The sequence below is a fragment of the Pteropus medius genome, unplaced genomic scaffold (genome assembly GCF_902729225.1).
Source record: "Pteropus medius unplaced genomic scaffold, Ma_sr-lr_union100, whole genome shotgun sequence".
Taxonomy (NCBI): Eukaryota; Metazoa; Chordata; class Mammalia; order Chiroptera; family Pteropodidae; genus Pteropus; species Pteropus medius.
This window is the reverse complement of record NW_024349519.1, coordinates 21,174,470-21,246,558: the sequence shown is the minus strand read 5'-3', so window position 1 is coordinate 21,246,558 and position 72,089 is coordinate 21,174,470. Positions and strand designations below refer to the sequence as shown.

At 35.9% G+C, this 72,089-nt stretch overlaps 1 protein-coding gene across 2 annotated transcripts; it reads right to left on the bottom strand.

Annotated features, from left to right (window-relative positions):
- Positions 1-23,644: 23,644 nt before the first annotated feature.
- NEIL3 (nei like DNA glycosylase 3) lies at positions 23,645-65,059 on the bottom strand. Of its 2 annotated transcripts, XM_039882594.1 has the most exons (10): positions 64,773-65,057; positions 53,087-53,211; positions 44,384-44,518; positions 43,776-43,989; positions 42,244-42,318; positions 40,561-40,727; positions 33,188-33,354; positions 31,304-31,724; positions 25,438-25,612; positions 23,645-24,090 (listed from the first exon to the last, which is right to left on the bottom strand). In XM_039882594.1, the coding sequence occupies exons 1-10, from the start codon at positions 64,926-64,928 to the stop codon at positions 23,914-23,916; spliced, it is 1,812 nt and encodes a 603-aa protein (XP_039738528.1). In that variant the 5' UTR covers positions 64,929-65,057; the 3' UTR covers positions 23,645-23,913. The 2 variants fall into 2 exon arrangements, with proteins under 2 accessions (XP_039738528.1, XP_039738529.1); XM_039882595.1 differs by lacking the exons at positions 23,645-24,090; positions 25,438-25,612 and adding an exon at positions 28,416-29,371 and having other exon boundaries at positions 64,773-65,059.
- Between the last annotated feature and the right edge of the window lie 7,030 nt (positions 65,060-72,089).

The following is a 72,089-nucleotide window of genomic DNA, read 5'->3' as shown; positions in this document are numbered from 1 at the left end:
CTGATATTGTCTTGAGGAAAAACACCTGTGTGATTGTTCGAGTTGTGAGCTAAAATTAGTCAATGTTTTTGTAAACACTGTTTTATTTGAAAGAATGACTATCAGGCAAAGTATGGTTATATAGATTTGGGTGCTTTGCAGACATTTTTATTAAAAAATAAATAAAGTAAGCCTGGTACGTCAAAAGAAAACAACTATCAGTATGTATTATCAATTATAAAATTTGAGTTTTCGTGTGAAAATTAAGCTTGGAATATTTACAACCGCACTGTGAGACTTAACAACTTCTCACTTCTATGATCTGTAGTTATAATATTATTTTTGATATTGTATAATAACAATATCAACATTTGTAAGAGAGCTGCATAAGTCAAGTTACTTAATATTTTCCAAGTGACCAAAGCATGATGTTACAATATTATGCATGGATACAAGATAAACCAATGGATTTCAATACAACAGAGTAAAAGAAGTTCACTGATATGGTTTCACTTTCTATGTTGCAGAAATCCTTTAAGAAATGAACACTTGTCTAGGTTTGGCGTCATATCTAAGAAGAAAATCCAAAATTATCTGCAAAGGCGATTGAAATACTCTTTTCCAATGACAGAGCTGTGTGAGATCAATTTCTCTTTTGGAACTTCAGTTAAAAGAACATATTGCAACAAGGAAGGAATGCAGAAGCAGAAATGAGAATCCAGTACTCTCCCTTCAAGCCAGCCATTAACGAGAATTTTAAAAATGTAAAATGATATCACTCTTCTCACTAAATTTGCTTTTGTTTTGAAAAATAGTTAATTTTCACAAGATAGTTTTTGTTAACACGTAAGGGATTTGTTATTTTTTAACTAATAGATAGCCGTTTACAATGTCTCTATTTTAGTTTTTAGTACGATAAATATCGATAGGTATAAACACATCAACACATGAACATCGTGGTTCTCCGTAACTTTTAAGAGTGTATAGGGGTTCTGAGACCAAACATGTGATAACCGCTGCACTGAACGAAAGAGGCAGGTAACAAAACCTGGTCAGATGAATGCTGTAATACAGCTATGACTAAACAGAAAGAAGCTGAGGGAGCGGAAATGAAATTTGATGAAAAATTCCAAAGGGAGTCAAGAGGGTTTTGAGGAACTCTGCGGCATGATCAAGGAGAACTGATAGACCAGGGAGATGGTTTTTATGGTGGAGAAAAGGGCAATGCTCCAGGTACGAGAAGACTGAGACCTGAACCAGAGATTTAATTCTGGTCTGTGGAAAAGAAGATGCAACTATTTTGTCAGCTCTAGAGGAAATTATTCTGATTTTTAAGGCACGAAGGCAGAACTTACTCTAAGAGGTTGACCACTACTGCTACATGTGCCTTGTGATATTAAAGGGGTTGAGAGGAGGCTCGACCTTGAGGTGGAGCATTAGAAATTAAATCCAGCTTTGCTCTGGCAAGGTGTTCCTTGCCCCAAAATTCTTTGTGATAACTTAGGTAATTGTCCTATTTTAATATCTTACATACTGTATGAGAATCTCTGAATACACCCATTTAGTTGTGTTTCTTGTCTCAGTCTTGAACGTATTATATAACATACATTTCCAGGTTTGACCTCTGGATGAGTGGGAGAGCTAGAGGAACCTGCATGAATCTCTTACAGCCGTAAAGGAAGGCCTCTCTCCTCAACTTGGTGTGTAAGAGCATCAGACCATGCAAAAAATTAAGGTTCTGAGCTAAAGGGTGTAGAGAACAAGATGGTTTTGATCTCTGGGATACGATCTGTTTTTCAAAAAGTTGAGATTGTTGCTCTGTTCTGTGATACTTCGGTAGGTTTACTATATTACATTTACAAGAGCGGACTGGCACGCTGCTCTTGCTTATCCATGCTTCCTATGAAGTGCTACTTGAAAATCAAATTGCCACGTTACATTTGCATCATATGTTATGTCTGAAGCATTGTCCTTTGAAATAGATTGGCCAGGGTGAGCTATTCACAGAAGAGCAATAAGTAACTAGCTTGGCATTGCCAGTGAATTTTTGCTCTTGTTGAGAGAATGACAAGGTAAGTTATCATGCACTATTCTTGAAAAAGAAAAGAGCCTGTTCAGACTGAGTGTGAAAAAAAATCCCACAAAAAACAAAAACCTATCTCCTTAACTAAATACTTCTTTATTCAATGGTAGTGTCTACGTTCTGCAGGTCCAGCCGACAAGTTTTCCTTCCTATAGTCTCAGAGCTGGGGCCACATTTCCCTGGCTACTCATTTAAAACTCTTCTGACCTTTTGTGCTCATCAGGTTCCTACATAGGATCCACGTGTACAATCACATGCCATCAGATGTGTACAGGCTGATGGTTGTGGCTGATAGGAAATAAACATGCATGCCATTTCCTGAGAGACGAATATAAAAAGTCAAGTTTTCAAGAAATTTACTAAATGTCATGGCTTTCTTAATATCAGATTTATTCTGCTATCCCATTTGGGAAAAAATAATTTCAAATTGACCTCAGATAGATGCATCCTGAAAATCATGTTGGAAATATATTAAGATCAATGAGGTCAATATAGTCCATTAAATACTTTTCTTAGAAAAGCAATATCATGAACCCAGAAAGCTATTAACACTTTAACTTTGTAATATAGCATGATGTTTAATCCTTTAATTTACCAGTGGTCTTGAATATCTGAATTAATAGCACTTATAGTGGAATAATAAAATTTTATGAAATGATCCAAGTTTATTTTTCAACTTAGTTTTTCTGATACAAAATTAAGACTTCTCTGCACAATTTAAAATAACTGTTAATTAACTGGCACTGAAGAATTTCTCTGAAAAGAGGCATACTAAGATTTAACCTGCTCAGTGGAGGTAGGTAGCTTTATGTGGCAAAGGAAGCATGTGGAAGTTCTTTTCTAAGTCTTCCTGTTTCTTTCATGATGCAGTAAATAAGAAATGAAAGTGAGGGTGTAGAGAAGTTGTGTAGAGAGTCGAAGTTGAAGAAGAGAGATATGATATAACATCAGAGAGTCAGAAGAGAATGAATCCTGACGCCTGGCAAGCATTAAGGGCCCACTTTGTATTAGTAATTATAAATTTAAAGTGAGACATGTAGTGCGATCGAAATCCAGTCACATTTAAATATGGAGATGCTGGCACATGATAGAGAGATGGATTTAACCAGGATTATGAATTAGCCAAGCTGGCATGATGATTATTAAATTGACCATGAACTTAAGAAGAAGAGCAATATGGGAGCAGGTAGTGAGCAAGAGTGAAAAGGTAGTAGGTTCAGTTAATTTTAGTTCTTAGTTGACTAAAAACATTGTTGGAACGGAGGAACTAAAGGGAGGAATCTGGACAGATAGGCAGTATTGAAATTTTTCTCAACATGCCATTGGCTCTAGCCTTCCTTAAGATATAGTTTGATAAAGAATAGATATGTTAAGTAAATTAATCCTTTTTTTTTGTTGCGACTATTTTTAAGCATTTCATTGTATTTATTATTAGTTTCAAGTATACAGTATATTTATTAGACATTTACATATTTTATGAAACAATTCCCCCGATTACTCTATCACCTGTCTGGCTCCACACATAGCCATTACATTACTGCTTACTATATTCTCTATGTTGTGCTCCCCATCTCTCTGTGACCATCTCTCAACTACTAATTTGTACTTCTTTAATCCTTCACCCCTTTCTCTCAGCCCAGCAATGCCCCTCCCACTGGCAGTCATCGAATTGTTCTCTATATTTGTGAGTCTGTTTTCAATTAGTTAGTTCTTTTTGTTCCTTAGATTCTGCATGTAAGTGAAATCATGTGGTATTTATCTTTGTCTGACTTATTTCACTCAGCATAATAACCTCTAGGTCTATCCATGCTGTTGCAAATGGTAAGATTTCATTTTTTAATGGCTTGGTAATATTCCATTATATAAATTAACCATAACTTCTTTATCAATCATCTGTTGATGGACATTTAGGTTGCTTCTATATCTTGGCTATATGTGAATAATGCTGCCATAAACATAGAAATGCATAGATCTTTACAAATTATTGTTTTGGTTTTCTTTGGATAAATACCCAGAAGTGCAATCGCTGGGTCAAAAGTAGATCTATTTTTAATATTTTTGAAGAACCTCTGGACTGTTTTCCATAGTGGTTGTACAAATTTGCAATCCCGACAACAATGTACAAGAGTTCCCTTTTCTCCACATCCTCAACATCACTTGTTCTTTGATTTATTGATGATAGCCATTCCAACAGGTGTGAGGTATTATCTCATTGTGGTTCTAATTTGCATTTCTCTGATTAGTGACCTTGAGAATCTTTTCATATGTCTATTGGCCATCTGTATTTCCTCTTTGGAGAAATATCTGTTCAGGTCTTCTGCCCATTTTTTAATTGAATTGTTTGTTTTTTGTTATTGAGTTGTATGAGTTCTTTATATATTTTGGATATTAACCTCTTATCAGATGTATCATAAGCGAATCTCTTCTCCCATTCAGTCGGTTGTCTTTTTGTTTTGTTGATGGTTTCCTTTGCTGTATAAAAACTTTTTAGTTTGATGTAGTTCCATTTATTTATTTTCTCTTTTGTTCTCTTGCCCGAGGAAATATATCCAAAAAGAAATTACTAGTAGCAATATCAGAATTTTCTGCCTATGTTTTCTTCTAGATGTTTTATGCCAAGTTTATAAAAATTATTGAGCATATTTTTAAAATCTAGTTTGATACATTTATTTCTCAATATTTAAAATCTTTGATCCATTTTAAATTTAATTTGGCATGAGGAATAAAGAAGGAGTTCAGCATTTTTTTATCTAAATAGAAAATTTCTCCCTGTTCTTTTTTTTCATTCGAAGATATCCTAACTGTTCTTAAAAGAGAACAAAATGGCACATATTGAGAAAAAGAAGAAAAGTGTCTTGGCCTTTTATTATGTGGTCAAAAGCATCCACAGTTAACTTAGCAACTTTTATTACTGCGTATTTGTGAATAAAACTATAAAATGTAACCAATGAAAAAATGTAAATTTGATTAAATAGAGAACTATAACAAATATCAAATTTTTAGGAAATCTCCAAATTATAAATGTGCTAATTATTTCTAATTCATCTAGAATGTTAATATGATATGATCGACTCTTAAAGGTTTTTTGGAGGAAAAAAATCTGAATAAAATAATTCCATAATTTATCTGGAAGAACCAAATGCAATAACTTTAAAAGATTTAGATTTTTTAGTAATAGATATTTAATACATACCCTATAAAAACAACAAGATATTTTTTAGAACTAGGAAATTGAATCCAAAATTTTATTGGAAAAATATATCAATGTTAAAATAATTAACATTTTTATATCAAGCATGAATAAATATTGAGATCACAGGAATAGAAAAAAATTCCACAAATATTTCAAAATATACTGAAACTTATTATGTGGTAACAATGGCATATCATTGAGGGAAAAGAAGAATAACCAATAAATGATGACCATCGAAGATCATCGCACCTTCACATGAGTAAATTCCTAATTGATAAAATATTAATATATAAGTAATGAAACCATATTATTAAAAATAATTTCAAAGGTCAAGGCTTTTCTAAATATGACACAAAAAAAGGTTATACATTATAAAGGGTTATATTTGAATACATTAAAGTAGAAAAGTGCTACATTACAAAAGCCTTATATGCAATAATGAAAGACACAGACAAAATTGGAGAATTTTTTTCCAACCCATAATAACACCATGGGCTAATTAATCTGATACAGAGAGTGCTTTTACATCAAAAGAAAATGCAAGTAAATAAATAAACAAGTATAGAAAATGGATATAAAAACTCACCTAAAAGAATATATAAATTTTTATCATGGACAATAGACTAGTGGTTACCAGTGGATAGTGGGGAGCGGTGGGGGAAGTAGACAGGGTCATAGGGGTCAAATATGTGATGACAGAAAGAAATCTAACTATGGGAGGTGAACACACAATATAAATATATATATGCCTTACCGTTAAAATGTACAGCTGAGACTTATCAGATTTCGTTAACCAATATCACCATAAAAAATAAATTAATTAATTTAAAAAATGAATATATAAATTTTAAACATGAAAATACACTGAGCATTACGGATCATAAGAGAAATGCAAATTAAAATTAAACATCTATTAGATTGGCAATGATCAAAATGTTTGAAAACATGCTATTTTTATGAGGATGCAGGAAAAGTTGTCATTTTATTTTTGCTGGTAGAAGTGTAAATTGGTGTAACTTTTAAGGAAGGCTATATCGCAATCTCTATCTAAATTAAGAATATACACACATTAGATCGAATCATTCTACTTAAATTTATCCTACATTTATTTTCACTTGTACTTATGTAAAGGGTAATTCATTGCAAGCTTCATGTATATTAATAAGATATAGACTATACAAATCCCTACTATGGCATATTACATAGTTGCATAAAAATGATGGAGCAGAATAATGTATGCATATTTGCCTATGTATTTATAACATATTTTTGTAAGGATATACACACAAAAACATACACACACATCCCAAATACACACTGATTGTCTCTGAAAGAGGAAACTATCTGCTGGAAACCAATAGAGTGGAGACTTCTAACTGGATTTTTTAAAAATAAATACTGGAAATGTATTTTCTTTGCGATTTTTATAATATTTTCATTTTTCTAGGTTACTTTAAGAATACAGTATATAATACATATACAAAATATGTGTCAATTGACTGTTTATGTTACTGGTAAGCTTTTAGTCAACAGTTTATTTATTAGCAGTTAAATTTTGTGGGTGTTAAAAGCTATATGAGAATTATTGACGTGAGGAGAGGGGGTCAGCACCCCTAACCCCCTGTGTTATTTAAGGGTCATCTTTATTGGTCTTAAAACTCTTCTACCTATTTCTTTTATTCTTTAGTTTGACTCTGTTATCTTCTTGAACTTTAATGTCATTTCAGTCTTCATTCTTTAAAGAATGCAGTCTACTTTCTAGTCATGCAAGACAGTAATTTGGTTTTGCTCTGTTTCCTCCAAATTTTCTCATTTTATATTGTTCCCAAGGCCGCAAATAGTTCAGTTATCCTTGACTTGAACTTAGCATTTCCACTTCTGCCTTTTCATCTGCAATCCACTCCTGAACATTTCTAATGCATGCCCTTACCAGAGTCTTATCTACTCTGAGATTCTTATTTATATCTTTATCATTTTCTACATCAAATACCACTTCTACCTCATTTATAGCCTTCTTAAATCTTTAATCTGTGAGTTTCAGAAGATCTAGAATTCGGCAGCTACACCATGTTACCTCTGCATTTTTCAAAACTCTATATTCTTGACCTTTTTCTATAATCTTTGATGGCTTCTTTATCCATTTTTTTAAACTCTCAGTTACCAGCTCACTTGCTTTCTTCTTGATATCTTTTTAACTTTCTCATATCGTTCTCTTGAAATAGCTCTATTAAAAAAATCACAATACAATGTATCTAATTTCCAGTGTATTCTATGAAATTCATTTTCACAGTATCATTCGACATGTAACAGTTGAATTCTTGTAATCTGTGCCAGAAACTGTGTCGGGCACTGAATAGAGAATGTTATTCTGTCTACAGGGAATCTATCATTAAGTATTTACTGAATTGGTGACTCAGTGTCATCATTATGAACATAAATTACTCTTCTGTGCCATAATAGAGGATTTAATGAGATAGGACGGCCCCTTACATTTCGAATTATTGATCTCTACTTGATGCAGTTTCCTGCATGTCTGTGTTTTCTTACTTTCATCAGCGTGTATACCAATAAGCAACCTCTCTCCCTACTTGCTCTTTCTGCTTTTGTCTCCTGAGGTCTGGAATAACATGATTATTGTGGAAATAAGGCACAAGGAGTAAATAGGCTCACAACCTGATCCTCACCTTTAAAGTGGTAGTAGTTCATCCTGAGAATAAGTTGTGGAAACTTAGCGCCTGGACTCAGGGACCCGTATTTCATCTCCTCTAAAACATACTTTGCTTACCCCACAGTGTTCTACCTGTATGTGACTGTTGGATACATGGGTTCAAAGAAATGTGTTGTTAAATCTGTCGGTGAGGTATCTAAAGGTATGCTGAATTTTATTCCACCTCTAAAGAGCATGTAATGTGACCATGCATTTAGATGAAGAGAATAACTTGAAACTTTTGGAGAATGAAGATGTTCAATATCAGAAAAGTGATTTTTGAAATTAAAAAAAATATAGAGAGAGCTATTTGTAGTTCTATTTGTTTTTCCCTTTCAAGTAAAATTCTTTAGGTTATGTGTTGAGAGATTACATTTCCTGTAGGGTGGATGTATAAGGAAATAAAACAAAAGTGTGTCTGTATATATTTAATTTTGTAAACTTGCATCTCTCTCGTCTCTTGAAAGTAATTCCAGGTAGGCCTGGAGACAGACATGGGGGTGGATCTGACTGTATAATGAGAGTGATACCAGAAATGCTGGAAAACTGGGACTCCCAAGCTTTATACTAATTTAACAGTGTGAAGGACTATAAGGCCTTCACAGACTAAAGGAATTTCAGCCAGTAATATTTACTACAAGGTCCTTCATACTCTATTGAATCTTTTGGGGTGGGGAGAGAGGGGAGGGAATTTTTTTTGACAATGCCTAACTAGAATATAATATTTCTGGAGGAGCCATAGGAAAGTCTCTGATATTTGATTTCTTGGAATACCAAGAGAAATCTTTCCACTGTTCATCCAAAGGAGAAGTTTCCATAAAATCATATATATAAATGAACACACCTACTCCACTGCTCTGTTGACTTCCTGAAACGGCCTCAAACTGGAGGGCTGCTGAGCTCTGTCTCTGAACTGTTGTCTCCATGGTTCGGAGAGTTGGATGGAGATGTATTAAGAACGATCACCTGACCCCACCACACTTTGGAAAAAGTGAGGCTGAATGGGTTGGATAGAAACTTTTTTTTTTTTAATGTGTAACACTGAGCAGTCAGAAACTTTTTATTATTATTATTTTTAACAAACTGTACTTCTGCCTGCTCTGCTCCTCTTATATATAAAAGACATTGACCTAAATTTAGATTCCAGTCTGCTAATGAAAAATTCATGACAAGCTTTCTTACTCTTCGTTTGGAGTTATACATGAGTCATTCTCCACCACCACTCCTCTGTGATGAAGGAACAGACATTAGGAAAGGAAAAGAAAGAGACTGGCTTATTGCCTCGACAAGCCGAAGGAGTTATAGACCAGTCTTAGTTAGTACTTGATGAGGGCAGGAGAGTCACCCCAAGATTTTGAAATAAAGTTGCTCCGAAAGAATAAAATCAGGAAGATTCAAAACCTAGTGGCTGAGATTAGTTATCCGTAGAAATGACATACCCCAAGGAAGAGCCAAAAAGATTATGTGAAGAAATTTAGAAATACCCTGAGGAATTTGACAATAGCTGAAGCTTGATTGTATCCATATATTTCCAGCAACAATCTAATCAAAGTAAATGGATGAAGCGGTAACACGATCAAGCGATAACTTAATCGGTTATAGTGAATAGATTAAGTACTCTAATCACAATCAATTGCATTGTAACCCACCTGAAGAAAGAATGTACTAACTGAAGGTGGGGTGTCTGTAAGGAAATGGGGAGTCAGAATTTGTCTTTGACTCCAGCTCCCCCCAGTGTGAGAAGCACAGCCTCAGAGCTCCACTTAGCAAACAGGTAGAACCTGGGTTGTTACCATAGTAATTTGGATCCAAAGGCTTATTCACATGTAGATTTGCCTAGGAGGAGAGCTGCACCTCTCTGCAAAGCAGCAACCCTTATCAGTTTTGAGGCCAAAGGACTGCATTTTTTGAATTATAATAACAGCCAAAGAGCAGTCTGTGAAATTAATAAGGTAGTAGGATAATATTAATGAGGATTTATGGAATTCCTGCTATATTCAAGCCACTGGCCCAGGAGCTGAGGATTCAGTGTCGAATAACAGAAAATCCATATCCATATGCAGCATTCATTTTAAAAGGGAGACAGATAAGCATTAAACAACAAATTGTACAATAAATTATTTTGTTACAATTGTAATTATTTCTAGGAAGAAAATACAAAGGATTTACATAAACAGAAAAAAAAAATCACAGAGGCCCCTGAACTGATTTGAGATTTAGAGAGCTTTTTGAGGGTTTCTTTGGTTGATTTTTATGCATATCTTATAAAGGGAAAAGAGATGGAGAAAGACAAAAATAAATACAAGTTGAGGGAGTAAAATTAGACTAACACTGTGAATAGTGGGCTGCAATAAGTAGCTCAAATATGGTCTGTGATGAAACCATTATCCACATAGACTAAAAAGACTATTACTAATGCTCCTTTAAAAGTGGCACCAAGAGACTTACATAGAAATTCATATTCCACAGATGATGCACTATTTAGAAATAAACTCCTTCCAATATTTTAGAACAGGAAACAGCTTTGAAGATTTTACCCCACTGAAGTTGATCATGGATCAAAGTTATCTACGTTCGCTCCCAAAACAAAATAAGAGTGCTGGATACGTGTTATGGCTGCAGCCCCATAGTAAAGCACTGGACTATGAGTTATAGCAGATCGGACCAATTTGGGGATGCAAGACCATTAGGCATGAAGGTGGAATGATTGTAAAGTGATGCTGAAATAGAGCATTCTCCTGTAATTTCCTATCCCAGGCAGAGAAGGGTTATTGAAAAGTTTTAGATCAACCATGCACATGCTCTAAGTGGGTCTCAAGGGCACTCAGGCAGAAGCTGCATTACCCAGGGCCGTGTTAGGAGTGGAGTGCCAGGACATAAAATATGGAGTGCTAAAACACCGCACCGTGTAAGATAGAAGGAAAGTGCTGGCATATGTTAGCTCCCCTGTCACAGATCATAACAGAAAGGGAGCAGGAACAGTTGAAGCAGCAAATAGGTGAATTGGAAAACTGTACCTCCTTGCAAAACTACAGGTAAAATATTTTGGGAAGAAGCTCCTGTGATTGTAAAGAAAACCAATTTATTGACTGTGACGCAGGTTATAAGGTATTAAGCATTGATTCATTAAGCATGTATTCCTTAAGCTTTTACTGAGAAATTAATTGTTTGGGGTGTTATGCTAAATGCTACAGTCGGGGAGATGGAGGTTGGCCAAATCCTTCCTTTTGGAATTTTACAGTTTAACATATGCAAGATTTAATGACAAAGCAATCCAACAGAAAGAAAACGAGCACACAAAATCTCGATTAGAGGGAAAGGAGGAAGGAAGGCGAGGGAGAAAAATTCTATGGTACTGCGTACAGGAAGGGAAGGGTTAATACTTTTCTTGGGTCTCTTGCTTCTGAAATCTTAACTTCAGTGAAACGTAGTTTTCTTCTTAGTTCCCATCCCCTGTGAATTGTTCATTTGACATTCAAGACAGGATGTTTCACACTCTGAGATGAGTGCTATTTGTTTTGTTTTCATCTAAAAGTCTATTGGGGAGTTTTAATCAAGGAGTCTTCGCAGGAGTTAACATGTATAAAAAGTAAGAGTATCTCATTTTAAACAATTGTGTGTAGTGAACCAATCACTGACCCAAAAGAGGAAAGGAAGAAAGAAAAGCAGATTTAAAACTGATGAACAGCCAAGAGTGAAGGTAGGACCGCTTTCAAAAACAGAAGCAAAAACAATTGAAGGTAATTTGCTAAAGTAAGATGGGTAAATTCAAATAATTAATGTTATTTAATTAATGTTAAAATCTATTTTAGACTTGGAAAGGGGTTTTAGAAATCTCTCAATACATCTTCCTTATTTTATGACTGAAGACTCTGAAGTCCAAGAGAAGTTCAGTATCTCAGCAGAGTGACAGTTTATTTAGTGGCAATTATTATTATTATTTAGAGGCAGGAATAGAATTAGATACCAGGTTGCCTAATTCCTAGTCCATTCATTGCTCTTTTCTCAACTTTACATTCCCATTTCATTTTGAATTGATTTACTTACTGTTGCAACACATTTCAAAAATATATATATATTTATTCTAATATAGTAGATTAAAATGATTTCTAAAACACATGCAAATACTCTTCTCCAGAACAGCGGCTCACAAACTCCATTTTGCAGACGGGTTACCTGGAAGGGTTATTAAATCAACATTCCTGGTCTTTAATCCTGGAAAATCTACCGAGCTCCGATATGATGTCAATTTGCTAGTCCATATTTTTATTAGCACTTTTACTAGCAGCACTACTCTAGAAAAGATAGTAGTTATAGTAAGCCCACTCTTGGAAATTTGAGTGAGAGCAATTAATAATTCGCAATGCATGAGAATGATTACCACTAAGCTGAGGTGGCTGATTTTAGCTCGTTATCTTTCATAGATATAATGCAATAGCCTCCTTCCATGCCAAATAGCCTTTTACAAACCCCTCTCTACATATAGGCTCCTGCCAAACTCTACCTGGCAAACTCTTCATTTTCAGCCTTACCTCCTATGTGAACCCTTCCTGGTGTCTTTCAGGTGGCCTTTTCTTATTTTTCCTTTGCACCCTATATCTATTTCTCCACTACAGCTCTTGTCACATTGAACTGTAACTGTAATTGTTGCTTTAAATGCTTACTTCCCCACAAATACTTTACATTCTTTGAGGCACTGTTCTTTATCTATACTTTTAGGCTAGCACAGCCACAGCAGGCACATAGATATCTGTTGAATGAATGCTTATAAAAATGAGGATAACTAGAGAGGAAACAATATAAAATACCTATAATAGAACTAATTCTCTGAGTGAAATTCATGGTTCTTAATTATATGTATATTTTCATCTAGCTATTTATCTATTGATCTATCATCTATCATCCATCCATCCATTTATCCATCCATCCATCCATCCATCTATCCATCCATCCTATCTACCTAGCTTTCCATTTCCTCCTTGGTAGGTCCATAAATAAAATGAAAACTCACTTCTGTCCCTCTTTCATCCCCCCGCAAAATGTGTCAAATGTAATTTCACATGAAACAAAAATCTTCAGTGCAAGTATTGAGAAAGTACCACCCAAAAGTTTAGCACTATCAGTGATGCTATATTCATTGTATGGCAGCATTTAAAAAGTTGTTTTCCGAACCATCTCCTTTAGAGGTTTAGTTTCTAGAATTTTACCACAGGGAGACTTTTGATAGAACTTGAGGTCTGTTCTAACCATATCCACCCTTGGAGGAGGTTGGTCACTGAATTTATTTGACGACATCCCTGGCAGGACCTAAGCACCTCACATTGTACCCATTTCGGTTTTCAGAACTCTAATTTTTGAATTTTTTAAAAAATTAAACCTATGTCTCTTAGTTCTGTTTTTCTGGACCTGTATAAAATAAATATAATTATTTCTTTTTCATATCAGCCCCCTCATATTTCTAAAGATCATCATGTTCTGTCCAGCATGTTTTCTTTAGTAAAAAAAAGGGATAGAAAAAAAGGAGGCTGTATTTTTTAATTTAAGAATTACTTATCAAGTACATTTATTAATTCAAATGCAACTATAAATTTACTATATATGTCATCATTCAGATATATGTCTGAATACAGACTCATTTAGAAGGGATATATGGGAATGTACAAATCAAATTTGAACTAAAAATACAAACAAATATGAATGGTAAATATTCATTAAGGGAACTTTATTAACTGATTTCTGTATTATCTATTTCAATTTTCAAATTTACAAGAGATTTTTGGTCATTGGTAATATCCTTTGCTTTCGTATTTTCACTTATATTACTATATTTATGTGAACATTAGGAGTATTATCAGAAGAAAATTTATCGAACATTAGAATCTGTCCCTAAATTTGTTTCATGGTGACACTCACACCCGGTTCAAGACATAGCTGATAAACTTCCCTTCCACTTGGAGTCTCCATGTTTGACAAAAAAAAAAAAAAATGGAATACTTGAGTTTATGCAGCTGTTCAAGAGCTAATTATCTGCAATCATTTCTGATTACTTAATAGGGCCATGGTAGGATGTGTATTCGCTGCTATGTTGAGTTTACACATTAGGCTTTAATGCGCTGATATGGTTAATTGTTGTCTCACTGCCGCCTGCTAATAGACCATTCCTGAAAATGAGACCATATCTCAACGGAATTTGCTTGTTTATTTTAAATAAGTAATAACTACCAACTCAGATCCTAGATCCAATGTTTACCATTTTAAGAATGCACTTTTTAATGCCGTATCATTTCTAATGCATTTAAATTATTCAAGTTTAGAGAAAACGAGTTATTAAACTAATGAGTCAATAACCAACTCAAATACTTAGATTTAACATTTTTCTTGCTCTGTACAGTTTTCTAAATTGTTTTCTGCCATTGATAGCAAAATAAATTCTTTTTAAATGCTGCCAAACAAGCTGAATGTAATAACATAATAATGAGAAAAATATACATGCATATTAAAAGCAGACAAGTATTTATTAATATGTAAACAAAGATGCCAAAACTAGTGCCTGGGAGTGACACAGGGATGTTAATATGGAAGGTAGATGTGGAATTGTTGTAATGAGACTGCTAATTTGCTTGGCAGTTTTGGATTTTATGATAGCATTTACTCCAAAAAGCTAGTGTGTAGCTTTAAAAATTTAGAAGGCTGTTCTTTTGTTGACTCCATATATTTGTGTTTCTGGTGACCAAAAATGGATATAAAGTGTCCGTCTAGATACTTCAGGTGGTTCTCTTCATCTTTCCTTTTTTGTTCACACGATCTATTTTATTTTCTATCATCACTTTTCCATTTCTTCATCTCTTTTAAACTTCTTGCCTTTTTCCTTCCTCGCCACCCTTTTATTATAGAAGCCAATAGGTTTTAAATAATAAATAGAAAATATTCGATCCCCCAAAACCCTTGGCTTTCATTCTTCAACTTTTAAGAACAGTAGAGTTCTTGCATTCTCTGTGTGCTCCAAGCCTTGATCTGCCTTTTTAAGCATTAGCTTCACCCCTTTTAAGGTAGATTTTAAAGTAGATTTTAAGGTAAATTTCAATGAATGGGATCCTGTGGACTGCTTAGGCCCGTCACTCCAGGGGAAATTGTGCTTACCCAGAAACACTTTATATGCAGCGTTTCCATGCTCTTAAAGTCATAATCTCTTCTGCAGTCAAAGAAATAGGGAGGTTGTTGGGATTAGAGTAATTGTAATTAATAATAATTATACTCATTATTGGGAGAAATGATTTCTGTCTAGAATGTATGCCTGGATTACTCTGAATATTGGATCACTTAATTCTTCATGAATTAAGGCTTTTAGTAGTTCTTTCATGTTTCCTATTTCAAAGTTTTAAGGTGTCACTGGAAACATAAAACTCACCCCAGCATCTTCTTCCTAGTATCTTCTTTCTTAAAGTTCAGGGCTCTCTGTTCCCCAAACACAACATGTATTTCCTTATGCACCCATCTTTTCCTCATACTTTCCTCCTCAACCCTTCATCCCTTCTTTGTCTGTGGTGAAATTCAAGTCCTTCTTTAAGGTTGCTGCCATTGCTATCTCCTCTCCGAAACCTCACATGGTAACAGTTGTGACTGTAATAGGAGGAGGAGTACTATGAATAATAAAGATAACAAAAAACAACTCAAGTGTTTTAACTAACAGGGATTGTGTTCAGTCCTTTAAATGGATTCACTTTATGCTCACATCAGTGTTGTGAGATGGTACCACTGAACCAATGAAGTAACTAAGAGCACACAGCAGCCAAAGCTTAATAAAATATTGTGTCCAAGGTCACATCATCAAGGTCAAAGTAAGGGGTGGGGCAGGTCTTTGAACTAGCTGTCCAACTCCAGAACTCAATCTTATTCTAGAATCTGACCATTCTGACAACACTGGCAGAATAGATTCCTTTTTCCCTTTGTTCAAAAGACCTTTTGTTTGCATCATTAATCTAGTATAGATGCCCGTGTGCTTTGGCTTGCTTCTCTGCCTATGGGCTTTTTAAGGAGAAAGTGTGACTTATTTACTTTTATATGCTCAGAACAAAGAACTGGCCTTTCTCAGGAACTCCATTTGTAGGAGCAAAATGAAATTGATTCTTCCTTTAGAGATTTTTCTTCCTATATTTTCTTTGATCTGGCTAAGCAGGACTATTTGCTATTCCCCACACATTGCCTACACTGTTGCTCTTAGATATCTTCACTTACACTGTGCCCACTGCCTGAAATGCCCTTTTACATATGTAAATCCACGCCAAGGTGAAATTCCAACTGCTCTCTTTCCTGAATCTCTATTCACGAATCAAACGTGAGCTCTCCTTCCTGTCACCTTCCACACTTCACTTATAGGGCTATTGTCCCTTATCATTTTCTACTTCATTTATATATTGTCAAGATCTTCTTTAAAAATACCTAGCATTGAATTTTTCATATGGTAGGTGCTCAATAGAGACTAAGTGAATGAAAAACCAAGAAGTTATTTAAATTTGTTGACTTGGTTTCTTATAAAATGAAGAAGTTCCAACTTGTGGAGGTTGTGAGGAATAGTTACATTTTCCCTTCTCTTTGTTATTAAATACAGAGTAGCAGTAAGGCAGAGTTATTTTTATAACTTCTTCCCTTTTCAGTGAAGGCATACTCTTTGATCTGATTAGTTTTGGCCTGTCCGTTTGTAAGCAAATTTCTGTAAAACTCCAAAAAGGAGACTTGAATTTAAATTACTAGAAAGATTTAACAGCTTTTAGACACGAAGCAATGTCTTTCTCTTTTATAACAAACCAGCAACATTCTTGCAATGACATTTAAGTACATTCATGTTTGAATAGTAGTAACAAGGTTAAAAATGTTCAATAGACTGATATTATATTAAATCTTCATCTATTAAATTCAACAAATGTTTACCAAGTTTCTACTATGTGCAAAGACACAATACTTGGTAAGATTCTATGAAGAACAAAGAAGAGTTCTCCACAATACCTTAAGGAGCTGAACATCAGGAAATGCAGATAGGACGAATAACATAAGGCAGACTATAGTATATGCTCTAGAAGAGCTATAAAGTATAACAACATAAGGCAGACTATAGTATATGCTCTAGAAGAGCTGTAAAGATATAAAGAAAAAGAGGTTACATCTTTGGGGAAACTCATTAGAATATTTATTCTTTCATTTCACAAACTAACTTACTGGTAATAATGACCTAGAATATGCAATGACAGATATTGTTAGAAAGTACATGAAAATAATGGATTTAAAAATATTTATTGAAAGTTAAAAAGATAAAAGCAATGGAAAGTAATGGAAAGTTAAATTTATAGGAAATTTAACACTGCATAACTATGTATGGTATCAGATGGGTATTAGACTTGTTAGGGTGATCACTTCATAAGTTATATAAATGTCTAATCACTATGATGTACACCTGAAACTAATATAATATTGTATGTCAATTATAATTGAAAAAATTTTTTTTAATTTAACATGACAAATTTTAGAGAAAAAATTACCATAATCATATCAACATACCACAATTATTTTCAAGTTTATGTTAGATATTTGTACATATCAAAGGCATACAATTTTGGGTACAGTCACTTTTCTTTCATACATAGAAAAGAGAACAGCTTATTCAAGGGTGTCCTTTAAAGCTATGCAAACTGAGTTCAAGCCATAGCCTATGTGACACAGGCATATTTCTTACCTAACCTACATAAAGGCAGGTTTCATAAACTGGAAAATTAGAAATAACAACAATAAAAATCCAATTTCATGGGCATTCAAGAGGATTAAATGCAATAACTATGAAAAGTGTCAGCAGGTGTCACTAAATAATAGCTCAAGAAACAATGGCTCAGAGACCAGTCAAAATGGCGTAGAAGGTAGAGCTGTGCATGCTTCCTCTTGTGACCACACCAAAATTATAATGAAACTACAGAGCAACCAGCACGCAGAGTCACTGAGGTCTGGCTGAAGAGAAGCCCTATAACTAGGGATAAAAATAACAGGTCACCTGAAACTGGTAGGAGGGGCGGAGATGTGAAACAGCCAGTCCCACAATCACTATCGAGAATCAAGAGGGTTATTTGGCTGCAGAGCCCCCTCCTCTACCTGAGGAGCAAGTGGTTCCGGCCCCACACTGGGCTCCCCAGCCCAGGGTTCCATTGCTGGGAAGAGAAGTCTCCACAACCTCTGGCTGTGAAAACCAGTGGAGGTTGCAACTGAGTAGGATGGAGGGCTGCAGAAGTTGCAGACATTCCTCTTAAAGGGCCCACACACAAACTTACTTGCTAATAGACTCGCTCATTCTGAGCTCCAGCCTTGGGGCAGCTGCTCGAGGAGCTCCAGAGACTTATGGAGAGACATTGAGTTGTCAGGCTTCAGGGCGAGGGCTGGAGGGGCGGCTTTCTGCACCTTGAGGTGCAGGCAGAAGCTATTTTTTCTTTGTTGAGCCCTCTCCCCTCCCAGTGTGCAGACACAGGAGCTGCAATAGCTGAGTTGCCATCAAACTGGATAACACAGGTCACTCTGCCTCTCCCAACTCGTGGGCTCACCCTAGCTGCTTCTAATTGTTTATTCCATACAAATAGCCTATCTTGGTTGCTGCTGTGAAGTTTCCTAAAATCTCTGAAAGGCTCACAAAACCTAAAGAAGCAGTCTCTGGCCTCATCGTGTCCCGTACCTCTTGCTGAACAGCCCCAAGCCCTTCACTAGTGGCAGCCAGCCTTCGTTTCTTGCTTGGCCTCTGGAGGCATCTATAAGTCTAGCACGGATGGCAGCCATCTGCGGATTGCGTGGTGGCTTCTACCAGGTGGCCCCAGATATGCATAGGCTGCGGTTGAACTTGGCCTGCAGCTGAACTTGGCCTGCAGCTGGATCCCTTCCGGGACAGTACCACTGGGCCCCACAAGACACCTACTACATAAAGGCACTCACTAAGACCAAGAGACTTAGGAGCCCTACCTAATACATAGAAACAGACACAAGGAGGCAGCCCAAATGGGGAGACAAAGAAGCATGTCTCACATAAAAGAACAGAACAAAGCTCTAGAAAAAGAACTCAACAAAATGGAGACAAGCAATCTACCAGATGCAGAGTTCAAATCACTGGTTATAAGGATGTTCAATGAACTTAGGGGAAGAGTAAATAAACTCATGAGAACTTTAACAAAGAGATAAAAAACATAAAAATGGAAATGGAAAACATAAAAAGGGACTAGTCAGAAATGAAGAACACAATAACTGAATTGAAGATAACCTCACAAGGAATCAACAGTAGATTGGATAACAGAGGATCGAATCAGTGCTTTAGAAGATAAGGTAGTAGAAAACACCCAATCAGAACAGCAACGAGAAAAAAAAAATGAAAATACATAAATAAATTAATAAATGAGGATAGTTTAAGGGGCCTTTGGGACAACATCAAGCATACTAACATTCGCACATAGGGGTACCAGAGAGAGAGCAAGGAATTGAAAATCTATTTCAAGAAATAATGACTGAAGCTTTCCCTAACCTGGTGAAGGAACTAGACATATAAGCTCAGGAAGTACAGAGTCCCAAACAAGATGATCCCAAAGAGGCCCACACCAAGACACATCATAATTAAAATGCCAAGGTTTAAAGACAAAGAGAGAATCTTAAATGCAGCAAGGGAAAAACAATGTTACATACAAAGGAGCTCCCATAAAATTGTCAGCTGATTTCTCAACAGAAATTTTGCAGGTCAGAAGGGCTTAGCACAAAATATTCAAAGTGATGAAAAGCTAGGACTTACAACCAAGATTACTTTACCTAGCAAAGGTATCATTTAGAATTGAAGGACAGATAAAGAGCTTTCCAGACAAGAAAAACCTAAAGGAGTTCATCACCACCAAGCCAGGATTATAGGAAATGTTGGAGGGACTTTTTTAAGAAGAAAAACAATATGTACCAAAAATATGAATAAAGAATGGAAATAACTACATATCTATCAAACAAATACTTCAAATGTAAAAGAATTAAATGCTCCAATCAAAAGATAGGGTGTCTGAATGGATAAGAAAATAAGACCGTTGCATAGGCTGCCTATAAGAAACTCCTTCAGGTTAAGACACACAGAGACTGAAAGTAAAGGGATGGAAAAAGATATTTCATGATGGACCTAGAGAGTATTGTGTTGATAAGTCAGATAAAGTCACATATGATTTCACATACATGTGGAATCTAAAGAACAAAACAAACAAACAAACAAAAAACAGAAATAAACTCATAGATACAGAGAACATTTTGAGGGTTATCAGATGAAAGAGGGGCTGGCGGTCCAGTGAAAAAGGAGGAAGGGATAGTTACAAAATAGTCATGGAGATATAAAGTATAACATAAGGAATATAGTCAATAATATTGTAATAACTACGTATGGTGTCAGAGGGGTACTAGACTTATCGGGGCGATCATTTTGAGAGTTATATTGATGTCTAATCACTATGTCATACACCTGAAACTAATGTAATATTGTATGGCAATTATAATTGAAAAATAATAAAATATTATTTAAAAAAATAGTGGCTTTTAAAATCATCATCTTCCTAATTTCACTATCTCATTCTCGATTTTCCTCCCCATGATTAAAAGCCTTTATAGTCATATGATATTGGTTTGAAATATCAAGAAATAGGCAGATAAACTTCAAAGAGATGAATACTAGCAGACTACACAGCATCGTTAAAAAATTCAGTACAAAGATGAACAGATGACAGCCCTGTCCTGGTCCTGCTGCTGTGGGACGATGACAATACCTGCTTCCTTCTACTTAGCGTCAGAAGGAGACACAGGCACAGTAACTTCTGTCTACACTCCCTTGCACAAGGTGGTCTAGAGGCACCAGGAAGCCCAGGGAATCACCTTTGCTACCTGCAGACAGCTTAAGAGGGACTGACGAGGAGCCACAGCAAGACCAGAATGAAACAGACAGCAGCTGATTGCCAGGGCTCTGAAAACTAAACCCACTGGTACTAAAGCCTATAATGTAAGACAGAATCTATACCCTCAACCGAAACAGAGTGATTATTGCTAAACGGAAGATTTCGATAGGATCTAGAGTCTCATATCATAATAACCAAATATTCAGCGTATAATCAAAGATCACCCATCATGCTCTAAACCAGGAAAATCATAACTGAAGGAAAAAAAAAAAGACAGTCAATTGATGACAGTACCGATATTAATCAAATATTAGAATTATCTGACCAGGATTTTGAAGCAGTCATCTTAAAAGTGCTTCCAGAATCAATTATAAATTCTCTCAAACCAATTAAAAAAATAGAAAATCTAAACAAAGAAATAGAAGTTATAATAAAAAAACAGGTGTTGATTATAGGACTGAAAAATACAAACATTAAAATTAAAAAAAAAGGCTAGATGGTCTCAATAGTAGAGTGAAGATGACAGAGAATCAAGTCAGCAGTGAATGTAAAGGCAGATCAATAAAACTTACTCAATCTGAACTAGAGAGAGGTGGGGGAGGGGAAAAATGAATAGAGTTTCGGGATCTGTAGGACAATAACGATCTAATGATCTAATATTGTATCACTGGACTTTCATAAGGAGTGGAGGAAGAGTGTGAGACTGAGAAAATGTTTGAAGAAATAGTGGTTGAAAACTTCCAAATCTGGTAATAGGTGTTACACCTACATACTTAGCTCTGTTATAACTAGCATTCTTGATTTGATTTGATTTTTCAGTCTGCTACCATTTCCCTTTACCATTTACTTCAATGAACATAGCTATAGTAGCTGCTTTAAAATCCTTGTTTGCTAATTCCAACATCTTGGTCATCTTGGGGTGGGGTTTGGTTGTTTGTCTTTTCTCTGAAATTGGGCCACATTATTTTGGTTTTTCTTACATTGCATAATTTGCTATGACTCCTGAATGTTGTGGATATAATGTGGTAGAGACTGGATTTGGTATATTCCTCTAGAGAGTGTCAATGTTTTTGTCTTGGCAATTAATTTGGTTGGATTCAAACTGTGAATTTTGGGGACAGTGGGTCAAATCTGGGTTCAGTTCCTTTCTTTGGCTGCTCTGTGTTCAGTCTATCCCACCCATGTGTGTGTGGTTCAGGGGTCAGTCAAGACACAAGCAGTTTAAACACAGAACTTGGGACTCTTTCTTTTGGAAAGTCTTTTGAGAATTCCCTCTTTCCTGTGGCTGGGTTTCCCAAGCTGCCTGCTGGCTCTTCAGGCCAGAAAGCCTGCGGGTTTTCTGCCAGAGTTCTGGCCATGCTGCTTCATACTGACTCTGTTCACAGGATAAAAACCGAAAAATAAGAAATCACTTCTAGTTGCTCCTTTCTCCCAGATCTTAGTCCCTCCAGAACCTGCCTGCTTTTCTTCACTCTCCAGTATTGTTTTTGATTTTATCCAGAATTTAAAGTTAGGTTCAGTGGGAGCTAACTCTATAATGGAATCAGAAACCTCCTTGAGATATTGAAGTGAAATTTTGTTAAAAATTTAGTTAGGCAGAATGCCATTTTTTTAAACACTCATCTTTTCTAAATAAGACTCTGTTTTGTCTATCCATCTAGTTCTTTGATACTTCTCAGCAAAATTTTCTCCATATGAATCCTGCACATTTCTTATTAGATAAGTATCTACATTTATCATATTGAAATCGAGTTTCATTTCCCCGTTTCCTTGTAATTAATTTGCTAATTTTTGGAGACCGGAATTTATGGAAGCCTGATTTGCAATAGGCCTTTCCCCTCCTTGTGACACAATTAATTTGCAATTTCCTTCTGAATACACACATAAACTTCATGTCTGGTCATTACGATTGTTCGTGGTCCAGTCCAGTTCCTGATCTGCCCGAGAGTCACTGCTCTGTTGAAATTTTTGGGTTAAAATCACTGATATTAGCTTGATTGTAATTCTGTCTCTTCAGTGTAGAGCTCAAACACATTTAAGACTACGAAATATGCTCAGTCCTTGCTGGTAACCTAATATGCTGTTAATTTCTAGAGCTCTGCATAGAAAATTCAGTGATAGAATTGGAAAGGGGTTCAAGCTATCCTCCGTGCTTTTTATTCAATAGATTGGACCAGCTCTGAATGGAATTTTCTATAAATACACAGAAATACCTTAAGACTGAGGTTTTTTTCTTTTGGGAAATAATCATACAGTTGCCTGAACTAAATTCAAAAAAAAGAAGAGTTAAGATAAAACTAAAAATTTAAAAAGTAGTACATAATTAAGCTTTTGAAATTATTTTTAAACATTAATTAATAGATACTAAAATCAAGATCAGAAAAAAATTAAATCTACATCTCTTTAAAAGATATATAGACAACTTCTGTTCTTAAATGTTACTTTTATATTCTGAATCCCTATAGCTTTCCATGAAAATGCATCTGAAGTTATAGAAGGGTTGGCATGTCTCTAGCATCTAAGAGGAACTTGATGTTTGTTGAACAGAATTAAAAAAGCATTCTTTTCCATAAAGGAGATCTCATTTCTTAAATTTTATTTAAGAAAACAAAAAGTACCTTTAATCACATAATATGAATAGTGGCGATACCTGAAAAAATATTCATTTGAGAGAATACCTTCTTATTTTATTGTACTGCATAATCCCTTCCTAAAAAAAAATCATTGCTTTCCCAAAAAAGTTACAAGAGACCAAAAACATACTAAAAATACTTTATTGTCACTAATAAATGCATTAAATATATATACTAAATGGAAAACACTGTACATTTGATGAAATATACAGCATTCATCAAGGTAAAAAATATATACTCATAGAATGGAAAGATTGCACACATAAAAAAATAATTTCTCAAATGTTTCAATAGATATTCTGTAACTTTTCTCTTAAACAAAAGAGGACTAAATAATTATAGTCTGAAGGAATTAAAGGCTGGATATTCTACAGAAAGAGGAGATACTAACATCATGGAAGAATATTTATTCCTGGCCCATTTTCTGCCCATTGGAAAAAATTGCACTGTTTGTCCTTACCAAGAGGACACGCAAAAAAATTCTTTCCATTATTAGGTCCAATCTTCAACACTGTTCTCATGATGGAGCGTTTGCCATGGTTGCAGAATGGGAAGGACAGATCTGCCCACTATGGGAGAAAAACAGAAAGACTGTAAAGTTTAGATGGAAGTTAGGATGATGAGCAGGCTAAACCCAGGTGCGTCTGATTAGTGCCGTGTTGTCTTCATTGCTACTATTAATCTGACATTGTAAAACGGACATAAGTCATTAGTTGTTGCCCTCAAAAAAAGCTTATATACCATAAGCGTCTCTTACAATTTTTCTTGAATCACACAGAAAATTGCCGTAATTTTGAGCTTCCCTTCGCCTTGCTGTAAAGCAAACACCAATGTTTCTGCTATAGATTTTAGTTAAAACTATTATGATTCAAGATTTGTCCTTGATTCTAATACTAAATCTCTTTATTCTCTAATTTTTCTTAAATAATTCAATACAGAATTATGTGAACTAATTTAGGCAGATTCCACTGTATTGTTCTTATCCTTATTAATTTTGGCCACAAGAGAGGTCTAAAGCAGGTTATGCTATTATTAATATTGCTAATATTTTCTCCATTACATCTATAAAAGCTTCTTAAGGAGACAATCTATAAGTTTTGTAAGATGGAGGCACATCTTGTGCTGGAGTTAACATCTAAAAATCATTATCACATTTTCCCTGGCAAATTCCCTAGAGAGATATACCCTGTCGAAGATAGGTATTTTCTCTCTCGATAAGCCCAACCAGAAAATTTTTGCACCAGCACTGAAACAGATCATTTTTTTTTTTTCAATGTTGCACCAGATGAAGCGGTTGGGAAAATATGCATCTTTAACATTAGAAGCACACTCAGCATAGCCCGGTCCTCACACTCTGAGGAACGCAGATTCTTGGCTCCTAGTTCACATTCATTTTCAGGGTCAAACTCCCAGATCAAAAACATGTGAGGAATTATCTATATCTACATTGTTACCACGCCGTAGCTTTTGTTGGGCCAACTCATGTAGTAGGATTCACTGTTTACTGTAAATCCAAGGCACGAGAATTATTTTTTTCATGTACCTCTCTATCCAGCGCTTAAGTGGAAGGTTTTGATGTAGCCCTGACATTAGGAAGTGCAAATTTTTATCGTCAACTATCTAGCTGTCTGGGAAAGTTACTCACTACTTTTCTTACCTTTCTATAAACCAAGGGCAACACTTCTACACTGGTTACAAATATGATACACTCTACTAATCTAATAGCTATTATTTGATTAATTTTTTTTGATGAACCTCCTTGAATTTTAATTTATTCAACATTCAGGCTTTAGACCAAATGTCAATATGGCTATTTAAAATTTAAAGGAAAACTGGAAAAGGATTGCTATTTATTACAACTTAATAACCGAAGCATTCAATTATACTATAGTAAGCTTGATAAATCTTACACTTACTTCAAAAAATCCACATTGTGCTTCTCTAGGTAGAGGACAAGCGTAAAACTGCCTGCCCTTGTTTTCGCCATCCTTCCTCACAACTCGGAGAACGCAGAGACGGTTGTGTTTACTGCAGCGAGGGCTGTGAGCAGTTAATGTACAAGTACCATCTGTCATATTAATTTGAAGTTCACTGAAATGACAGGTTATAAAATAACTAAAGCATAATAGTGCTAAAGGGATCATTCACCGCTCCTCAACCCCATGCTAGAATCCCACTTGTACAAAGAAATTGTCAACTTTAGGTAATTACACAAACTGCTAAGTCTTTTTAAATCTTGGTTTTTGCGGGTAATTCTAATTTTCTTCCAAAGTAACCTATGTATCTAAAGTACATGAAATTTCTAAGAATAACACACAGAGGAATTGTGCATCTAATATATCCATTTTTCTTAGTTTTCATTTGTGATACTTGATTCTTCTCTTATCCAACATTACAGTGTGGCCACGTTTATTTCCTCTAAAATATGCTTCAAGTCCAGCTGTCCCCTTTCACCCCACAAAGTAACTAGAGTCACAGTCTTTAATTATTTTCTCATTGGTAGCCAACTCCTGTCAATGGCTCTGACTAGACCAAAGAGATCACTCTTTCTACTGTCCACTTTAAAAACAATTTTTGAATTTTTTCTTTGATCAAGGCCACTATAACAGTTGCAATCATATTTCAGCAAGAACGGGCTGCCTGGCTGAGTAGAAATGTATATTTTGTAAAGCTAGTAGGGAAGCTTTATTCTCCCCCACGATAAGATCAAAAGGACCTGCGAGTTACTCCTGTACACAGTGCACAAATGCTAGAAGCTGGCCTTCCGCTGCAGCTGCATGAGAGGGATTTTCTCTTTAAAAAGGGGCTTCATGATTATTTTTGATTTTTTTAATATTTTGCATATTTTTAATGATACCTTTATAAGAGTTAGTCTTTTTAATAAACTAGATGAAAAGAGCTCATATTAAAACCAGAAGTCCTTCTCCTTAATGGTCCCACTTTTTAACTTTTTAATGATAAAAAGATTCATCTTTTCTATTATTTTAATTTCTGAAAAACAAAATATCAGTCTTAAATAATTTTTTTAAATACTCATAAATCAAAGGTAGTTCTCCTTTATTTGCTTCCTAAACTAGGTGCTCTTCGACTGATGATGGGTTACGTCCCGATAAGCCACCATAAATGAAAATATTCTAAGTCAAAAATGCATTTAACACACCTAACTTAAAGAACATTATAGCTTAGCCTAGTCTACCTTAAATGCCCTCAGAACACTCACATGAGCCTGCAGTTGGACAAAATCACCTAACACAAAGCCTAGTTTGTAATAAAGTGTTGACTATCTCATGTAACTATACGTATCTCTTCACCATCATAAAGCTGAAAAATTGTAAGTCAGACCATTGTAAGTCCGGGACTATCGGTACATTTTTCATGTACTTGTTCCTATAATGATGCCTGAAGGCATCATATCTAATTAAAACATTCAAAAGTCTTTCCCCCTATCCAGTTTTATTGAGCTGTAACTGACATATAAGTGATCTTTTACTTGCATAAAATTCGTTTAAACTCATTTATAAAACAGATGTTGAAATATATTGCTTTAAATGGACTCAAACTTTCTAATGTTTGGGATGGACTCATTCTGAGGGGTTTCTGAAACTGTGCGGCAGCCATTTGTAAGATGAAAGCAGCTGTAGGCATCGCTAAGGCATCGAAATCATTACTGTGAAATATTTTGCTGGTAACTGTTTTGTTGGTTAAGTTTTTCAAGGTGGGGATGGTGGCTCATATTTTAGAATCACGGGTAATACCAACTTGAAATAGAGAAGCTGAGAGGTTACAAGCCTGTTCTTTTCACAACTCCTCTCCATTTCACCAACCCTCCCAACTGCCTCCAAAAAAGGCAATATTAAAACTTTAATTTTGAAGGAAGCTAAATATATGGATGGTCATAGAGAAATCAAGAGATTTTACGACTGGAGCAAGTAGGTCATAAACAGTGCTTTTGAAAATTTTTTTTAAAGGAGAAAAAAGGTTAAGAATATTAACAGAAAGAAATGAAATGTTGCTCTCATTAAAAGAATGGACACAGGCAAAGATAGTTTTATATATTATTTTTGAACGTGGCTGTCTGTGATAACAATTAATTTTCTAATCCATTTGCTTCAACCTAGAAACCTCCTAGTTCCACGTATCTAAGGAGAGGTTTAGATTCTCTTATTAGTAAAGCTCTTCTGAGAAGGTGACACAGTGGAAGGTAGGCTTAAGGAGAAAAGGAAAGACCCCAGTGTCTTCTATTGGTTTCTCTCTTCTGTCTTCCATTCCACCTCTTCCTCGGTATAAAGTTAAAAACAGCCATATGCTATCTAATCCCTATACTCAGAATGTCCACTGACAGGAAGTACCAGCATCAGGTAGAAACTCCTTAGAAACACAGATAACCTGCCCCTACCCCAGATTCCTGGCAGAATTAGAATTGCATGTTAACAAGATTCCCAGATAATTTATAAGCACATTAAGTTGCAAAGCACAGAGTTAATATAACGAAGATACTGATGCCACCTGTGATAACGTTAGCTCTAAATATGCACAGCTAATCTTAATTTTATGATAGAAATCATTATCCAAGATAATTAATGTTCTAATTAATTGAAGACATCTTGGTTCCTCTTTGTTTCAATCTTTTAAAATTTTTCTAAATCGTAGCAGAGCATTTCTTTAGGTAAACTTGGCATACAGAATAGTTTAACTTATTTTGATAATTAGGACCATCATTTTAAATATGAATACTGGGTTATAAATAGTCTATTAATATAATAGTTCAGAGGTCAGCAAATCTTTTCAGATAACATATTTTAGGTTTACGGCTATGACGGTCTCTGTTGCGACTAGTCAACTCTGCTGTTGTAGCACGAAAAGCCGCCATAGAAAATATGTAAACCAATGGGAATGGGATGTGTTCCAATAAAACTTTATTTACAAAAACATGTGGCAGTCTGGATTTAGTCCTGCTAGCTGTAGTTTGCTGAGGTAGAGGTCATTAGAACCCAGAGAAATACCTGATGCCCAATGGCTTCTCAATAAATACTCATTAATTAATAAACAAATAAAATTGAATAGAGATCAGACAAAAACTATGATCAAGGACATTGCTAAGCACAGGTGTGTAATTTCAAAATAGATGTTATTTTTCAGTGATCAGTTTATCACAGTTTAACTCATTTTACACTGTCTAAAATTTTTTGAATGAATGTCTCATTGAATGTAAATTTTATAGTTCAGTGGTATTTGAAGGATTATAACAAACAAAGGTTAAATGACCTGTCATGGATGGTCCCAGGTAGTTCTGAAATCCTTGGGCACTGAAAACTCTAAAAGGTGACCCAGAAGCATGCCTAAGGTGTCAGTGCTTCATGGTAATTAGAGCAGGAACTCTGGGAACCCTGATGGCAGCAGATATGAGAAAATATTAGTGATTCTGCTAGTTCTGTTTCACTTACCTACATGATGAGCCTTGCAACAGCTCAGAAAAAAGTTTAACCTGAAAGATATGTATTCTTTGAAAAATGTATCTCTGTGTTTTGCTCTCTATCTACAACAAGTGGAACAAAGACTTAAAACTGTATTTAGCAGTTATTCTTAACTTCTTAAGAATTGGTTCAACCATCTAATTTATAATCTAGTAGCTGGATAAAATTCAAGGATATCTAAAGACCAGTCTGAAAATATGCCTTATCAACATGTGGTGATGAGATCAGTATTTAAGAGAACAAAAGGCAAATTAATTACCATATAATTATTAAAGAAAAAACAACCTGGCTATAAATTCTGAGTGGACCACCTGCTTTAATCGTATTATGTTGTGAGCTTCTGCGTGGCATCTTGTCCACAAGATGAACACTGTAGCTGCCAGACGAGGAGAAAAATGAAAAAAATGACAGTAATTTGCAATTTATTCCTAGTAAAGTGGCTGGGTGCAGAAGGGCTGCTGGGTAAATGTATTTCACCACTTGACATTTATTTAGCTAGCTGATCTTGATTGATTTTAGTCTCAGTCCTTGGGTTTTTATATTCCACACATACACATGCTGCAGTGTTTCTAAGTAATGCCGTGTGCTGGGATTAATCATATGACCCTATTACTAATGGCTTATGAAGAAATCATTTAAATTTAAGGTTACATTAATGTTTTTTTAAATCCTTAATTCATTAGTTAAATTGTCTGAGATTTTCTATAAAGCACTAAGGAAATAAAAATATGCCAAGATATTTCATCTGGGTACAGTAAATGTTGCAATATTTTCAAACGATCACATCTGCTTCTTTCCACTTAAGCCAGAGAACAGAAAAGGATGTACAAAAATGATTTTCTTACAGGATAGCCTCCCAACTTAAACACTCTTAACTAGCTCTTTCGTGAAATTTCATCATGAGACATTAATTAGGGTTAGAGTAAAAAGGTAATATACTGATCCAGTCAGTCAAAGTTTGGCCCTCATAATTTAATTCAAAAGGATATCATTTGGAAGTATTATGGAAAAAATTGAAAGCAGTTATTATAATATAAACAAATTCTTTTTAAAAATCAGTCAAGGATAAATCATCAAGATTAACTGATGGTAAATTTAAAGTTGGGATAGGAAACTTGAGAAAAAAGCATCTATTGACCATTTATTCTGAAATAAACTTTAAGGATTCCCAGAGATTGGTATGGGAGCATACACCAAGTGATCCCTCATCTCAACGAAGATCCCTCATCGAATGAAGACTCTTTGCATCAGCAAAGGCAGAGCTAATCAGAAGAGAAGCTAGCAATTAGAATCCTCTGAGATTATTTAGATCCCACCCACAGTAACCCCCTGCTTGTCCCCCATTGGCAAGACAAGACACATGAGAAGAAGGCTTTTTATCTTCACTCCACTTAAAATAATCTTCACTTCACTTAAAAATGCTAGATATACAGTACCTCCCTTCTGAAGAAAAGAAAACCGACAAACAGCTTGAAAAGAAAATTGTGGAGAGATGTCTCTCTCTGATGGAGGCATCCCATCAGGTAGGGATAGTTAGGAGGCTCAGATAAAGGGCCTAGACAAGGTGAGAAGGGAGTGTTGTGGACAGTTTCGGGAGCTGTTAATAATCATTAAGGAACAAGGGATGACACTGTCATTAAACCTTCTGTATCTCTGATGTCATCAGTTATGGTTTTCCCCTGGATGTGTTTTTGGTAGTCTCATAAAATATATCTGGTTGGGTAGTATTTATTAGGTGAAAGTATAGCTCTTTAATTTCAGATGAAAATGTACCACACATGTTCTTTAGGCTGTTTTGGTTAAAACAAAGAACACGATCCCAGATGGCCATTTGATATACAGCCACTTTCTTTAGCAGAAATACCACTAAAGAATCTCAGATCTCTCTCTTTAGAAAAGAAACACTTAGTAAACTGTTATAAATGATAGTCTCCTTTTTAGATGAACTATCTTTCATGGGAAAGAAATTTTTAAAAAAAGGCTAACAGTGGTGATTGATAACTGGTAAGATTATGGGGGATTTAAACATTTTTCTTTATACTTTCCAAATATTCTATACTGAGCATGTATATGGTTACAGTCAGAAAAAAATAACTTTTTACAGATGTAGGAGATTCTGCTTTTCATTCTCTCCTCCTTTCTTATATTACAAGCTGAAGAAGGCAAGGAAAGCACATGACTATAATCATCTCTCAGGGTTTGACTTACTTGACCACGACCAACTCAACTTCTTTAGCCATGGATAATTTTTCTCTCTTCTTAAAACTTAATGAAAATACCTTAAATATCAAGGTTAGAAGCATCGTACCTGTTAGAGAGTCCCGGGTTGCAACTTTCAAGACCTGGTGATGAGTAATGGGTTCTTTTCAGTTTTTTATATGCTGAACTACATAATTTAGACTGAGAACAGACCATGGGTGATAGGTTTACTGTGTTAGATGGTTGAGCCATATTGTTTGCTCTCTCCTCTAAGGGGTCTGGTGTATCACTAAAACCAACGTTAGTGGGAGAAGAGTTCTGAAATTCCCCATTTGGTGTCTGGTTTTGGCTTTTTTTTCTTTTCGAAGTAATAGATTTATTGCTAAAATCGGTCAAGACGAGGGTTGTAGCTCCAAATGCAGTTTTCCTGTTGATCTTTATTTCTGTACTTGGTTTTCCAAAGCTATTATAAGGATACTTCACTAAGTTGTTACAGGCAATAGAACTTTCTGCATTCTCTAGTGTTGAATCTGGAAGGAGAAATAAGTAATTCTATAGCATTCCTATAAATTTCTATAATATTGACTATTTGAAACATCTTATTTGATTAAAATATTTAGTTCACTATTATAGTGAACTAATATAGAGAACTAATAACACAAAGTTAGCCTGGGCAATTCAAAATTAACAATCTTCTGGTTAAGACATGAAGTATTATATAAAGTGCAAAATTTCAACATCTTATAGGGACTCAGAGTTGGCTTTAACAAAGATTTATATTTGCTTCACATTATGTTTAAACATTTAAAGAATATTCAGCCATCACTTTTGTTACTATTAGGCAAAGTGTTAAGGAAGTGGTAATTGAGAGATGAAATCTCAAAAAGCTTTAGATCAGCATTAGAGGCCTACATCTAGATTGTCAGGAATGTTTCTCTGACAAGACAAAATGAAAGGCTTATTACAAATAAGAAAAGATGAATTACAAAGACTTGACATTTATTAAAAATGTTTCAGCAAAGCACCCTAGAATTGTGGAATCTGGACTGTAATATATTCCAAATTGTAGTTAAGATATATATATATGTCTATCATACTCAGAAAAAAAAAACAAAAAACAAAAACAAGCAAATAGTGAGATGTGTAAAGGCATTTCAGAAAGTTGAAATAAATGTGGAAACCTAAGACTGGTTTTCTGAGAGCTCTCTGTTGAATGACACTGGAGAGGGAGGGACTGAAATAGGGGAAGGGGTTCCTTCTCCCAGCAAAGCTGTGCAAGGGGCGATGCCAGATTCTCTGGCCCGGAGAACAAAACACGATATGACAGCCAACACAATGTGCGGGTCCATAAGTCAAGAATGAACTTTCCCATCTCTAATTGAAGAAAGAAATAACACTTTGAGAACACAATAGAAGCTGCATCAATGAGATGGTTCTTAATCACAGGTTTCCTCTGAGGTTTTACATTTTCTGAACCCATGAAATTGTGAGCTATAGAGAGTTATTTTGAAAGATTTCAATGAAATCAGTACAATTGTCTGGGTAAAGATTTTAATAACAAGGGGTAGGAAGGATAAAGAAGAGAAAAAATTCAGCATTTTTCTATTCCACCTGCAAAGATATTCTTACAGAAATCCTCCCTTTCAATTTATGAGACACTTGGACTGAATAACAAACTCAAAAGTTGCTGAAATCTGCATAAAACAAAGCTTTATTGAATAATTCATCAGAAACAGTAGAGAACAGATGTTATCGTCTCAGTTTTTTGAGATACAAAGGCACATACTCTTTTAGCACAAGCATGTTTTCCCTCCCTCTCAACAGAGTATTAGCATGGTTTACATGCAAAGGCTGGCAATTCTTTTTAAACCTTTCAGAAACGAAGCATTTCCCCTAGTTATAAAATACCCAGATAGAACAGGATACACACCTGACTTGGTATAATTAAACCTCTTTAAAATGAAATGACCTCAAAATCCAAATTCAGTCTTACCTATAGGCCTTGCAGTCAGGCAAGCATCACATGCCTTAGAAGAAGGTCTATTTATCAGTGTACAGACCAAACACGTCCACTGTTCTTCACATCTCCGAGCTACTTCATCTACATGATCTCCGCTGCTAGATGTCCAGCTGATTGTAGTGTTTCTGGTTGGCAGCTTCCTATAAAAGAATTTTTAAAAATAATCATTAACGCTGTTATTATTGCCTTGTTCTTATACATTTTGGGTATTTTAGAAACTATTACAGAACTCTTAATTTGCCCCAACACTATATATTTATTATTGTTTACAAGTTCTAACTATCTCAGAATAAAGTTTTCATTTGGGCCCTGCTGGTTGGTGTCAAAGACAGAAATATCAAATAAAAGATTTTATTCAGTCAGAGTTTGTGTGTGTGTTTTTAAAACCATTTAAAATACTTGACAAAACCACTAGGAAGCATTTCTCAAATAAGGTTTTAACTAAGTGGTACCCTTCCCAAAGCAAAACTAAAATATCCTTATTCAATCAAATTAGGGGTGAGAAAGAGTTATGCAGATATTAGAGCACTTAAAGTAAAATGAGTAAAGTTTTACATTTACTTCATGTGCCTTCAGAATTTCTCAGCGGTATTTACTATGCACTATATCAATTAGTTAATCTATACTGATGACAAGGATAACTATCTCCATGTTATTTCTCTTCAGGGAAAAATGTTTCATGTTAAATATCCAATTAACAGGTTACTGAGAAAACAATAAAACCAACCCTGATTTTTGGCCACAAACGAAAATCATGATTCTCTATTTGGAATTATTTACTGAGTACTTATTGTTACACAAAATGCTTTTATAAGCTCTGGGGTAGTCCTACTATTTAATACACAGCTGAGTCTATAAAACACGTCCCATGGTTAAGCAACCATGACAGTGTCATGGATTCTTTTCATGATTCCGATAATTAATATTTAAAAAAGTTCTTTTTTTAAAGGCTAAGTACTTTACACTTCAGAACATGAGTTCTTTGATTTTCAAAGATAGCCTTGCCTTCTGTAACATTTTGCTCCTTACGCGTAATTACACCAGTTTTAAAATTCAGGCTTGTCTGGTAAAATAATAAATAGCATAAGAAAATCTGAAAATAAGACATATCTCATTATGGTTCTTGTACCTTTATTTATCTTGACTTTTAATGGCATTCAAAATTTCTTATTCGTGAGGACTCCCAGAGCTACTATAGTCTGTTTACTTGACCTAGTCCCCGCCCTCTTACTTTGAAAAGCAGCATGATGCTCTTAGTCACAATGGTTACACTTTAAATAACCTTCAGATTTTCAATGTGCTCCAACTTTTCACCATTTTCATCTTCTATAAATTTCACTAACTATAACATGATATTTATTGTTACATACAGAAGCTTTGAAAGCATTTTTTCTTTACTGCTCCATTTCTTAATCACCTACAAATAAATTCTTTCCAACCTCCACTTGGATGTATAGCAAGAAAATTTCAAAATGAGATGCCTATAGTAGGCTGAACAATGGCCTCTCAAAGATATCAGGTCACAAAACCAGGAACCTGTAAATGTTACTTTACAAAGAAAAAGAATCTTTGGAGATGTAATCAAGGCTCTTGATAGGAGATCCTGGATTATCTGGGTAGTCCTGGATTATCTAGCTGGTCCCTTTATCCAAGCACAAATATCCTTGTAAGAGAGAGGTAGAGGGAGATTTGACAGACACGAAAAAGAAGAGGAAGCAATGTAACTGCAGAGGCAAAGATTAGAGTGATGCAGCCACAGACGAAAGAACACTGGCAGCCACCAGAAGCTACAAAAGGCAAGGAATGGATTCTCCCCTAGAAGTGCTGAGGGAGCACAGCCTTGCCCACACCTTAATTTTGGCCCAGTGAAACTGGTACTGAGCTTCTGCCATCCCGAACTATGAGAGATTAAAATTCTGTTGTTTTAAGCTATCAAGTTTGTGGTACTTTGTTATGGCAGCCACAGAAACCAGTACAAATGAAATTCATCATCCTCATTCCTCCCAATCTGCAACTCTGCTTATTTGTCTCATTTCAGTAAATGGCATCACCGTGCATGTAATCAGGCCAAACACCTATGAGTCATCCTTGATTCTTCTTACTCTCACATCTACACGCAATCAGCAAATCCTGGGGGTTCTGCTGCAGAGGCAAATGTCCCAGCAGCTTAGGAAGCTTCCAGGGCTTGGTGCATTCTCCCTGATGAACCAGGGTGGGAGCACGGAGAACAGAAGCAGTATTCCAGCTGCATGCTGGAGGCTGACAGCAGTCTGTGGCCAGTCCTGGGCTCTCTCTAGGTGAGGCCCGTGTGCGGCCAGCACAATCTGACGTCTGCTCAGTGCCCAGGGACAATGTGGATTGGGGACATCAAGGAGTAGCAGGACGTTCTTTAACTTCCAGGATGAGGATCTAAACTAGATGATGCTGCATTCAGTGTGTAGGGCCATTCTGACTCAGGCTGCAGGTTCTTAAACACTTGTACACCCCACTACCAACCCAGGAACAGGCTCGTAGGGGTGAGAAATTGGGGTAGCTGAGGGAGATCCAAGGGCTGGGGTTCTCTAGGGTGGTAGTTCTCAGGGTAAGGTCCTCAGGCTAGCAGTGTCAGCACCTCGTGGGAACTTGTTAGACATATGGATTCTCAGGCCCTTCGCTGGACTTTTGATTTAGAAACTTTGAGGCCCAGCAATCTGTGTTTTACCAAGCCTCCAGGGGATCCTGGTGCCCAGGGGAGTTTAAGAACCAGCACTCTAAGGGCTTCCTTACAGACAAGGAGTCGTGCTAGAGAAAAATACTGTAGGGAAGGGGAGCGCTGTGCCATTACTGATAGCCAACTGTGAAGCTAGAAGACAGTTTTCTAATTTATCTATAATACAAAATATAATAATATTGTTGATGGGCATATGATAAGACAAGGAGTATGCAGTCGAATATGGAAGAAAGCCATTACATAGTCATGTCAAGCAGTTAACTATCGTATTTTTCTGATGTCTGTGGTATTTAAAAATTGTAATTTGTTGTGATTTCTCATTTCTGAATAATCACAGTAGGACTAAATTTTGTACTCATAATTTTTATTCGTTTTTATAAAGAAGGTTCCCAAAATTATATGTTTTAGTGTCTAACCCTATCTCAACTTCAAAAATATCCTTAATTCAACTGTTTTTTACCACCCCCACTCTCTTTCGAGTCTCCATCATTTTACCATGGGCATACTGTTGAGGGCCCTGATGCACACCTTCATTCTGGTTACACTGAAGTCACTTTTCCACACAGAGAGAAGTCACTTTATGTCATCACACTGCTCAAAAACTTCCCATGGCTTCCCAACCCATTCAACGTCAAAACTCCCCACGCTGGTGAGAGTGATATTTTTCATATTGAAATCAATTATGTCCCTCTGGCTTTTCTTTAAAAAGTCTCCTCCCACTGGTATATAGAATTGCATAAATATTCTATAAATATAGGTTTAAAGAATAAATGTTGCCCTTACACATCTATTAAAACTGCTTTCTGGAAAGTCACCCTGATTTCTCAGTTGTCATATACAGTGGCCGTCTCTCAAGCTTCCCCTCTGTAACTCCCTCAGATTCATCTCTCTCAATCACTCTTCATCCCTCTTTCATGGGGTCCTTTTCTTCTTTTGATCACTGAAGTGAAGTTAATCTCAAGGCTCCCTACTGGCTGGTCTCTGTGCACGCTCTCAGCGATTGCAAATACCATCACATTCCACTACAAACTCAGAAAACCCCAAGGTGGGTAACGCAGAGGGGCTTTATTCCCAGAAACTGAGGCATAAAAAACAGGTGGGGGCTGATAGTGTCTCTGAGGAAACTCTGCCCTTCTCAGTGGAGACAGTTACTGCATGGGAACAATGGATTTTTCTTTGATTAAACAAAACAGATTATTTAAAAAAAATACTAATGTCAAAACTAAAACTAAAAGAAAGTTATGCAAAAGAAAGTAGCATTTAATGAAGGTATGAATAAAAAGAACTTCTAAGTTGCTTTCTAACTTCTATTTCAGTCGAATCAAATGCTGTTGCAGGCTAGTGCACCTTTCTCATGAACACCAGCACTCCCTGAAAGCCCTTCAGTGTTTCTTCCTCCAAACCAGAAAGAGTTTACTACCACGAGGCCTGAGATTAGAGGCTTAAGCAGGAAGCAACTTAGACTCACCTTTATTCTTCCCAATTGTCCTATCTGTGGAGAGCCTGGACAAGGTCTCCTTCATAGGTTCTAGCTCCCAAGACTCGTTTGTTTTTAAATAACTTTTTCATTAAGTCTGTGAATTACCTCAGTGTTCATTTTGGCTACAAGACCCATAAATACCTATTTTAGTATAAGATAATACGAGATTGGTGTCTTTCATTGTAGTCAAAAGAACCCCTTTTAAATTATGTTTTTAAACATGACGGCTATGTCACCAAACCCTCTTCCCAAACAAGACTACCCTTTCAAGATGAGCCCATCACAGACTTTCTTCACAACTCCCAAATGCCCTGTAATTGTTCCATCCCCCTCGAAAATCTCTGCCAGGTCAGACCTGCCTTAACAACTGGTTTGCAAACATTGCTAAATTCTCTTTAACTAGCCACCAACTCTCCACACATTTCCAAATCAGATGGTTTTCAGAGACCTGGATATGTCTTCGTATAGGAACAAAACATCCTCCCCTTCCTGCAATTCTCCCCCATGTACTTATCAGCTGCTGTTTTCTCTTCCAGGAAATCCCTTTCCTGCCTCTAGTCTTTGGTGAATTCCTATTTCCCTCACCCTAAGCACAATTGTCATCTCCTTCAGAAAAAAATGTCTTTCTTCTTTGCAGATAGATTTAATTGTTTCCTCTTCTATACTTCCATTACCATTAGCACAAATGTGCCCCTTTACAACACTTCCATCCTGGGGTTTTAATGATCCATTTACTCATTTACTCCCCACATCAGAGCTTGAGCACTTTGAGTGGCTATATTCTATTTTGTTTTTGTAGTCCCAGTGCATGGCATATAGTAGATCCTAATAAAGGAAGTAAAAACAAATAAATTTAAAAACTTTTATAAAATAAAGATTCTAATAAGGAAAAAAGAAAGAATGCTGCTTCTGTCCCCTCGTAGGTCTCTTTCAGGGAACACTTGAGCCTTTAAAATCTAGTTTCAAAAAAACTTGTAATTAAGAATTATCGTATTTATATGATAAATAACATTTGTTTGATGATTTGGAAGAATAAGAATTTTTTTTTTTAAATCTCAAAACTATCAATTCATTGAAAACAAATAGAACATTAATCATTTATTCAGTAGGCAAATATATACTGAATGGCTTTTATCTGCCTCATATTGTGTTACACACATTTGGTCAAATTAATGTACATCTATAATATTAAAAATAAGGAAACCATAAATCTGTACAATATAATATCTAAACATATTTCAGAGCGCTATGACAGTAAAATAGGGTGAAGAAGTTGAAAGGAAGGGGATATGAAGCGCTTTGGAGAAAAGTAGTTCAGAACAAGAGGAGTGATAAAGAAAATGAAACACAAGGACAAGGAGGAAAAAAAGACAAAAAGACATATTTGTAAAGACATCAGTGGGGAATCTCTACCACGCAGCGTCTCCATCCCATCGCCATGAGCTCACCAGGGATGACATGGTGTCTCCCTTCTCCCAGGCTTCCACAAGGCCAAGTACTTCCCTGCTTGTCCTCTATTTCCAACCATATCATTTCATTTCCTTTGCTTACTCTTTTCCTCCTACTGCGTAGAAATGGATATTCCCTGAACTTCAGACCTTATTGTTTTCTCTACACTTTCTCAGTGACTTGATCCCACTTAATACTTTAGCTGAAACACAGTGCTGATCACCCTCAGGCCATTATCTCCCAACCTGTCTTATGGCCCAAAAGACCTCTCTTCCAGATCCTAAACCCAATCTGTCCTTTCCACTCTATCCCAACTTTCTCCGGCCCGTAAAGTGAAAATTTCTATTATTTAGGTCTGAAACTTTTTGCATTATACTACATATCAAATCTGCCACAATTCTTGTTGACTTTTTAACTTTTTAAATTGAGTAAATACCTACTTTCCTCTCCGTTTCCGGTGTCTTGACCTCATGCTTAGTAACCATCTCTCACCCATTATACTGTGCTAGCTTCTTCATACGGGTTTAAATCTCTTCATTTTCCATCTTAACTAGGTTACGAGTAATTAAAACTCAATCCATTGATATAGGCAAGACATTAACCATTCTCGGTACTATTAATGATCTCTACTATTTGATCCCACCCTTCTTGTAAAATTAGCTTTTAACATTGACCAACTTAAGCCCTCGTTTGTCTTGGCCAGTGTTATCATCCTCCCTCCAACATGTCATGCTGATTCGTGATTCCTGGTTTGTGGCCAAGCTCCTTCTTTCCAATTAAATAATGTTTTCTCATTTATTTAAACAAAATTCTAACTATCTTTCAAAAATAAACTTCAAATTATACTTTTTTGTATGCGATCTTCCCAACCTTTTCTATTATTTATAAACTTCTAACATCCCTGGACTCTAGTAGCATTTAATGTGCTTCATGTCTATACTGGTTATTTTGGTTTATAATCACATATACTGCCCTGCAGCTACTTCATATTGTTAATATTTCTCCCAGCCTTCCCAAAGGGACATGTGGTCTTTTACCAGGGTAATTATGCATTGGGGAAAAGGAAATAATCAAGTCTTTTGGGGACTACTATAAACTGGTTCTGAACTCACACTAATTCCAGGAGACCCAAAATGTCACTATGGTCCATCAGTCAGAAAAGGGGCTTATGGAGGTCAGGTGATCGATAGAATTTAAGCTCAAGTTCATCTCACAGTAGGTCCTGTGTGTCCCTGAACCCATCATGTGGTTATTTCCCCAGTTCTGGAAAGCATAGTGGAATAGACAAACTCAGCTACTGGCAGAATCACCACTACTTACTTAAGTGTTTAGTAAGTAGTTGGTAGTAAGTAGTTGTTTCACCAAGACATAAATTCTGTAAAGAGATTTTGCTCATATTTTTTCTAAGTAAAGCAACATGTTTTGAAGATAGTTACATTTTTCTAATTATTGACATATCTATACCTTCTTGTAATCACTTTACAAATGAGACTGAAGCCAAAGGCTGAATATTAACATCTGAGCTAGAGATTTTCTGCTGAATTCAGAAATGATCTAAAAATCATCTTGGGTCATTCTGGTTTTTTAATGCTGTTATTTACTATTTCCTTCCAAGAGTTCAAATACTTTCTAGTTATATTCTCTTATTAATAGCCTTTTAGTTACAGAATTGAGGCAAAAAGTATATCTTAAAATTAGATATCTCACCGTACGTCAACATGTTGAGGATTTTCCTTTTGACAGTGAGGACAAAAGTATGTCATTCTGTTATTCTCCCCTAAGCGACACACGGTTATTTTGCAGCAGCACCGACCACAATTAGGGCGCTTGTAAACCTTAAAGTGTTTAGAGACAATCGATCCTGCTTTACGACACTAAAAGCAAACAAACACATAACATAACATATCATGTTATCTACAAAACAGTGTTTCTAAGGAGCCAAAGATAAATTAAAAGTCATTTCTGAAATAACTTTTTAAAAATTTATATGTTTATACATGTCCATATAATCTTTTCTTTCATCTGAAATAAAAATATTGACAAGATTCAGCAATATTTGTTAGATTTGTGTGACATAATTATTTAATAACTTATTAGTACTCAAAATTATTCTTTGCATAGCTTTATCCACTTATCTAAATGAGATATAAGAGTTCTATAATTATCTTTTGTGCTTTTAAGTTTTTTAATTAAACATAATTATGTAGTTAAAACAAAAAGACTAGATTAGCTTTAAATCTGATTATTTTTAGAACACTGAGGCTGTTTATTTTGTTTCAACAGACAAAAAATTTATTTCTAGGAAGAAAATTTAACAAGATCATCTTCTTTGTTGACCTGACAAAGGAGAGTTTTTAGTTTTTAATCTTATAGATTCACTAAAAAAGAAAATAAAAATTCAAATGTCATCCTAGCAAAGAACATGTTCCATTTTGGTATAAGTTCAATTTCAAAAGACATTTGATATTCTGTCTCAGTTTTATTCTGCTAACATACATTTAAAGCTTCTGCAAAGAGAATATTCTGAGTTTATATCAGTAGTGTAAAAACTTAAAAGCCCAGATATGGCTCACCATATATAAACTGAAAGTTACACAAACAGCTTACGTTAATTTAAACAAAGTACTGAAATAGCTAACTTAATCTGGGCAGAAAATGGGTAATTGTCTATAATTATCTTTCCTTGGAAGAATAAGCAAATACATGTAATATTAAGTAGCCATAAAAACTCAAGGCAGATATGTAAAGTAAGAGGTCCATTAACATATTTGGCCAATTAATGAATCCTACAATACCTGCCTTTCTAAACATAGTCAAAATAGAAATTTTGAATACAGAAAATGGACTGTGGAAAAAAAAATGTGTGATACTTTAAAAGATAAAATGTGTTCATCAAACTCTACATGTGCATATATATAACTTTCAAAATTTACGGTTTAGCAAGTGGTAGAAAATGCTATTATCCCATTTTACGGATGAAGAAACTAAACCTAAAGTTATCTAAATAATCTAAACCACATAAATAGTAGTGGCAAAATCTGACTGAACTGAGGTCTATTTAAAGTATTGAGTCTGTTCCTGTAGGCTTCCTATATTTTACTTTTACATGTCCACAAAAAGAACAAGAGCCTAAGTTAAACGTTATCATAGCTGTCCCCAATTGAGTATAAAGATAATTTAATATAATTATAGTTGGAGAAGTTTGGATGACCTCTGACTTCAAATTTCAAGATTTTAATTAGGCCCATAACATGTCACTCTCCCTTACTGTACTTCTATACTCTCACCACTAGATGGCTATACACAGCTTTTAACATTTTTTTTTTTTTTTGGTATAATCCAAAGGGAAAGAATTGACATTTTACATAATTAGAAAATTTTTGCTCTTACCCTGTAAAAAAGAATGCTGAAATCATGTATCATTTTCACAAGGTGATGGATCTGTTCATCTGTTAACTGACAAACCTTAAAAGAGAAAAAAGACCGAGGAAAGTTTCATAATTGGTTCATTACTGTAGAAAAATACCACTTGCCAGTTCTAAGAGAATTGTAAATAGATTTAAAATATATTCATATCTTCTAGAACTCTATCATATATATACTTGGTGTGGTTTTATCTTTAAGTGATAGGATTATAGATAAAAAAAATTCTTATTTATAAATTTTAATTCTAAACCCAAGCATTTATTAACTATCGCTTGTGTATCTGACATCTTCGAAGTCTGTCAGCCACCTTGAAAATCTTGCTAGGTTTGCAAAAAAAAAAAAAAAAAAAAAAGATAAAAAAGAAAGAAAGAAAGGAAAAGAAAACAGAAAGAAGGAAAGAAGGGAAAAATAGGCAGAGGAGTAGATGATCATTAAGGTCTCTATCAAGTTTTAAAAAGATATAAAATACATGTATTAATATCAAAGTAATTGTTAACCTATGGAAGAATTTTTTGTGATACAGCCTGGCATAAATCTCAGTGTTACTCTTGCAGAGTTAATGATCATTTGGCACACGTGGTTTCAATAGCAATTTAGAACAAATTCTGATGATTTATCCTTATGCTATGTATATGTACATACAATAGAAACTAATTTATCAATTACGATAAAATCTAAAGTCATCTAAGCAATGAAATCACTCTAAAAGTATCATTACATATTTTTCAAATTATTTAAAGTTTAAAACTTATGTACTTCTAAAATACATTTATTTCTTTCCATATCTTATATATTATATTCAGTCACCTTGAAATGTTAAACTGCTTTTTAAATAATTGTGCATTGCTTTTAGAGGGCTAATAGCTAAGCTTTAAATCCCCAGACATTATGGACAAATGATCTTTTACTAGATGAATGAATGGCTGGATGTACAGATAAAAAGTAAATTATCAGTTTATCACAGATAATAATGATATTCTAGGTAATAATACTTTGAGTTCTTTTTTTAAAAAAAAATTTCCATTGAGGTGATTTTAAAAAGCTTATTGTTAAAATTCTGTTTCATTTTTCCCATATTACAGAAATTTGACTAGCTTGTTCCAAGAGTCAAAAAGCAGAGGCTAATCTAGAACTATCATTAACTGCTCCTTTGAAAACTTACTTCCTACTGGTTTGGAATTTACAAAAACTAGAAATAACTACACAAAATAAAAAGGTATCTTTGGATTCACGTAAAAACGTGATCAATGGTATAGAGAAAATAAAAAGCAAAGCAAGTTATGGAAGAGTAGGCAATGAAGGGGGAGGAGGGGATGCATGTAGCAATTTTAAACAGCGTGGTCACGGTTGGCCTCACTGAAAAGTTGGCATGAGCAAAGACCCCTGAGGTCTGTTGGGGAGAATATGTTACTACGATATAGATTTAAGTGCTCCATCTTGGTCTCTTAACAGTATTTAAAAATATAGATGTTGTTTTAAAAATACTTATAACCTACTTTAATTGCTGGGTGGAGACCACTGTCAAAGAGGGCTTCGTTTTTGATGATGTTGCCCACCCCAGGCAACACTTTTTGATCCATTAACACATCACAGAGCATCCGTCCTGTCTGCTTTTTAACTTCCCTTTCCGCACTTGAGAAACTAAATTTAGGTGAACATACATCTAATTCTTCCATCATTCTTATCCTCTGCTGGCTTTCTGTTGAGTTTCTAGAGAAAGGAATATAAAACACATTAATCCTAAGTCTGGTTACAACTTCACAAAGGGTCATTTAAAATGAGCTTTGATAGAAATATAAACACTTCATGCTATTCAGGGTATAAGAGTTATACAGCCAAACTGTGAAGACCTTAACAAACTATGCTATTTAAAGGCCCTTTTAAAATGAGATTTTCTCAATTATAAACTATTTTTAAATATTTCACTTATTTACTTATTTCCATGTGATATCCCAAACCAAAATGCAGATCTAACTTAAAGACTTGCAGCTGAAAGATTTTTATTTATCTCATATTTTATTTTATTATTTTATTTTTTTACCTGAGTTTTATTTTATTATTTTATTTTATTATTATTATTATTTTTATTTATTTATTTTTTTACCTGAGTTCTACCGATGAGTCGAAGAAACAAATCAAATCCTTGGTGAGCTGCACTTTCAACACAGGAGAATTTCTATTTTTATTTTTATACTCAAGTGGATTAATCATGATGGAGCCTTTCATTCCAAAATGAATCCTGCAACAAAATCAAACCCATTTCTGAATGGCAGAAAGTATATCATGTATCAAATTCTTGTTCTTTCTCTTTACTTTTTGGATTATAAGCAAACAAATGTCAGTCAGGATAGGCACATTTAAAGGGCAAATAATGGTAGCTAACATTATATATTTTTCTGTTATGGCTTTGTTATCTTCATAAAACTAGAAGATAGGACAATCAGTTTTTCGACCCACAAATAAAATAAGTTCTTAGAGAAATAATAAGGCCTCGAAAATAAGCCCAAGAAAATATACCCGTTCTTTTTTTCTTGTCATGTGAAATATCTTTTGTTCACAGAACAGTCTAGTGTCTCTTAGTTTTTTCTCAAATTCGAAAGCTTGAGATGAGATGAAGTTAAATTTAAATTGCCTATAGTTTGTGTTTTTATAAATTCTACAAAGCCACTAACATTCAAAGTCCTTATTTCTAGCCACAATGGATTAAAAATGTTTACTCTTTCCAAAACGATATCTACAGTTTGAGACACTCTTTTCTTCTCCCTGCTTTGGGATACACAATGAAACAATGTTTTGCAAAATGTTATGCATCAAAAAAAAAAAAAGACAAGTCAAAATGATATTGTCTTCAATTCTTTTAGTTTTCTTCTATCTTTCCATGTATTGAGAAAAAGGGATTTATAAATATTTACGGTTAAGTTGAAAGCCACAACACAGTGATAAAAAATTCATAACCTTTCAGTTTTTATAGGATTGATTACCATGTCCAGTTAAAAAAAAAAAAAGGAAAGAAAGTGGTTTTGTGAGACCTCTGATGATGAAGATCAAAAATGATTCTCAAGATGAAATACTGTGTTCTGCCTTTCAAATCTTTCTCCTTATAGCTTCGTTGAGTTAATAAATATGGCTCTTTTGGCAGCAAATGTTACTGCTCTGTGCTTCTAATTCCAAAGCACTATGTTATAGCATTGTACAAGGTTAACCAGTCTAACTTTAAAAATGTGGGTTTTAAACTCTGTGTGCCCTACTATCAATCATAAAAGCATTTTACATGCCCATAGTTCTTGACAGGAAAAATGTGTGCCTGTAAGTACTCCATAATTTAGTTTATGGAGGTTCAACCCCAGTGAAAGGTGTACAACTGTCATGCCCGAAAGCCATCATATCTAAAATCTTTTCAGCTGCATGGCTCATAAAATAGATTCTAAATCACTTTCTATAATGAAACTGCATCCACATAAAAAATCTCAAAGGTTAAGACCCAATTCAAATGTGGAAGTAACCCCAACAAGAACCCTGAATCAAATAAGGATGACTTTTTTGGTCTTATATATAAATCTATTCAATTTAGAAGAAAATGTCCGTAAAATAACTATTTTTATTTTATTTTTATTTAATTTTTATTAAATAGCTAAATGTTATGATAACTGAGTCCTGATAAACTAACAAATTTTGTTTATTGTTAAGTACCCTTTAGCGAAAACTCAGTTTCATGAAAATTTTCGAGGCACAGTAAACACCTGTACTGTTACAACAATTGCCATACTGATCTTTATAGATCAGGACAGAGGCTCATATTACATTTACATATAAGAGTTAGATTTGCTTTTCAAGATTCCTCATTATAACAACTTAGTTTAGGAAAATTTTTGTTAGATCCTCATTTTTATCTCTTGATCCTCTTAAGCTCCCTCCATCCCCCAATCCAGTTGGCTATTGAGATCACTCACTCTACATATATGACTACTTGCCTATGGTGCGCATTAGGCCCAGCCTGGAGCAGTCTGTGTCCCTGCCTTAGACACAGCTGATTCAGGAACGAACACCTGAGTCACACTGGATCCATTAGAATTCCAGCTGGATTCATTGGAATTCTGATGAATTTATGGATTTCAGATACAGAGAAGTCAGTTTCTTGTAAGTTTTGAGAGATCTAATATGGGGGCTGTCTATGGAAATGTTTCCCAACTTAGACACCAGAGAAGCCATGAGTGAGGCCTGTCTGCAGAAAGGAAGATGACGGCAGATTCCAGTGAGAAACAGTCAAGAAATGCAGAGTCTTCTGAACATTTAGTCTTTGCTCCCAGTTCTCCCTGAAGCCTGACTACAGTATCTTTGGGGATCATAAGACACCCTAAAGTCTTAAAATAAATAATTATTGAACTTTTTTGAATCGGGTTTCTGTCATTTGCAACCAAAATTCTAATATAAAAAATTGCGTCCAAATAAAAATTGAAGTGATATTAAGAAACTCCCTATAGTTAGAAATAACTTCCCCAAACAAAGCAATACTATTTGAAACATCAGTCACATTCTTCCAGGCTACCAGAACATTCTTAAGCAGGCATGGGAAGCATAAATGACAATATGGTCACAGGTATATGTTAATGACAACTGCACATTGGTAATAGGGCAACTGCTTATAAAAATTATCAAGTGATCAAAGTGTCCTAGGGATAATAAAGAGTGTAAAATAGTTGAATAGCACGATTGTAAAATTTATGCTAGGAATTCAAAGAAAGAGGTTATTCAAAGACATGGTCTTATGCTAAAAAGGAAAAAGAGTTCTACTTCTACTTAGAATATAGAAGCTAAAAGTGAATATAGCTCCCACCCTGACAAGGAGAAAAAAAAAATCACATTGTTTACAAAAACACTTAAGCCCATCAGAGACATGAGGTTGCAGGCAGCTAGGTGAGCTAAATTCCCATGAGTGACAAGACTTCCATGGAAAGACAGACATACAAATTGTCACACCTGTGGCAGAGTACAGGAGGAAGAGACAACTATCGTAAAAATGGATAAGAAGAAAACAACTAAAATTCTCAACTAATTTTTAAATATTGAATGTGGCTTGCATGACAGTTCAGAATCCCTGGTGCCCCAGACACAAGGAGAGTATGCACTCACTATAAGCTCTTTTCACCGGGCGTCCACCAGTTAGTTGCACAAGAAAAAGATGAGTCATGACAGGGGACCTGAAAGAGCCATCCTTGGTGGCATGGTACCTGTCTGCATAAAACCCTGTCTGCTCAAAGATGTCTCTCATGCGAGGCAAAAGTCTTGAAAAGTCTTAAGCTGCTGTAGCTGAGGGAGAGGTACAAACAAAAAGCCATCTGTCCCTGAAGGAGTAACAGGAAACCTCCTGCCCACACTGAAAGTTTTGCACCAAGTGACAAGCATAAGCAGTCTGCCACTCAGAAGGGCAGGAAATCCTTCACCACCAGGCCCAAGCTAAGTGCACTGCTGCTGAGGATGAGCACAGGCAGAAACCATCTGTACCCAGGGGTGAGGCAAGGACTCAGCTTTGGCGCAGAATCCTGCAGTGATGCAAGGACACATCTGTTCCCACTGGGAGACAGGAAAGAAGCTCGCTCTGACTTGAGAGTCCCTCCTACACATAAAAGGAAGAGTTTGGATGCCCAGGGGAGGAGAGTGGCACTAGCCCTGAGAAAACTGCCACCTGAGGTCCACGTGCACAGGGCTTGCCTGAGAATCAGGCTGCTAGAAGGGTCAAGAACCTCCATTTTTCCCCATCATGAACCTCTCAGTGAGTAAAAGGCAACAGCAGTCTACCACTGTAAGGAGTGGAGGTGGCAAGAGTGTGGAAAGACGCCCTTATGACGCGAATGTGCAGGGGCTGCTGAGAGCTGAGAGTGGAGCAGAAACACAGAAAAATCACCTCAGCCTTACCAAGCCACACTCAAGCCATCAAGGAGCAGTAGCAGCTGGAGTTTTTGATGCCACTGATGCACTGAAGGCAACTATAACAACAAAACCCAAACCAAACTCAGCTACTTACTGGACTCACTCAGCCCCTACACTAATGTCCCTATAGAAGAAGCATTATGACTTTGGGGCTTAAATATTATTTACCTCAGTCTCTATTGTTCTTATAAATGTGATATTTGTAATTCAAAAAAATTATGAAATAAAAAAGATAAAAAAAATCAATGTGAAGAGATAAAGTAGTCAGCATAGCCAGATCCAAAGATCTCCCAGATGTGAGAACTACGAGGCAGGTAATATAAAATCAATTTAAACATTAAAATTATTAATTGAGAAAACCACGCCAGGTAAGCCGGCTATGATAAGGTCCCCAGCTTTCACAAGTATTATAGTGCTATGTGGATTTCACGTTAATGTGTTTCCAGGCTTTTATAACCTTGTATAGAGGTGTGAATAAACACTACATGATCAGAGCCAATGTAGGCCATGAACGGGTCATTCTCTTTTGCGTGACCAGGTGCAGATGCCTTTGCTTTCTATTCATGGTAGATTTCTGTATGCCTTTAAAGTGGATATTAAAAAGCGCCAGTAACCAAGACCTAGCAAATCTGCATCTAGGAATTTTTCTTAAGAAAACATCAAAACGGTAAAGGATGTGCACAAGGATGTTAACTGCAGAGTTATTTATTAGAGAGAAAGAAAAGGAACAATGTTAATCAGTATTGGTTGATTTAAAATGACAGATACATATATTGGAACACTGCACACATTAAAAATTATGATGAACATATATATTTTGACATTGACCAATACAATATGCATATTATGTAAAAAAAGCTAAATATAAATTAAAATTCCCATTCATATAAAAATTATAATATAAATATCATATATGTAATCCATGTATGTTTAATATAAACTATGTGTAAATATGTGGTATATATACAATATATTTTATCTATGATATTTACAAAAACTGTTAAGAGTGGGGTTTTTCTTTTTTTTTTGGTATAGAAATTATGGGTGGTACTTATTTTTTCCTTTAGACTTTTTGGAACTATCTTAATATTGTACAATTGGCTTATATAGTACTTTTAAAATAAGGACAAAATTGCAATAAAACGATGTGTATATTGAAAAGAAAGAAGAAAAAGATAATGGGAGAATGAGTGATCTCGTAGGCTGCAAGTACAGAAGGGAAATTAATGAATAAGGCAAAGATTTCCATAATATCTCCAGTTACATAGAGAAGCATATGGTTATTGACATAGAAAATAAAAGTTATTGTTTCAAAAGCTAAAAATGTTTAATTTTCTGCGTGTAGATGTGGTCAGATATATTTGTTTATTTAAAATTGAGGTATAATCAACATATAATATTACAGTAGTTTCAGGTGTACATCAAAATGATTTGATTGAAATAATCATAATAAGTCTAGTTAACATCCATCACCTTACAGTTACAAAAAATTTTTTTTCTTGTGATGAAAACTTTTAAGATCTACATTCTTAGCAACTTTCAAATATGCAGTACAGTATTGTTAACTACAGTCACCATGCTGTACATTATATCCTATGACATTTATTTTATAACTGGAAGTTTATACCTTTTGATAATGGTCAGCTTTCTTAAGTTCCAAGTGACAGAGACTCAACCAAAAAGGTTAATGCACTAAGGAATATTTAGTAGCTCATGGAATCTTAGGAAGGGCTGAAGAATCTAACTGCAGGAAAGGCAGGAAAAAGTTGGATCTCAGGAATAGATAGAATAAAAAACTAAAATGACTCTGAGATCCTTTTTCTGCCATATGCAGGCTGATTTTATTTTCCAGCACCTCACGCTGTCTTAACATGGCCATCTGCCAGTTCTAAAGGCCTCACATCTCCAGGTTTTCTCTATATCACAGAGAACCTAACTTTCCTCATTCTAGACAAGAAAGTCTCGTGAAAGAACTAAGATTGATTCAATGAACTGTGTATGAGAAAGTTAGTAAGATTATATTAAATTCAACTTGAACTCTGGATTATTTTGGCCAGAAAACCAGCTTCCAGAAGGAATGATGTCCCGAAGGGACAAGTAGGGCAGATAAACTGTAGGTACTTACTACTCTAAAGTATAGAATTTAGTTTAGAATTTTTAACACACTTCATATTTGCCTAATATGTTATATGACAGTACAAAAACCATGTCTAAACTCTAAACTGTAAAACCTTTTTGTAAGTAGCATCTAATGGATTCCATAAAGACTGTTTAGAAAACTAAAAAGAACTATCACACTATCTCTTGCATATCTGTTTAGAGGATCATATTTCTTAAATGCAATAAATTACAAAATTGATAATATACAAAGCTTCTCTAAAATGTCAAAGCCTCTAAAATATTTCAGATATAGTTCCTTAGTATGTTTGATAATTGCAAAAAATTGGAGTCATATAAATCACAACTAGAAATAACAAAGTGATTTGGAAAGAAAGATTCATTAAAAATATATTCTTTTAAATGTTAGCCCAAGATGTAACAGCTGTGTTCATTTTGATTGAAAATGGCAGCTTGTAGGGTGGGTGTGTCTGGAATAGACTTGCACACACCACATAGCATTGGCAATGTATGCACACACAGTTCAAAGAGATTATATTTGGTATTCGTATTGTGAATGTATAAATTTATTTGTGTTTCTTTATTTTTCAGTTCACTCTAATGAGTATTTGTTACATAAATAACAAAAAATTAGAAATGGCTTTTGTTTTGTTATAGATGAAGAGCTTTTGTAAAGTGTTCAGAAGTAGTATAAGTATTAGTCATATATAACACCACAATCGTGCTCCTAAAATAAATGTCTATCAAATAATTTGTAGTATTCTATGGCACTATTATGAGCACTTGAGCACTATGATACATCTTTTGGTAATAGAAATAGTCACTCTCTAATTTGTATCTTTCTGAAGTGTGGATTTTTAGGTGGCAGAGGCTCTTACAGAGGGATATCTTGTATTCTACTTTTATAACAAATGAACCCCAGGAAGATTCATGGCCTGCCTGGTAAGATACACTCAAAGCCACAAGCAATTTTAATTGTGAAAATCTTTGCCTTAAGGGAAAACTGTAAGCGATCATTAAGCACGTTTCCTGCTATATGCTTTCTAAATTGCAGTCAGGTCTGGTGGGTAGAAAACTGAAGTCAAAAGTAAAGACAACATTTCTATTTCACGCTCGCAGCCCTTCAGCCTTACACAACAATCACATTTCTTTGACAGAGTCATCCATTCTCCTAAGAAGCATTGGATGGGTGTGCATTTTTTTTTAACATATTAAATTGTGAAAGTTGCTGCTGTTGATTTTAGGTTGCTCAGTTCACATTCAAACAGCTGATCTGCCATTGACCTTGAATTGTTGTATCAAACAGTCGTTAAAGCTATACGAAATTGAAAGGAAGCAACCATTACACTTCCCCCCAACCATATACTGAGATACTCACTCTCCAGGGATGGCACCATTTTGCTTAGTTTGAAGAGGCAACTGCCCTTGTTCAGAACTTCACTTCCTGACTGCCCTGTACTGAGTGATGATTCCCCATTATCGGTCTGGTGGGGAACACTTGATAAAAACACCTGTCTCTCACCCTGCAGAAATAAATCTGCAGCTAATACCAGAGAATCAATAACATATCAATGTTTTCAACTATCCTTACATGAATTCCATTATGTCCTACTCCGTTCAGAGTGAAGAGTTTTCAGTCACATCAATCTACTACAATAAGGCAACCTGCAGTAGGTCACCAACCACTGCATGAACTGGGAGATATACGTCAATGTTATCAACTCCAGACACGAAGTGACAGTGTTGTACAAGGACAGCAGGTACTGACAATGAAGAGAGAATGCCTCCAAGGAAAAACAATGATATAAACTCTGAAGTGTTCTAAACTTGAAGTAGATAAATAACAGCAATAAATAAAATCAAGTCATCTCTGATTATCTCATAATATAGTTACATATTATCTCTTTTGTGACCATTATTTACCTTCATTTAAAAGTATGGGGTCCAGTTGCAGGATTTTTTTTTTTTTAATATCAATATCTTAAAAAAACCATTAAAGAGATTCAAAGAAGCAGTGCCAATCTTTATAGTTTGCAATAGCTTAGGCTAAACTCAGAGAAAGACTTAGATTTTATAGACATATTAATCCATGGGCCTTTTTCATTTGCCTGCAAAAATTAAATAGGTGATCTGACAATTACATACATTATGACATCTTTATCATTAAGTCAATTGAGGCAGCAAATTGCATGACCTTTTTTGCCAACACATTAGCAATGAATTTCCTTATATAAGCACTGTAAAAAAATGGAGAACCTGTTACTTCTGTGAAAAGTTTTTTAATTCTATAAATAAGTTCCAGTTCTGTCCAAGACTTCAGAGAAAAAAAGAAAGACAGAAAAATATAAACATCTAGAGATACATTTAAACCATGCTAGGAGCTGTCATAAATATAAAGAAACTGATGTCAATAATGCAATGAACCTTTGGTGAAAACGAGAGGGGAGAATAGCTGCATGGGGAGTTTAAAAAAGAGCAAAGCAGAGCTGTGTTACTCTAATATCTCTAGGAAAGCACTGAGAGCCTATCAAATTTTTTTTTAAAAGAAATAAATTGACTAGCCCTCCAAGTAACGATGACATCACAATTTATTCTTCTGCTTATTGCTTTCCATGATAGAATCTCAACCTCTTATACTAGAGCTCTCTTAAAAATGGAGTACTTTCTACATGATTAAATGTGACACCTGGCAAACTGCAGGAAAAGCCTTCTACTCATCTTTAAACATAGAGATAAGACATATTGTACAGGCTTATCTTACCGTAAAGCTTTCGGCCCAAAGTACATAAAAAGCTCTTTCCCCAAAGTTTCCACGCCACTGTAAAGGTGTCCATTAAACAGTCTCAAAGAATTCTGGCTGGAGTCTTTATGATTATTCTGTGTAGCCTAGTAGAAAATACATACACACATGTAAACACACACAAACTTAAACAAAATTACAATTTAATTCTTAAACGTATTTATACGACTTCCTGTCCAGGTGCATCCCAATGAGAAGAATCATCTTCAACAAGTCAAGTAATATAATTAGCAGTTCAAATATATTTTGTCAAATTACTATGCAATCATTTAAGAAGAGAGGCTCCAAAAATACAATCAAAATGAGTTTCTTCCAGGACCATATAGCTCTGCACGTGTGAAAAGAAAGCACAGAAAAATGACATGAATGTTTTAAAACCAACAACTAGGATACAGTCTTCCACTTCCAGAGTGTAGCCAAGGTTCCTGGAAGAGCTCTCAGATCACAACAGCTACAAGGGGTAGACAAAGTATGAAAACAAAATATTCTGACCTGCAATGATGAACTTAAAGCCAGTAAGAAATCATAAGAGGTTGAAAAGCAAGGAAAAGTGGGAGAGAATTGCAAGGGTAAGCAGTGCCCTGAAGCCAGCTCTTGTCAGAGAGGCATTTGCTGGACTTAAAGAATCAGTTTCAGTTTTCACGGTTTTGTGGTGTGTAGAGAATCAGATATAAAGCCTGAGACCCCACTAAGCAGAGGAACCAAATATCAGGCCTGCTCCTCTTTCCTGCCTAACATAATGTTAAGAATAAAAGAAAATGTAACCCACTACCTGTTCCCTGCATCGCCATGCAAAACCAAACGCCACATTGTTAGGATTACAATCAAGGTACCGAACACTGTAAAGAAGACCAAGGTTATTATAAACATCCAGTATCAGTCCCTCTGTGGCTGAAGGAGAGAAATGGGTTGGGTTTAGATACTGGTAATGCTCTTTTTCTCAAGCTAGGCAGTATGTACACAGGTGTTCTCCATACCATTTTTTATTCTTGAGATACGTTTTATAAATATCTAATTTGCACTCAAAGTATAATAAAATTTAAAACTATTATAAATGTATAACTATTGTATAAGATACAGTAGGTATATATATTTACACATTAACTCTTAATCTAAGGTAATATCTGCGCATACTTCTTTTATTTTCCTCAAATAGACCAAAGGATTCTCAGAAAATCTAGGATGAAATCTTGGTGGAGATGGGGTGATGGTCGGGTGTCAGGGAGATAATTATAAAACAGCTTTAGATATAGTTCAAGAGCAAATTCCAACTTTATCTCTACTTATAGTAGGATGATATTGTTCAGTGATACTCTAAATTTTGGTTTACAGATACCTATCATTCTAAATATTTAAGATGCTATGTTCATCTACATATCATCAAAAGACATAACTATAGTATTTAGTTCAAAGGGATAATAGTTATTTAAAAAAGTGATAACTGCCAGGGACTGAATTGTATCCCCTGAACCATGCATATGTTAAAGCCATAACCCTAATGTGACTGTATTTGAAATAGGGATTTTAAGAGGTAATTAAGGTTCGATGAGATCATAGAGTGGGGCCCTGATCCAATAAGATTAGTAGTATCCTTATAAGAGACACCAAAGAGCTTACTCTCTCCCTCCTGTATGCTCAGAGGAAAGGCCATGTGAGAAGAAAATGGACTTTTGCAAGCCAAAAAGAGAGCTTTACCAGAAACCAAATGGGCCAGAACCTTGATCTTGGACTGCTAGCCTACAGAACTGTGAGAAAATTAATTTCTGTGTTTAAGTGACCAAGTTTATAGTATTTTGTTATGGCAGCCCGAGCAGAGTAAAACAAGAACAGATACTATTCTTTCACTAAATTCATTTGCAGTTGAAATGGCTACAGTCAATGCCAGAATTTCCCTGAAGTTCAGGGAATTGGCTTTATGTCCCTCCTTTGCATAATAAGAACTGGGGAATCCATCTCAGGCCCAGAGTGACCAATAAACAAATAAACAGGAGTGATTATAAATGCCAGCCTTCCTGTTCTACACAAACCAGAAAAAGAACCTGTGGGAGACCCTGACATCAGGAACTATAGATCCATGTCACCATGTCCTCAGAACAATTGCCTCCAGTTTCTCTTCTCTTCCTTGGATGAACTTGAGGGCTTATCAATGATTATCAAGCACTGGCATGGCAGGCTTGAGTATTCACTTCAGTGAGAAGAAAATATTTCATATTTGCCTTGTTTTTATAAATGAATCTGTTAGAGCACATGTTCCCAAGCCCCAGGCCAAGGACCTAACAGTCTGTGGCCTGTTAGGAACCAGGTCACACAACAGGAGGTGAGAGATGGGCCAGTGAGCAAAGCTTCATCTGTTATTTGCACCTGCTCTGCCTCGCTAGCATCACCACCTCAGGTCCGCCTCAAATTATCAGGCATTAGATTCTCATAGGAGCACCGGTCGCTGGTGCTGAAAAGTTTGGGGACCGCTGTGTTAGAGCCTTGAATTGAGACACAAAGAGAGTCTAGATGTTTTATTGCCTAACAAGACTTTACTCCACCACTTACATACACTTCAAGTCAAGTGTAAATTAAGATAGTAGGTTTCAATGTAGGTTTCCATAATAACCAACTAGGAGGTAAAACATTCTTATGAACGTCCCTGGTTACTTTTAAGATGATGATATACAGATCAGATATAGATGTTATGAATAAACTTTGCTTCAACATAGGTTAGGTTTTATGTTTTTCGGATCTCAAATTTAAGGTCTTGGGAAATTTAAAACCTTCATTTCTGAATTAGTAGTTCAGAGTCTTGTTTCCCCACCATGCCAACGTCAACAATTTCTTATCCTCTCCCAATAGTCTTTATAAGTGACTGGTTTTAACCATGCCCTCTGAGTCCTCTGGCTTCTGTTAGGGTTCTCAGCAGAGGCTGGGTGAGGAATCTGATCCCATTTCATATGGACTTTCCCAGCCACCATTGTAGCTTTGCCTCCTTCTTGAATGGGAGTATATTTGCCGCTACTGTCATTCTGGTGCTTTAATCTCCCTTAAATCTTTAAATCTCCCAAGTTAAATCTAAAACTCACTTCTACCAAAGTTGTTGAAAAAGGCCAGTATGTACACTCTGTCGGGCCTCTCAACCCTCCCCCTCCGGCCCTCAACCCCCTCCACACACAACCTCCTCACCTCACCCCCCACTTTCCAACACCAGGAACATTCCCCTTCTAGGAGATAAAGAGCCCTCACAGCCTGTGCTGGGTTTATTGCCTTGCAAGGGGATATCTTTTCCAGTTCCAGGCTTGATGCACACTTTTATGTTCTGTTTAAACACCTGCATGGCAATGGCCCTCGGGCATGTCCTCTGCTTTCAGACCGCAGTGGGAGGGCTAGGGTCTTTCTACTGCAGCACAAAGTGAGGTGCGTGCAGTCACACTGTTCATAGCCTCTGTGGATCAGACCCACTGGCCACGGGGAACTGATGCATTGTGAGGGCCCGGATCTAGGGCGTTCTCTCTCCTCTTGCTGTAAGTAAACGCTGTGTCCTTGAACCTGGTATGCATGTTGTCTTTCCTCAGCAACTTGGAATCGGGCACTGGCTTCTTCTAGTGGCTCTTATTTGCCTTTTAACCTCGGCCGCACTCACGTTACATTCTATTTTCTTAGGCACAGCCTCAGCACCAATGAATAGTGGATCGTAATACCTGACTGGCTGATTGAAAACATCTCTGTCAGTTGCCACATCACTGTTTCTCACTGAACTGCCCTAAATCTAAATGCTCCAACTTGCTACCTCCCAAAATGGGAAACCACATGACTAAGTTGCTCTCCCTCAAGACTTCTCTGTCCCTGGCCCAGACCTCTTTTCCTCTACTTAATCCTGACTTTACTGTGTCAGAAGAAGAGCTCCTGGCAAAAAGACAAAGGAGGTAACCTTGAATTAGACAGTGCTGTCACAACACCTAACAAAACAGTAAATGAGTCCCAATTGTCTTATGTGAAGTCTGCTCATATTGCTAAATTAACAGCTTTAACAAGAACTTATACCATTTAGTGTAAAACTCTCACAATTAACATCTATCATTGTTCATGTCATTCACTTGGCTGTGTCTACAATTTTGACATTCTCTGACAACAAAGGTGCTATATGCCATCTGGAAAGACACCCCTGCTCATTAAAAATGCACCATTCATGGTTGTGTGATTGGATCCACTCATTTTAGAAAAGTTTATTGACCTTCCACTGTGTTTGAGGCCTTGTTCGAGATTCTGGGGATATATCCATGAAAAAAAAAAAGCAATGAAAAACCCCCTGCCTTCATAGAGTTTACATTCCACTGTGTGTGTTGGGGTGGGGGGAGAGCAAGCATTAAACAGCATAACAGTAATATGAGATCATTTTGAAAAGAAATTGAGGTGAGAGAGATCAAGATTAGGGGAGGGTATAGCAGGCTACAATTTTAAATGGGACAGTCGTAATCTCACTGAAAAATGATATTTGAGCAAGTCTAAAAAGTTGTGAGCGAACCACATCTAGGCAACAGAAAGGGTGATGCACATGCCGTCTGGTGGAGTGTCCTGTGTACCGAGGAACAGCAAGCGGGCCTGCAGCCAGAGAGCTCAGAGCACAGGGGAGACAGTAGACAGACGAAATTTAACACAGTAAGAATCAGACCATGGACTGGCTTTCCTCTGACAGAAATGAGGTGGAGGAAAAACATGATCTAAATTACTTTTCAAAATGCTCTCTCTGGCTGCTGGGTAGAATTGTGGCTACAGGGATCAAGAGTGGAAGCTGGGAAAGACCTTAGATTATGCAACAATCCAGAGATGGAGGAGATCTGGGCGACCACAGCTGAAACATCCTCTATAACCAATGCTGAGAGGTAGGTGAAAAAAAAAATTATATCCAGGATTACTCCCTCAAGGCATCAAAATTATCTATATGCTCTCCAAATTATTGTCATCTATCAGAGGTTTTAGGAAGTCAGGTAGATCTAACCAGAGGAAATTTGTCTACTTAGCAAGAGAAAACCTCAGTGGCTGATCTTCCAAAATTTTATGCTTACTGGATGGCTTATTAACAAGACAAAGAGCAGTACATGCCCTTGTAAACAAATTCTGTTGTGTATCGCAGGATGAATCCAAAAATACAAAGGCCAATACACTTAAAATGCATAAGACCATTAAATCTCATCCCATAGCTGTCAGTGAAAAGTGAAACTTGTCCTGGCTGACAGCCTCAAAGGGAACTGCAAACCAAACCCTTCAAGGTGTAATATATATATGTCTTACTTATTTAACTAGTGTTTTACCCTATTCTCCATAATTAAAAATAACATACAACATCAAAAAAAGAAATGTTAAAACAGCTAGGAAATTAAAGGCTCTACGAATATTGAAAAAAGATGTTTATAGACGGATGAAGGTGACCATTACAGCATAGATGTCGGCAGAAGGGCAAGTAGAGGAATGGTCACAGGTAGAGAAACACTCGGTGGAAACCCACAGACCCGACACTTAATGACTTCAGTGCAGCAGAAACTGTTCGGCTACAGAAGCTGTAATGACCTTGGCTTGAATATGTTTGAGAATGAGTTTCTTAATACTCGATGAGGTGTGTTTGGAAATTAAAATGAAATGTTAGTATAACCTCTCCCTTGCTCACATATAGTTTGTAATTCTCATGGTACCAGAATTCCCTCACCTGAGAAGCAGAATGATCTTGAGGCTTTCTACCTAGCACAGGGTTTGCCACAACCGCTATCATAGAACTTACCACAATAAGTGACGCTTCTTTTTTTGTGACTTCTCACTTATTTGTCTATAAGCTTCTTGGGAACAGTAACTATGGTGTTCAACTAAAAGCCCTGCCTGAGAGCCTCAAACAATGCCTGGAAGTCAGTCAGCATTTGGGGGATTAATCAGATATTTCCTTCTTTACTTCCTAAAACTGAATGTGGCTTTAAAATACAGGCTCACTGTCTCCCCATCCACCATTCCCATCTTGCTTTACCTTTCCCAAATTTCTTGGCAAAACCTTCTACTCTATCATCTGTTTCATTGGCTTTGAAAATTATTAACACCCCTGTCTCTTATTTTCTAATTATCTGCAATGGAGCGAGGTTTAAATATAAGAGGACAGAATTCTCATGACCACCAAAACCTAGATGGAAGAAATGCTATATTTACCAGAATGTCCCATAAAGTAAAAAGAACTTTATGAGAAGGTTTAGAAAGGTATTTAGGAAGAGACTGATATATTTTCAGCAACCAGTCCTAGCATGCCACAGTTTTTATTAGAGATGTTTACTTAGCATTTAACATTTGCTTTAAAAACATCTATTCCAGTACTTCACTTTGGTTTTGAGGAAAATGACACATAAAGATCTTTTTATTCAGTTGTCTGTCATGCAGGCACTTGACCCAAGTCACCTGATTCCCAGTACACTATCATTTCTAAAATAAAATGCTCTGAATAATATATCTGAAATAAAACAGAATTTTCAACTTACGACTGACCATCTCAAGCACCTGCATATATTTTTAAATGATTTTTTTTTAAAAAACTTCCATTTTAGGGGAAAATTCTGGTATATCAGTGATGGCTTGCTGCACTTATTTTGAGAGCTATTGTATATAAATTGATACGTGTGATGAAGTGGGCAAGGCTTTGAAATAAACCTAAGATTTATGAGATAGTCACTAGTCCTACTGTAGAATCATTTCTCTGCGTATAAGCTTTAGCTGCCCAAATTCAAAATTTCCACAAGCCTATTGTCTTTGCTATAACTATACGCAATTGCCCAATAAATACTTGACTTTCTCATGTTGACCCTTATAATCCTGTTACTATATTATTTGAACATTTCATCCTTTTTTTCCTCCTGAAATAGAGACGAAAATCTCCTTTGCCACAATTTTAAGTATGATTGAGAAGGGTTCACCTTCCCATTTTCAAGTGGCTTAATAATATGAAATCGTCAAAACAACATGGATCTTCAGAGACAGCACATGACTTACTGTGCTGACAACCATTTATCCTGCCTATCCATGGGTGAAAAGAAAGATAAACTCTTCAGAATAGAATAAGACTTTTCCATAGATAAATTTTTCAACTCTAGTTATGTATTTTTTCACAAAGGAAAAAAAAAACCCCACCAAGTTTACTTTTCATAGTCTCTTCTCTTTTTTTTTTCTTACATACTTTTTTATTTCCTAATACAATACTTTTCTTAATCAGAGGTCACTTACCTACCAATTTAAACCATCAAAGAACCTAATTTTAAAATGGTCTCTAAGCACCAAAATAGAGGTCTTTAGGTCCATTCATCAAAACATAGTCTACAATTTTGTAAGAGCAGAACCTTCAAGCACTTACCCAGAGGCTAAATGCCTTGTACATAATTTGAGGGCACAAATGATTACAAACCCCTTTTGAGGAAATAGGGCATTTCTTGGACTAATGGGTCTGGTGAGAAAGCCCTAATCTGGGAGAAAAAGGAACAATTACCAGGACATGTCCTTTGTTAGGCACTAATCTAAGAGTTTTAGATGACCTCTAATATAATCCTGAGCAAATAAGCAAAAATTTCAGTCTAAGCACCTCTAGGTAAGGAATTAACAAAAGAAATGGAATTCAAATTCAAGATGAACAGATAGCCATGGAAAAATCACCTCCCTTAGCTTCCTCACCTGCAAGACTTAACCTGTTGTTGGTTATCCCTTGTTCCATGAGTCCATATAATTCTAAATGCTGGTAATAATGATCCTGAGCCATTAGGGAAAATCATTACCAGCATCCATTTACTAAGGTAAGGAAGTACGTGGTGCATGTTCTATAAAATTTGAAAACACATTTGTATTTAAAGGAATAAGCTTCATTCCGCTAGAAAATGAATCTCTGTGGATTAGCTCATTCCTTCATATAATGGCAAGAACATGAGCTATGATTTTTTTTTTCCTCTAAAAAGGGGAAGGAAAGAGGAAAACCTTTACTATGTGGCTTCCTTATTTCTTTATGGTAGGAATTTCCATGTAACATACATAACAAAATGCACATATTCATAATGACAGATTCTGAACTGAATTTATTTTTAAATCCTTAAGCATTTGTACTATTCAAAACTTTGCCTTTCTCCACTCATTCAAATGTTGTCACTCTTGTCATGACACTGTGAAAGACATGTAAAGATGAATAAGAGTACCTAGCATATTAAATATATGTATAAATTTTTAAGGAGTGATGGAATAGCCAGATGATTATGTTTCAAATGAAATGAATGCTTATAAATAAACACTGTTTTACATCCTGTTTTGTGAAATGAGATTGAAAACATATGCAGATTACACACCGATTTCACTAAAATATTGTATCCACCCAATAATTAAAATGGGAGGATTGACTCTTCACAGCTTATTAACCAGGCATGTTCATTTATATTCTAGTATTGTTTCTTACCATAAGGTTCCAGAAGCTCAAGCAGAGTTTTATGCAATGTGCTTACCCATTTGTATCATTTTATGCTGACAAGACAGCGGATCAAAACTCAGAGAAATAATTTAGTGCATACATGACTAGCAGAAGCTGGGGTCTTCTATGGCTAGGCTTCTTTCTTCAAAATGAGCATCAGTTGTCACAAGGAGGCATGCATTAAAGTGTGTGCTCTGTGAACTTCAAACTAGAGCAAAGAACAAAGAGCAAAGAGGCTGAGGAACTGGTTCATTACGGCAGTAACTACTTAGATGGGATTTTTTTGGTTGGTTTTTCGGTACAATTATTATCTAAAGTTTAAATCATATATTTTAAATGCTCAATTAATATTCATCTTTACTTCAGTGTAAAGAATATAGTATGCAGTTATTAACTTATTTTTAAATGCTGCCTTGTGAAAACCAGTGATTTCAAGGCAGTAGCAGAAATATTTAAATAGCTTCGACTCTGGTATAAATGCCTAGGAAACATGGGATCACCTGTTACAGTAATGAGCTAGAGGTTTGGGACAACCTACCATGTTTTGATGAAATTTGCTACAAATCCAACAATCCAATAATCCTCTAAAATGCAAAGGACTCTTCATGTTTACAAAGATAATTACTTCTTTAGACCAAAGGCCCAGAAAGTAAAGTCATGGCAAATTATTTAGAACAAAGAGATTATTAATTCCACATTGATTTTCAAATCTAGTTCCTATATAATTGGTATGGAATAGGTCTAAGGTTCCAATAGACTTATTCCAATGTTTAATTCCTCTTTACATCAAGGTATTAAGCATAACAGCTTTAAGTGTAGGGCTTTTTCTTTAACGGGTATGGTTTACTTAGTATTGTTTCCAAGTGATGTTAATAATTGCTCAACCATTAATGAAGCATTTGTATGACATTATCAAATTGCACACTTCTGTGAATTCTTAACATGGGAACGGAAGCCATTAGAAGAGAATTATCAGAGTAGGTAAACTGAACAAAACTAAAAATGGTGGTAGACACAGCCAAACACCGGAGTCAAAAAAAACTCGAGTTAATAAATCATCACTACTACATAATGAGCAATGTGGTGTTTCTGTCATTGAATTGGCCACTTCCCTACTGAATATTTTATAACTGAGAGGAGCCATGGTTGAGAGTGTAGGCTTGGGAGTGTGAAAGGAAGATCAAACCCTAATCAATCCCTTACTAGTCATGTGATCTTGGGAAACATTTAAATTCATTCAGAGCCTCACATTCCTCATTTGTAGAATCAGGTTAATCTTTTATTCTTTCTCATTAACCAGATAATATGTGAAAGTTCTTCAAAGGCACTTTATGCCTTGCCACTAGAGATAATCACAACAAATTTATTTTGGCCTAAATACCAATGAGATGATATCTACTTAATACATTAAATTGGATTCTCATAGCAGGAAATTTATCTTATTCATCTTTGTATCCCTAGGAACTAGCGTAAAACCTAACACGAACAATATTATTGTTGAATAATGTAATTTTGATATCCATAAATACATTCACGTCATATCCATTGCCATACCCATTGCCATACCCTACTGCCTCTATGTCCTAAGTAGCTATTCCATTCCCTTCTCTTCATCTCCACCACTGAACTCTTGTCTACTCCTGCAGACCTCTCCTGAGGGAGCAGTATCTGCTCTGGCTTTCCTCCAGTCTTTTATTTTTTTCTTTTCAAGGTAAAGTGAACTCTTCAAAGTGTAAATGGATCTTACCACATTTCTAAGACTTCCACCACTCCTAAGAAAAATACAAAGTCCTAACCAGGCTAAAAGATCTCTCCAATCTACCAATCCCAGTTCTGTCTTATTTCAGACTACCTGTTCCATCTCATTCTCCCTTTTCCAGCCACACTGATTTTCTTTTAATCCCTCATATATTTGAAGCTCTCTTCCTTTGCTCTCATTTTGCCTGAAGTATCCTTCTGCCAGCCAACCTCATGCACAGATGCTGCATATCCCCTCCCTGTCCTTCTTCATACCTCAGCCTGTTACTTTACCATCAAAGCTTTCCTTGACCTTCCTGTAACTCATTACAGAACCATGTTTCTCTCCTTTAGAGTACTTTTTAATTTACATGTCTTTATGTTGCTATTTAATGAATATCTGTGTATCTTCCTAACTAAAGTATAGGCTCCACAAGACCTGTTTGTTTTTGTTCCCCTGGTGCCTTAAGTATTCAAAATTTTGTTGAGTGATTTTTACAAACATTAATATTCTTAAGAGGCCACCCAAGATCCATCTCTGCAATATCCTGAAGAGATTTTGAGAAGCACTCTAATAAGAGAATAGGTACAGAATACCTACTGGCATATAAAATCAAAATAATAAAACACAAGGGCAACTGGAAGGAGATGCAAACTTATTATTTATCCAAGTTTGAAAAATTTTCTCAGACTTAGAACCTCATTTCTTTCAAGTTGTAAGCATATGTTAATTTTATAGCAGGCAACTTTTTCTTGCAGAACCAAAGGCTATGAGGAAGTTTTGCAGGAGAAATCGTAGTACAGCATAATATTGCGTGCATCCATGAAATACAATCATCCATACTTCTAAAGGGCTTTTAAAGCATGATGGCTTAATCAGAATATTTTTAGTACAAGTTATAAACTCTAACCAAATGAATATCACGCCATCTGCAATGAACGCCTGAATGGCAAGAAGCTGTGCTGCAATTTACTTTAAAAAGAAATAAATTCACTTAGGAGAACCAGAATTGGGTTTCACTTATCAATGGCAGCATATTTGGCAAGTGAGAAGCTAGAATTTCACGCTAAAAGCTTACTGTCTTAAAACTGTGAAGAAGAAAAAAAGTCAGAGGTTGCAGAGACTTGATAATATTAACAGCAGAAAAAGCAGCTATAGACCTAAGGAAACCATGTTTTGCTGGGTTGTAAAGAAGTTAGGCAAGGTGACATGAAATAAAATACCTTCGATCAATTCCTGCCTGGGCATCTGTGTGGCAGCCTTAGCCCTCAGCAGTTTTCTACTACGCAGGCGCGCTATCTCTCCTGTAAAGTCAAGATAAACTTTTGGGGGAAAAAAAGAGCCCCAGGGAGGCTGGACCACAGCAAAGAGATGACAATTTGGACCCGGGAAACCTGACGGGGACTTTATTCCATTTTCCCCTGCTAACCCCATAGCAAGTTTTAGGAGCGACTCACCTGGGAAGAGAAAGCAGCCACAGAGGCTGCGTGAGGAAAGCCAGGCACCCCAAGGCTCTGCAGAGCGCTTCCCTGCACGTCCGTCACCGCCTGGCCCGGGCGGACCCGCGCTCGAATTTTCTCTCCATTTAGAGTACAACCTGGTCCTTCCACCATCTCTCCAGGCGGAACTGCGGCCCACTAGTTTCAGGGCCGCTAGGAGAAATCTGATGGGTAACAACCTCTGCGCGGGCACTGGACTCTGCAGAGAGGACGTTCAAATCTCCCGCGCGGCCAGCCCCGCCTAGGCCCTGCCCAGGCCCCGCCCCGCCAGCTCCAGGCCTGTGAGGGCCCGGCCCCTGCAGCGCAGGCGCAATGCCTCACCCTTCGGGCTCCGGGTGTGGGATAAGTATGGTTGAAACGCTAGAGATGGTTAGGTAGAGCCCATCCAACCCTCTAAACTTTGAGAACAGAGGCCGTTGGGGCTTGAGGTACTCCAACTTTATTTTCTTTGCTCTGAGGTTATGTCCTTGTTTTTGAGCTACTCAATACATGCACATTTTGTAATCTTGTCTTCTTCTTCTGTCTTCAAATCCAAGATTGTCGCAATCTGGCAGGTCTCTGGTTTTTGAATGCCCTATTTGGACGTGGGTGAGAGGAGAGGGGCTCAGAGAAGGGTTTTAGAACGAGAAGCTTTAATTTTTTCTCTTATAGGTTTAGCATGTCTTAGAAAATGTGACTTTATATGCCAAATATATTTTAGTTCTGTATTAAAAACCCCTTCATTTTTTAGATAATTAAGTGAGCCCTACCCAGATTCATGTAACCATTCTGTTAGGGGATGGCCCGAGGTGAAGGCTATTTGAAATTGCTTTGTAAAAGACAGAGCTCTATATAAATTGGAGGGAAACGCATAGCTTTTCACATTTTCACAAAAATACATACATATAAATAAATGAAGCCAGTAATATTAAGCTTTGTAAATAATGACAAATCTATTCCTTTTTTAAAATTAAAATACGACACATTAAAATAAAATGCCAATTTACGAGTGATTTCATAAGCATATCACAGTGCTGTAGTTAAACCAGAAGAATACACCAAAAAATTGAATTAGAATATACTAAAGACCTGAATTCAAAATTTGAAAAATATTAAATCTTTCTCTTTGTGGTGAGAAATTAGTGGTTAAAAGTTAGTTGGATTAGGTTCAGGATTCTTTATACATTACTCCTTTGTTTAATTGTGATTTACTCTTCTACGTCGTTATTAAATATTCAATGAAGAGAGAATCCTAGTCCTTACAACACAAATTCAGTCATAATCTCTGCCCTTTGATGAAAGAAAGCTCACCACATCTTATTCAATTGTACCTTTTTAATTATTTTTTGCTGCCTGACAAATTATCTGATTTGTTATTTCAAAGATTCTGCAGGTCAGGAACTTGGCAGTGGTCTGACTGGGTGGTTCTGGGTCAGCGTTTCTCAGTCAAGATGTTGGTCAGGGTGCAGTCACCTAAAGGCTTGATCGTAGCTGGAAGATTCAGTTCTGAGATGACTTGTATAGCTGTTGATAGGAGGCCTTGGTTTCTCATCTGTGAGTCTCTCCATAGGGCTGCTTAACTGTTATCAGGACATTGCTGCTGACTTCCCTGAGAGTGTGTGATCCAAGAGAGAAGGAGGAGAAAGTTCTAATGCCCTTTATTACCTTGTCTCTGAAGGGACACACCCTCCCCTCACTACTTCCATTCATTAGAATTCAGTCATTCAGTATAGCCCAAAAGGGGTTAGGGGTAGGGAATTAAGCTTCATCCCTTGAAGAGAGGAGTATCCAATAATTTGTGAACATATTTTAAAACCATCACAATATTCATTAATTTGATTGATTCATCATGGACTTCCCATTTCTCTTTAGGTGTTGTCTACTGGTGTAAATCTGGATCATATGTAATCTTTAAGTAGGTTTACCATTCCCTAGAGAGCTAAGTAAGAGTTGAAAAGTAACACTGAAGACATTAAGAGACTTCACTGATGTGCCCACCAGGCCAAGCCAGAATTTGTTTATATGGGACTAGCTTCTTGGTCTTTTGATACTTGTCTTTGTTATCCTTTGTTACTTCCAATGAAGAGCAAAATCACATGCATTGTGCCTCTGCCCTATCTAAAAAAAATTCCCTTTCCACTGCAAGCAAACCTACCTTGGTGTGGACTCTTGGTACTTTTCACCTAGGCTTATACCAAGAAACAAAAATTGTCACCTTTTTTTAACCTCCTCTTCATCATATTTTACTGAAATTCTCTCAACTTTTCAGTCCTAATTGAATACATATCCTCTAAGAAACCTTCCAGATACAGTCAGAATTAATCGCTTATTTTCTGGAGTTGGTTCTTCCATAGATTTTACCAAACTTATCTTGTGTTAGAGTTAATTGGTACCTACTGAGTTCCTACTAGACTAGATTTGTTCCTTGAAGACAGAAGAGTGAGTGACCTGTTTATACTTCCCATAGTAGCCAGGAGACTCCTTGCACATAATAGATAGTCAACAAATATTTGTTGAATTGTGATTATTAACTTAAGATTAAAAAATTGGACCTGTCTGTCTCTTTTCTCATATCTTTAATATCATTCTTATGTATTGAGATTTTATGTTTTCAGAAGTCTCTTCTAAAATAAACTTTAGCAAAAGTAAGTAATACATTATGTTACCCTGTGTCATGCTTTCTTTATCAGATCAACAAGCCAGTAATTTCAGTGTATTCCTGAGGACATCAGACCAACCATATGTGCAGTCATTTGTGCACATTAATTTGTATTTATCTTCACAATAACCCTGTATAGTCAGAATAGATAATATCATTAGTATTTTATAGATTAAGAAATCGAGTTTCAGACTAGTTATTATTTTCCATGATTACATGTAGGGACCAACAAAGACAAAGAAATGTAACCCAAACTTTCTCTCTTCTAGACCAGTATTCTTTTCACTAACACGTGACTGTAGATAAAATAAAAATGCCTAAAACATTGGAAAAGATAGCTTTCCTAAGGACCTCAAGTAGCCACATAACACTAGTGGAAAAAATGTTGAAAGCGGTAAGAAATTGCTAAAGAGATATGGGGTGAGAGTTAAAAATGAACATGAATTTTACTTCCAAAGATTTTTATTAATAAAAACATAGTTAATTCTTGCTCTGTGGTACAAAGGAACATAGTGGAGCCTTTGCATACAAAATTACAATGTAGTTAGAGATACTGACATTAAAAAATGTAACGAAAGGAAAAGAGATCTCATACTGGGCACAGAAAAGGATATAGATACTATAGGAATCTGTTGAAGTAACACATCACTCAGAAGCAATATAGAATGGGACATGCTCAGAGAAGACACCAGATCTGAGCTGATTCTTTAAGAAGTTAGGGCCCTAGGCAAGTAGAAAGATCAATTAAAGGAATTCTAAGCAAGAGGAATACAGTAAAATATGCGATGTATTTGAGGCATGGTGATTAAAGCAGACATGTCAGGGAAATAGTGGTGGATAATATTGGAAAGATATCTAGGATAACCAAGGATAAGGAAGAGTAGATTTCACTTTCCTGGGGAAATAAGCAGCCAATGAACCTTTTGAGCAAGTGTCCCCAAGTTCCCAAGTTCCCAAATCCATACTACTTATTTACCAAAACTTGAAATCCAGAACTTCATTCAAAATATGGCGAGAAACCCATAATTTGAGTTTAGATCCCTTATGTGCTCACTCTTTAATAAGAAATAGGTGGATCCCCCTTGCTCATAGAAGGTAGAGTTTCTTACACAATGCTGAGCTCAGAACACTGAAGATTCCTTAGTTTGAAATTTCTCTGTTTTCATTAATAATCTCAGATACTTACTTAGCGCTTCTGTGTGCCAGGCAGTATTCAAAGCAATTTTGCAAATACAAACTCTTTTAATCCTTACAATAATCCTCTGATGTTAGTACTATTCTTATTTTCATTTTACAAAGGAACTGGGACACAGAGAGGTTAGGTAATTTGCTCAAGGTCAAAGAGTTGGGATTCAATCAGGCATGCTTTGATTTTAGCCAAATATTTTCAGCAACATCAATTATGTTATACTGGCCCTCAACCAAATATTTTTAGCAGCAACTTAAGAAGTGGTGGTTTAGAGAGAAGCAACCTTTCAGTCAGCCTTATATGGAATTAAAGGATCTAACAACCTTTTAGCATATTAAGTTTTGACATATTTTGGATAGTGAAACTTTGTTTTTATCCCTCTTCTTACAAGGTCTGTAGACAGATTTTTAGCTGGAATAACAAAAACGTAGCATGGGGGAAATTTCTTTAATTTTCGTGTTTTACATAAATTACCTGAATATATTTAACAAGTAGAGAGAGAACATCCATCCTCTCTCAACGTCCTCTTAATTTGAGCTCTGAGTAGAGGAAACGGTCATTAGTGAACGTTACATGCAGGTGTTTTCTGTGGTATTTACTAAAGAGTCTCCAGTTTCTACCCATTAAGAGAAACTTTTTAACATTAGACCACCAGAAGAAGAATAAAATGCACAGCAACAGAAACCATTTTGACACTGTTATTGTTTGACACATATAACAAATGTTAGGACTTTGCAAAGCAGTAGAATTCGTTCCATTGTGAAGGCTGAAAGTGCCAGCTGACAGTTTTCTGCCGGCAAAGTCAACATCTTAAATCACAGTGTCGACCCGTAGCCTCCTAGGTGAGACACAACTGCTCTGACGTTCCTAGCCTTTTCAGAGTGAGTGCTGTAAAATCTAGGATCTTGCTTTAATTCTAGCAGTGTTTTTGCCAAATCCTCTGTGGAAGGAAGTTTTCTGATTTACTTTTAACTTCAGCATATTAAGTAAGTACAGATAGTTTCTGAGCAAGAATTTAATTTTTGGGAAAATAATGACTAAATAGTTATCAGGCACTCACAAAAGATCCAAAAGAATCTCTTTGAATCTCTTTGTGAAGATTCTCTCCATGAGAGAGGATGGGAGAATTAATTTATTTTCTATGTTGAAAAAGAAAAGCAAGTTATTTTTTGTTCATATCTTGGAACGGTGTTTTTCATCAGTCTCATTCATGTTGAGTCATGAAATCCACCATTTACTCATTCATTCGGAAATCTGAATTAACAACTGATACATTACAGGAAGGGTGCTAGATCCATGGATACAGATAAAAGAGATAAAATAGCTCACAGACTAGTGCAGGGAAAAGGGAGAATAAATGCCAGCACTATGTCAGAGATAACAGCATGCTCTGAGCAGACCCAAGGAGGAGACCCTGGTTCCCAGACATCGTAACTAAATTTTGAGGAGAAATAAATAAAAGTTCATCACATAGAAGAGAATAGAAGAGAATTTTCTGGCAGATGGGGGAAAAATATTTACAAAGTGAAGAAGTGTGAGAGAACTTCATATTCTGGGGAACTGAAAGAATATCTGGAGGACAAGAGGCTAGAAAGTGAGGGCCGTTGGGGCCAAGAGAAGTAGATAAGCCAAGTTATGAAAAATCTAAGATGATATGTTAAGAAATATGGATATTATGTTGAAAGTAATGGGATAATAAATAAAGAATTGTGTGTAGGAGAGTGACATGTTTAGATTTGCTTTATTAAATGGTCATCAGAACAGTGTGAAGTGGTTCTCAACCAGTGCGATTTTGCCCTTCTGGTGACATTTGGTCACAACTAGGTGAAAGGGGGTGCTACTGGCATCTAATAGGTGGACAGGTCAGGAATACTACTAAATAGCTTACCGTGCATGGGACACGCCACCACAACAAATCATTCAGATATAAGTATCAATAGTATAAAGCTGAGAAATCCGGCTAAATAACAGCCCCCCCAAATATCTTTGCACTCTAATCCCTGGAATTCGTGAATATGTTACCTTGCACATCAAAAAGGACACTGCAGGTGTGATGAAATTAAGGATTAGTAGGTAGGGGTATTATCCTGGATTATTTCAGTGGGCCCAATGTAATTGTAAGGGTCCTGATATGAGAGAGGTAGGAGGGCCAGAGATAGAAAAGGCAATATGAGGACAGAAGCAGGATCAATGAAGGAAACGTGATGAAGTTACACCGATGCCTTTGAAGATGGAAGAAGGAGCCACGAGCCAAGGATTGTAGGTGGCCTCCAGAAGCTGGAAGAGGCAAGGAAACAGATCCTTCCCTTAGAGTTCTAGGAGCCAGCGCTAGTCAGTAAGCCTCATTTGAGACTTTGACCTTCAGAACAGTTAGAGAATAAATTTGTGTTTTAAGCCACTAAATGTGTAGTATTTTGTTACAGCAGCAGTAGGAAATGAACATATCTATTTTGGAGGATGGGATACATGGGAAGCAAATCTTGAGGCAAACTAAATAGTAAGGAAGTGTCAAGATTCTCAGGCACTTATCCGAGCACTGGAAATTACAATAGAAATCAAGACAGAAAAAAAAAATCCTGTTCTCTTGAAATTTATAATCTAATGATCTGTATGAGTTCTTGTTATATTCCAAAAAATAATCCCTTGTATAATGCTGATTTCCTTTCCCAATCCATCATACATCAGGTGACCTTTTTCTATCTTGAATAGAAAGTTTTACCTTTGGTTTATTCAAATTTATCAATATTTTACATTGTGATTTGTATCCCCCCCAAAAAATATCCAAGATCACCTCAATGTCATAAAAAATCTCCATACTTTTTTCCTATTAATTTTATTTATTTATTATTAACTTTATTAGTTTAGTTTGAGATTTTGAGTGGCATAATATCTCCTATTATATATTTAGATATTTTTTACTATGTAATGTGCTGGTTTCGATGTGAAATATGTACACTCAACTGGGGAAGAGAAGAAAATATTAGTACTTCTACATGTGCTTATTTTTTACTTTATTTTAACATTTTTACTTTTAAGCAGATAGCACTTAATGTATTAATACATTAGTTCTATAATAATACTAATAGCTACTTTTTATGAGACACCAACTCTGTGCTAGGTACTATTCAAGTACTTTCCAAATTTTAATTGACTTAAACCTCACAATATCCCAAGTGGTATCAACACCATCATCATCATCATCATCATCATCATCATTCTCATTTTACAGATAAGAAAAACGAGGCAGAGAGTGATTACGTAACTTGCCTACATTCATGCAGGTATTAAGTGACCGTACCAAGACTGGAATCCCAGGCAGTCTTTTACTGTCGTATGCAACAGACATAATTGCAGTTTATAAATAAATATTGAGATCATACTAGATTCATAAAATGAGTCGGCTTGCTTTTTAATGATAAGGATTCTATGTGTTTTTAAGTTTTTTATT

Excerpts from the sequence above, each read along its gene's own strand:
- NEIL3 (XM_039882594.1), bottom strand. The coding sequence starts at position 64,928 with ATGGTGGAAGGACCAGGTTGTACTCTAAATGGAGAGAAAATTCGAGCG. Across the intron at positions 42,319-43,775 it reads GTCTCCACCCAGCAATTAAA|GTTTGTCAGTTAACAGATGA; the intron begins GTAGGTTATAAG and ends TTCTCTTTTAAG. Across the intron at positions 25,613-31,303 it reads AACCCGGGACTCTCTAACAG|TGAACTTCAAATTAATATGA; the intron begins GTACGATGCTTC and ends CTGTCATTTCAG.